At 39.4% G+C, this 72089-nt stretch overlaps 5 protein-coding genes across 10 annotated transcripts in view; 2 read left to right on the top strand and 3 right to left on the bottom strand.

The window, feature by feature from the left end:
• lrfn1 (leucine rich repeat and fibronectin type III domain containing 1) overlaps positions 1-14511 on the top strand; it is a 93298-nt gene extending 78787 nt beyond the window's left edge. For both annotated transcript variants that reach the window (XM_068715896.1, XM_068715905.1), the window contains 2 exons: positions 10133-11528; positions 13590-14511. In XM_068715896.1, coding sequence (XP_068571997.1) covers positions 10153-11528; positions 13590-14490 — 2277 coding nt within the window. In that variant the 5' untranslated portion in view covers positions 10133-10152 and the 3' untranslated portion in view covers positions 14491-14511. The remainder of the gene's footprint in view (positions 1-10132; positions 11529-13589) is intronic.
• Positions 14512-19474: 4963 nt separating this feature from the next.
• nkapd1 (NKAP domain containing 1) lies at positions 19475-22188 on the bottom strand. Its single transcript, XM_068715965.1, has 6 exons — positions 22100-22188; positions 21760-21836; positions 21375-21451; positions 21094-21234; positions 20846-20899; positions 19475-20416 (listed from the first exon to the last, which is right to left on the bottom strand). The coding sequence occupies exons 2-6, from the start codon at positions 21826-21828 to the stop codon at positions 20041-20043; spliced, it is 717 nt and encodes a 238-aa protein (XP_068572066.1). The 5' UTR covers positions 21829-21836; positions 22100-22188; the 3' UTR covers positions 19475-20040.
• Positions 21793-36559, top strand: dixdc1a (DIX domain containing 1a). Of its 5 annotated transcripts, none has more exons than XM_068715925.1 (16): positions 21793-21853; positions 27310-27492; positions 31033-31181; positions 31282-31427; positions 32613-32702; positions 32951-33004; positions 33101-33151; positions 33439-33543; positions 33664-33717; positions 33814-33906; positions 34218-34295; positions 34723-34884; positions 35052-35118; positions 35323-35431; positions 35671-35779; positions 36004-36559. In XM_068715925.1, the coding sequence occupies exons 2-16, from the start codon at positions 27470-27472 to the stop codon at positions 36085-36087; spliced, it is 1374 nt and encodes a 457-aa protein (XP_068572026.1). In that variant the 5' UTR covers positions 21793-21853; positions 27310-27469; the 3' UTR covers positions 36088-36559. The 5 variants fall into 5 exon arrangements, with proteins under 5 accessions (XP_068572026.1, XP_068572052.1, XP_068572044.1 ...); XM_068715917.1 differs by lacking the exon at positions 21793-21853 and adding an exon at positions 26781-27085; XM_068715934.1 differs by lacking the exon at positions 21793-21853 and adding an exon at positions 26781-26908.
• A 143-nt stretch (positions 36560-36702) lies between these two features.
• On the bottom strand, positions 36703-39119 carry pih1d2 (PIH1 domain containing 2). The gene is made up of 5 exons (XM_068728553.1): positions 38803-39119; positions 38027-38153; positions 37713-37943; positions 37301-37575; positions 36703-37146 (listed from the first exon to the last, which is right to left on the bottom strand). Exons 1-5 carry the CDS (start codon positions 38971-38973, stop codon positions 37000-37002), a joined length of 951 nt encoding a protein of 316 aa, XP_068584654.1. The 5' UTR covers positions 38974-39119; the 3' UTR covers positions 36703-36999.
• Positions 39120-39303: 184 nt separating this feature from the next.
• On the bottom strand, positions 39304-45186 carry tmprss5 (transmembrane serine protease 5). Its single transcript, XM_068728683.1, has 13 exons — positions 45121-45186; positions 44088-44226; positions 43634-43714; positions 42947-43060; positions 42447-42582; positions 42105-42218; positions 41967-42010; positions 41622-41784; positions 41293-41477; positions 40688-40786; positions 40431-40573; positions 40188-40340; positions 39304-39420 (listed from the first exon to the last, which is right to left on the bottom strand). The coding sequence occupies exons 1-13, from the start codon at positions 45121-45123 to the stop codon at positions 39412-39414; spliced, it is 1383 nt and encodes a 460-aa protein (XP_068584784.1). The 5' UTR covers positions 45124-45186; the 3' UTR covers positions 39304-39411.
• Positions 45187-72089: the final 26903 nt, after the last annotated feature.

A 72089-nucleotide genomic window follows, 5' to 3' on the forward strand; every position in this document is an offset into this window, starting at 1 on the left:
CAAAAGTTCTGCCTAAACCTGCTTTGCACGAGCTTTCCCATGAAGTGTGTCAAATTTGAAGCTGCGCGGTCCATTATTTGTGTGCACTGAGTGAATCACATGCAGTCCTAGCCGCCTCGTTCGGCGCTTGTAGCACACACACACACACACACACACACACACACACACACACACACACACACACACTCATGAGCATTACGGTCTCCAGTGAATTTGGGCCACCGTCTTCTATATCAATTAGAGCTGTGTGAGTGTTTCATTATTGCGTCCAGTCCTTACTGTAGATGCATTCATGTGGATCCTGTTGGTAATAAATCTCAATTGTTGTGGTTAATTAAATTATATCATAGTCATAACGGAGAAGGTGCACACTGGGTATTTACTTTGTATTTGACTTAAGAAACCAAATGATGAATGGGGACAGGTGCATTTAGATGGGTCTGGTTGGAAAGCCACACAATGCGCTAGTTTAACAAGATTAGAGTCTACAGCCAAGCTAGTAACTTAGTCACAGATTTTGCAGGTGCTTGGCCATAAACCAAGGTACTGGACAAACTCAAACTGTGACCCGATGATGGCGCTAGAGGAAAAGTCGGAGGAACACCAAAGTAATTAGAATTCATCCTGAGGGCGACATGGATCTCTGTAGAAAATGTCACGACAATCCATCAAAGAGTTTTCACTTAAAACTACAAATGTCAGCCTCGTGGTGGTACTAAAGGTACCTTTGAGGTAGGTGGTAACTTTGAGGTACTGATGGCGCTAAATACAAAGTCAGGGGATCACTGGAATAATTAGGATTCATCCTCTGGGGGACTATATTTGTTTGAACAAAATTTGTATTGCAATCCATCCACTGGTTTTTGGGCTATTTTAGGCTGACTAAAGTGAACAATACCATTCCTAGAGGCATGCCATTAGTATGACTAACAAGCCAAAGTAGATGGAATATAAATTTCAGTACCTTTACATCTTAATGACAAAACCTTCATGGTCTTTGACAGTTTTAATAAAACCATGCTGTTGTCCTTATTGTAGCTGTTATCGTGGATTTGTAAGAATGAATTATTTGTAATTCTAATAGAAGGTCTTCGCTGTTTGTTTCAGACATGGCTCCTTTATGATAGAACAAGCTGGTTAGTAATCCAGCTACAATACATGGAACAGCTTACATTAATGAACGCTCAGTGCATTGCTGTCTCTTTGTTCAATTAATAGTGTATCTCGACCAGGAAAGGTTTTCAGTTCAGCCATTTGATACATTTTCTCTCTTCTGTAAATTGGCTCTTCGCTCCAGTCGTCTGTGGCAGCGGAGCCTGTAACGGGCATGCATAATACCTTGCGAGGGTACATACAGAGCAGGATCAATGCGGTATAGGAGCCTTGGGAGGAGGATTTTGAGACAGAGCGTGGATTCCTCAGCATTCGCCGTAGCACAAAGTGGCACCGCAAGGCACCGATTCAGCGGCTCTATTCAGCTCGTCTGCACAGAGCGAGGAGGCCACGGAGCCGCTGTGCCTGGGAACAAGAACAAAGTGAAACAGCAAGTTGGGGGATAATATGATGTAGCGGACCAACAATAAGGGGAAAAAACCGTCACCACGTGCAGACATATGCAACACAACTATATAGAGAGAGAGAGAGAGAGAGAGAGAGAGAGAGAGAGAGAGAGAGAGAGAGAGAGAGAGAGAGAGAGAGAGAGAGAGAGAGAGAGAGAGAGAGAGAGAGAGAGAGAGAGAGAGAGAGAGAGAGAGAGAGAGAGAGAGAGAGAGAGAGAGAGAGGAGACAATCGCGCCGCCACAGTGTTTGTAAATTATACATTCTTGTCACTGGTTTTCAAATAACTAAACCTTGAAATAGAAATCCCATAAGCTGGATGTCATTCAGAATCACCATCTGTCCGCGTACGGTTGTCTAGCAGCTCCTTCTTTTATCGCGGCTTGTTTGCTTGTCTGCGCTGTTTGACTGTACTTCAGCAGGCTCTCAGCAGGTTTGCTGTTAGAACATGGAACCATGAAACCAGATCCAGGCTGAGCTCTCGCAATCACTAATCTTATTTATTAAAGATACGGATTCCGTTCTTTGGAGTGGAGAAAATATTACACGTCATTAGCAGCACCAGCATTAGTTACTGATTACATTGCAGCACATGAAACGCAATGTTTATGTTTATGTCAATTTAAGATAAGATGACAATCTAATAGCGTGATACTGTTTAGGATGATGAGGATTTACTTTTAAGTAAATTTTTCCAATAATACTTGCGTGCCGTGAGTTAGGTGAGGCTTTACAACGTTGCTTTTATTTGTGTATTTTAATTGTGCCATCGCTGCTTTTACTTCAAAGATCTTTCATAACTCTGATATCATTAAACATGAAACAGTGTAGTTCGTCTGTATCATAATTGCTGCAGTGTCCTCAATTCAAAGTGTGAACTTAAAAAAAAAAAAAAGGCCAGCTTCCTCTCCTGAGTGTGACGCTCTGTGAAACCTCTCACGGCAAATCTAAAATTGGCAAATGACCACCGTGAACCAGACGGCGGCGCATTGTCCTACGTATTCTATTAATTGTGACAGCTAACAGATGGACTGCAGTCACAGGTTTAGGGTTTTTTGGGCTCAGTTGTGGGAGCAATTTGTGCATGAAGTGGATCGACTGGAACAACACCATATCTAATAATTGCATCATGCATCGCATGGCGCTTGTGATTAGCTAGATTGTTTCAGAGAAGAATCCAGTGTGTGTACATTAATCAGGGTTCTGTGCAGAATCGTAGTGTGGCGAGACTAAAAAAAAAAAAAAAAAAAAAAAGCCGGAAACAATCACTTCACATGGAAAAGCAATCGTAAGTCATTCATGTGAATCAAGATAATGTCCCCTTTTGATTACTTGAGTGGTCTGTCCATATTTAGGGAGCATTGCATAGCATAGTTATTAGTGAAGATGACCTGACGTATAGAAATCAACTTAGACAAATGGTCGTCGATTGTTTGAATCAAACGGTGGTTTCAGCAGAAACGATGCACACACGTCGACTCCATGTGTCGCTATGCTCTGATATTTTGTATATCTGACTGAACAATCGATTGGAAGAGTACATTTGCCCCGGTTCGACAGATTTCCTTCTTTAAAACTGTTCACCAGTCGTTAGAATACCTCTTAGGTGACGCTAACATTAACCACAGATATGTCCTCCAATCCCTCCCGTGTTATTTTGTTTTTATATGTGAATACTCATCATTTAGCAGGTAATCTTTAAGGCGACACAAAAATGAGCTACCATGCCTAAACGATTAGCTGCTTTTTTAATGTTATTTAAACTTTTAAAAGCTTTTAACAATGTGTTTTAAGTCATTTGCAGCCATTGATGGTTGATTATGTCTAAGGGGGGGGAGGTATTCATATTAAAAAGCAGGTAAAGGTGTAATAATCATTCGTGTTTTCAATCAACAAGTGACTCATTTGCTCCATCTTGTTTCGAAAAAGCTTTTACAATTAAAGTTTATGGAGCTGCAATAGTTTGTGCTTCTCAATTTGTCCTCATTGAACGTTTTCAAATGGGATGTAATTGAGAAGACCATCTTTGCACGCATACATGATTATAATATGCAAATGCTCCTCCTGTTTACGACGATACCCCACATCCCCCTTGATGAGATGCGACCAGAAATCCCTGGGGCTGTTGGAGCCTCCATTTCGGTGTCCACCGGTTGATACGGAGCTGACTCCAATGAACTCGAGCTGTCAATAATTATGCCTGCATCCTGACAAGAGTCACATGAGGGCAGCTAGCAGTCCACTGCCTGCAACTCCTAATTGGCTTTTACAGGTCCTGTCAAAGTCGTGTCCAAAAAAACATCCTCACAACGCTCCGGCTCGGGGCAGATGTTTCCTTGGGTAAGAGCAGACTCTGGCATTGTTTATATTCCATCACTGTTTTCAATGTCACTTTCAAAATACGCTTTAACTAACTTGTTAGGCATTTTATGTGTTCTATTCCATCTTATTTATTTAGTTTCACTATTTTATCAAGTGTGTTTTATTCTCCATTTTCCATCTCTTATTTTACGTTGATTTTCACATTCGATCCCTGTTTTTATCTTCATCCTATTTCTATTTTTTATCGTTCTTTCTCTGTAAAAATCACTTTGTGCTGCATTTCTTATATGAAAGCTTTTCAACAAATAACGATTGTTATTATCATTATCATTATGAGTAGTAGTAGTAGTAGTAGTAGTAGTAGTAGTAGTAGTAGTAGTAGTAGTGGCTGCCACTAACAATTATTTTCATTTTCAATGAAACTGCTGATTATGTTTTTGATTAATCAATAATTATTTGGTCTTTAAAAAAAGATCATAAAAAAAGAACTGCCCATCATAAGTTACTAGAACTGTAGTTGACACATTCATATTGCTTGTTTTATCCGACCAACGGTCCAAAACTCCAAAATATTCACCGCCACAAATGACTAACCCTCCCAGGAAGTCTTTACATTCTTCTTCATTTTGCCGTGAGGAATTGCTTTCAGTGCGGCGTCGTGGTGTTCTGGTTATTGAAAAGAATCCCACTCTGTGATTGCAACATTGATTACATTCCTGGCCCGGGACCTTTGTTGAATGTCATTCCCCTCCCCGCCTCTCTATATAATATACCTAATAATACCAATTCATATTTTAAAGAACAAAAAAAAGACTCGATAAGTAACTTGTCTTTAAAAATGTGCAAATCTTTCACATTAGGCAAGAAAGGCAGCAAGTCGCAATTGAATCGAGTCATATTCTACATTTATACCGAAACAATGACTCGACATGAATAATCAATTATCTAAATAATTGCCGATGATTTCAGCTCTACTGTGAGTGAAGACGTTAATGGTCGGTGGTGGGAAAGCTGCCCTCCGAAAGGCAGCTATCGTCGCCGCGTTACGACGTCGAGATTACATCAAGTGGGCCGTATTTTATCCCGAGTGAATGAGACGGCAGCTAATTACACATTCCTGCACAGTTTAATGATGATAGTTAACACTCCTATAGATTATTCTCACAGAGGACAGTTATTTAAAAGATACTATTTGATTGGTGTATTTAATCTGTGTGTTTGGCTCATGTGACAGCTCTGTGATTCATGACATAGTCGGACTATTCTGATTTGAATAATTGTTGCATTTTTAAAAGCCCTTACTTCTTTCCGGTTATTTAATTATGAGAATATCCTAGGTGAATTCATGCATGCCCTAATTGATATTCCCATCAGTGGCGTGTTGGAGTTACACGGTGTGGCTGTAACTGAGCAGGTGAAGCAGGTGTTTGTTTTCTTCTTCTGGTTTGTAAAGAACGGACTGCTGTTTTTATGTATTCCATGACTCTCTCAGATGTTGCAAAGATGCCTCATCTTTGTTGCAGCTGCTCGTCCTGTTTAGTGTGTTATCTGGGTGCTATGTGTTAACAATGCAGCAGCAGGAGGGAACAGAAATAGGACGAGCTGTTGGCATCTTTCAGCTTTCATTTGACTCCTGCTGCATTGTTTATGACGCCCTCAAACCTCTTACTTTTTAGTCATCTTCAATTGAGCAGCTGATTATTGAGTTCCTGTTTTTTTGCTCTATTTGCTCTCTATATGTTTTTGTGTTCAGTACGCTTGTCTTGGTGTGTAGATGTTCATGGACAGTTATTAATTATCAGCTACTGTTTGAAGCCGTGATCCATGTCAGATCCTGTGTTTGCTCCGATTCGTCCGTATCAAGAACCCTATAAGACCCTGTGAAAAAGGAATGCTGCAAGAACCTCCAGAGAAGCAAAAGTGTTACCATTAGGGCTGCAACTAAAGATTATTTAAATGATTTATTAATGATTCATTATTATTCGTTACATCAATTAACAAATTGGTCGGTACAAGTTCCCTGAGTTGATTTCTTCAGTTATTTGCTTTGTCCGACAACGATTACAAAAATATGCTCTAGTCTTTGTATCCACTTTGGTCCGGTGTGAGAGGCAGGAGGACAAACGCCACACAGCCAGATGTTTAGTAGAAACATGGACAGCCTTTATTCAAGATAAACAATTCATGCAAGGTGTGAGTGGGCAGCATGGGTCAGAGAAGCGCCACAGAAAGGATCGCTCCCACTGTTACAGGGGCCAACCGACCTCAAAACCAAGAGTTATGTCTCTGCACACACCCACTGGTCACACTAAAGCTCAGATTCAAAATGCACTGTTATCTATAAGTAGTCTCTCTCTCTGAACACGGGGAGGGGAGGTCACTCCCCCCAGCTGGAGAGTGGACAACGGGGCCAATAGCCTCTGAATAAGACGGTAAATGACAACACGCAGATATCTCAACGAGCACAAAAGAGTCAAGACATTGCACAAACAATATACAATTATGATTTCTCACCAAAACGATGTACCTGATCTCCTTGGAGAAGAGCACCCCCCCCCCCCCCCCGCCCCCCCATGTAGTTAACTGTCTTCACCGACGGCAACATCAAAAGTTGCAAAAAGCTCACCCTGCCTCTCCCACTGCCGCTGCCGTTAAAAAACAACAACAGCTTTTTATCTCACACAAGCTTTCAGCATTTACATTTTAATTTTTTTCTTTTATTATTCATGCTTGTTTTCCCACCCACTCAAATACACCTCTAAGTTTCTTTAGTTATTCTCACATGCATTGCTGTCATGGAGGCAAAGTCAAATATAAACATGATATGAACAAAACTATTGTTGGACTTTGCATTGGCAGATGCTTAATATAATTGATAGATGGATGGATGGATGGATGGATGGATGGATGGATGGATGGATGGATTAGGGGATACAAGCAATAAAAGAGGGTGTGACCCTTCATTAATGCTTATTTTAACTAATAGTTTCATATCTTATGCTGCTCAGATCTCATACTTAGGTTGTTTCTGAAGGTCTGCAGGTTGTTGTTTTTTTTTTTTTACCATTAAGAGTTGAAGTGATTCAACATATTGTAGCAAAAATAGCACCAAAAAAAATGGCAAAAACGACATAATTGGCAGAGATATTTGTGGCTGTCACTACGCTGTTGCTTTGTAACCATGGAGAGCGCCGTTTGTTGACTGAAGGTGCGGTGCTGTCCGTGGTGCTGAAGCGGAGCGAAGGAGACAGACAGACAGACAGACAGACAGACGGTGTCTCAGCCTGCTAGCGGTTGTAAATAGAACTTCGGCCCTTATTCCAATAATATATAATCCATAATTTTATTTTTTATTTTTTTTTAAACGGAAGCATTGCACGCCAGGCGCAAGGCCCTAGAGATGCGAGGCTCTGGTCGGTCACGCCCAATTCTGGGTGTATGTGATTATGTTTATGTTTAATTCAGTTGATTTAATTTCTAAATATGTAAGAATGTGACTAAAAGCTTCTCTTAAGAAAAACATACATGTGTCCAAGTGTCAGAGGAATCCCCTGTGAAAGGTTGTGCTCTTGTATGACTGGACACAAAAAAACTCCACCCTGTGTTATCGATGTGGGTGACCGCCGCTGATGTTAAGCAATAAAATGAAACAGAAATAGAAATGTGAGGCGGAGCTGCCCTTTCCTTTTATTTCACTCGGCCATTCATACATCTGTTCACGTCTCTACTTATCTCCTCAGCACCCATTAAGATTAAGGCCTTACTTTTCGGGCAGCTCGACGTCGTCTTAATGCAATTCAAAGACCTACATTCTAGACCAGAGTTGCCGTGGCAACAAGCCCCCCCCCCCCCCCCCCCCTCCCCCAGATGCTGAGAGATCAATAGAGTATCCTCGACGGTGTGGCAGGAAATGCTCTGGCACAGATGGTCCTCTGAGGAACCGTGAGCTTTGTGGCCTAGTTACCGTCGGAAAACGAACACAATCGAGCAAGATCAGTATTTTACTGGAATTATACAAACTTGGGCAACAATATAAACTAAACTAAAGATTATAACAATGTTGAAATTATGTCACCCAACTATATAGCTTCTAAATAGGAGTCTACTTAACAGGAAGTGTGATCTGCCATGCTGTAGCCTACTTTATTGTTTTAGCTTCCCCAGCATTAAAAAGAAAGGATATTTTGGGGAATTAATTTAGACAAGGCAGGCACACTGTGCTGCCAACTATAAAGGAGCATCGCTAAATAAATAAATTCTCTCAGGGGGGTTTTGAATTTGTGTCTTGTTTGTATATTCTTTGTTGAATAAATTGCACAGGAGAAAAGTTTTTTGGGTTGTTTTTTCAAACAGTTAAGGTGGATGCCTTTCAGAGATGGAGTGATGGCTAAGCCTGTAGATTCATAACAAAAAAAAAGAAGGGACGTGTAAACACAAACCAAGCAAAGGTTTGGGTCCAATTTCTCCCCTAAATACAGTCTATATATAACACAGTGTAGCGTAGAAGAAATACAACAGTTGGTGTTGAGTAAATTTGATCATCGAGCTTTGAGAAACCCACTGTTTTCAACTTGTGCTTCAAGCTGTCCTACTTCCCCCGGAAAAAGGACATCTTTTAATGAGAGCTCTGATTGGACAGCCGTATTTCATAGTTAATGAGAGGCCCTGTTGTCTGTCAGACAGAAGCCAGACAGCAGCGTGAGTGAGCGTCTGCGCAAGAGAGCGAAAAAGGAAAAGCATTTAGGAATTTTCATTGCTGGCTGGCAAATGCAAAGGCAGGTTGATGTAAAACTAAATGCATTTGTACATTTTTTTTCCACTTCTCTCACTATCTTGAACATGCATAACAACTCTCATCCGACCAAGTTTATTTAGTTTAAGACACAAGTGAAAACAGAGTGTGCAACGATCAGGAGTAAGGCAGAGCTTTGAGAGACGGAGGAAGAGAGCTTGGCTTGTGCTTTATTTCTGCCGTGAAATTTGACAATGTGACATTTAACATATTCCATGGATGTCACCGCCAGCGTTTTAATATCAAATTCAATTTAGGGTTATTGGTACTGTGAGCATTAGATGTTTTTGCTTTGGGCGCGATGGAACAAAGTCAGTGGCGTTAAGGACGTCAGCACCACCTCACCATGGTGGGATGGCGATAAAGAGTCTCTAAAATTAGTCGTGACAAATTTGATGAAGCGTCAAAAAAGGTTGAAAACAGACATTTGTGGATAAAATTCTCAGCCAGCTTCTCCTGAGTGAATTCAAATAATTATGCTGGCCCTCTTAAAAAAAATGAAGGGGGGGGGGGATCAGAAGTGTCACCCTGTGGGGTGGTGGGGTTCTCTAAAGCTAGAAAAGAAGTCCGTTGTCATCCTGTTGTTTTATCAGCATTAACAGGCTCTCTCATCATCTGTGAGGCTTAAAGCATTAACAATCAAGATGGATGCCAAAGACGGTAAAACCACTGACATCATGTGGCATCAGCACATTACCGTTTGTGTTCCGCTGGGGTCTGTTATGGTTATTACAGCCAAGGATCACTTTTTACTCCCGTCACCACAGGCGTGTTCTCTCCAAGGCTGGAATCGATACCTCTAAAAGGGAATCAGAGGATCCAAGCGTCCTCAATGCCTCCATCAGACGGACTCCAAAACAAGCTGTATTTCCGCCGTCTTCACCTTTTACTTTTTGTTGTCGTGATTTACATGACAGGTTTCTGTCTAATTTCTTGCAGTACGTTTCAGAAGCATAAGGGAGAGCAGAGACCACGAAAAGGTCATAAAAATCCTTGAGCGCCGCTGACAAGCGTCCTTTTCTACCCTTAATTCTCCCTCCTTTTTGAAAAAACAAAACAAACAAGCCTTGTTGTACGATGGAAATGCACACAGCATATAGTTACCCAATATGGGGAAATTGATGGTCGGTGGTGAGGCAGCCTGGTGATGCAGCCTGGTGGCTCAAAAAAACATTCTGTTATTTCCATTAAAAGGCTACAGAGACATGTGCTTCTGACAGCGTTGGTGCAGCCTTTCATCATCCCATCCCAGGTGCCATTATTTCAGAAAAGCTCCATTCCATTTTGTGATTGATACCTTGCCGGCAGTGTCTGCAATCTTGGTCACACTCTTGATTTTTTTTTTGCAGCAGCAGCAGCAGCAGGCTCTCATGAAGGCTATGATGCTATTTATTCATTCAAAGATCTCTTATTTTGTGACTCAATGTCTGTTCTATTTTTCTTTGTCTGTCTCACACATAGGACCTGGAAACCGATCAACGATGGACCGTCTGGTTCTTTGCGTGCTGCTGTGTACAGCTCTGGTGAAGGGATACAGCTGCCCCGGCCGCTGCATCTGTCAGCACCTCTCCCCCACTCTGACTTTGCTTTGCGCCAAGACGGGTCTGTTGTTTGTACCACCCAGCATCGACCGCAAGACCGTAGAGCTGCGACTCACAGACAACTTCATCACCATCATCCGCAGGAAAGACTTTTTCAACATGACTAGTTTGGTCCACCTCACCTTGTCCCGAAACACCATCAGCCAGATCACCCCGCTGTCCTTCGTCGGCCTGCGATCCCTGCGGGCGCTCCACATGGACGGAAACCGCCTCAGTGTGATAAAGACTGACCACTTTAAAGGCCTCATCAACCTGCGGCACCTCATCCTCGGAAACAATCAGATCCACCAGGTGGCACCCACCGCCTTCGATGAGTTTGTTTCCACCATAGAGGACTTGGATCTTTCCAGTAACAACCTGCGCAGCCTCCCCTGGGAAGCCATAGCCAGAATGACTAACATTAACACGCTCACGCTGGACCACAACCTGATCGACCACATTGGAGCGGGGACTTTCACGTTGCTCACTAAACTGGTCCGCCTGGACATGACCTCTAACAGGCTGCAGAAACTGCCGCCGGACAGCCTATTCCAGCAAGCACAGGTGCTATCTGACATCAAGGGATTCAGCTCCTCCACTCTGGCAGTGAGCTTCGGTGGAAACCCTCTTCACTGTAACTGTGAGCTGCTGTGGCTGCGCAGGCTGACAAGAGAAGATGATCTGGAGACCTGCGCCTCGCCGGAGCACCTCATGGATAAGTATTTCTGGTCCATCCAAGAAGAGGAGTTTATCTGTGAGCCTCCGCTGATCACCAAGCATCTTTCCACTAAGCCCTACGTGATGGAAGGGCAGGGTGTGACTCTTAAATGCAAAGCAGTGGGTGATCCGGATCCAGATATTCACTGGCGGTCACCAGATGGCAAGCTGGTGCATAATAACTCCCGCACCATTCTGTATGATAATGGCACCCTTGATATTCTCATCACCACGCTGAAGGACAGCGGCGCTTTTAATTGTGTGGCGTCCAATGCTGCAGGCATCGCCACAGCTGCTGTTGAGATCAACATGATCCCCTTACCCTTGTTTGTTAACAACACGGGTCACATGCGGGAGGACCCCGGCCTCTCAGACATCACCACCTCCTCCAAATCTGGCAACGACACCAAGGGCTACGACAAGCAGGACAGGAGGGTGATGGTCACCGAGCTGACCTCCTCCTCCGCTGTGATCCGTTGGCCTTCGGAGCGCCACATCCCCGGCATCAGGATGTACCAGATTCAGTACAACAGCACGGCAGATGACACTTTGGTGTACAGGTAAGCCGTGGTGGAGGGGGTGGATGGATGGAGAGAGGGGGGGGGGCAGGGACAGAGGGAGTAAAGGTGAGACATCTGGAGTTACCGTCTGCTAAATGCCACAACGGTTCATTGTGGCAGATTGACAGATCCCAAAGATGCAAGCTGATTAAGCATGTCCACAAATAAGTAAAACCCCTATAGTGTAGTCTGGGGGATAAACTGAGCAGGAACATTTTCCCATAAATTAGAATGCATGCAAATGCTTGGAAATAATAACATGCATAACATGTACAGCTGCTTAAGATATCTACAGATCCAGTAAACTATTTCCAGCCTCTGATGTTTGAGTGAGTTGTTGCAATGAGCTGAAGGGATTGTGGAGTCCAGCAGTCTAAGGACTAAAGGACCCTGTCAGCATCATTAAAACGCAATATGACAATAAACAACAACACGATGCCCAACTATTTCACTGCATGTAACTGTTTGTATCATTAGCAAGAGCCTGCATTAATTGGTTGAAACACAGAGTGTGATTATATGTGGTTGTGTAATGATAGGCTCGACTGCAGCAGTGGAAGAAGTATTTAGATCATTTACTTAATGTAGATTAAGTTGCAATACCACACTGTAATACAATAATTAATCACAAGTAAAAGTCCAACATGTATTTAAAGTATTAAAAGTAGAAGTGCTCGGTCTGCAGAACAACGTCCACTGTGAGTGATACATTATTACATATTATTACTTAGTTTTTTTAAGCTCATCAATATATTCATGTTGAATATTAATCTGAACGGTAACTAGTAACCACAGCTGTCATATTAAAGCTGTGAAATGTAGTTATGGTGAAGTTTACAGTGTAGTTATATGGGAATAATCTAGCAAAGTACAAGTTTAAAAGTACAGTGTTTGAGTAAAGTTTCTTTCCACCATAGGATATTAACAACAAAGTCTACAATAATAATAATAATAATTATTATTATTATTATTATTATTAGCAGTATTGTAATGTTGTAGTCAACTTATGTGTTTTGCATATAAAATGCCAATCTAAAAAGTAGCTAATAAATATAACTGAAATCAATTTGCTGTAGCTGAGTCAAAATAACAATATTTGTCTCTGAAATGTGGTGGTGGAGGAGTACAAAGTACCATACAATGAAAATACATACAAAATTGTACTTAAGCACAGTACTTGAGTCACTGCAACAAATAGAGTGTAAAATACAAAGTACACATATAGAAAAATGGCAAAATCAATAAACCTGAGTTACACTCTTTTTAAATAGTGCAAACCTTCTTAAAATAGTTTAAAATATGAATATACCTCTGATGTGTTTATTATGCAATATGTAATGCACATGAGCTGAACCTGGTATACAGAGAGTACTTTAGGATTTATGTATTCATAGAGCGAGTTAATAATAGCCATCGACTTTCTTTTCTTTTTTTTTTAGGTTTTATCAGATATAATGAGTCGCTCTCCTGTATAATTTTCTCATCCAGTTTAGGCATGGAGCTGAGTGTTGTTTTGTCTTTAGGAGGTACATTATTACCTACAAATGATAACCATCAAAGTCCCCCTTTAGGGAAAAGGAACACGCTTCTAATTATATTCACACCAATATTGACCTGAAGACAATGCTTTTCTCCATCGGGTTTAGAGTCGTGTAATCTTCCCCTCTTCACGTCACGTGTCACTTGTCCTGCAACCTGCAGCTGTTGTGGTATATGTTTTTAGGCAGCGAGCCTCCTCCGCCCTGTTTATCACCTTTGCTGTTTACCCTTGCTGTCATTTTATACACAAACCCAATAGAGCAACTTCTCACTATTTTATGATGTAACATATTCTCCCATAAGTCAACTGTAACAAAGTGTTGAGCAATTTATGTTTGTCTACCAGGATGAGTGATATCCAACGCTAGAGCTGCGATGGCCCCGTTGTCTTTTCGTTGTGTGGCGCTGACACCTTGCGTGTGATTTAATACACCTTATGCAAATCGGCAAATGTGGGCGTTGTAATTCCGATGATTAAGCATCCGCATCTTCACCACCGCACTATATTTCTCTTCTCTACAGAATGATCCCGTCTACCAGCAAGAACTTCTTAATCAACGATCTGGCCGCAGGACGAGAGTATGACCTTTGTGTGCTGGCGGTTTACGACGACGGCATCACATCATTAACGGCCACACGTGTGGTTGGCTGTGTGCAGTTCCACACGGCCAGTGAGGTCAGCCAGTGCCGCTTCATGCACAGCCAGTTTCTGGGAGGCACTATGATCATCATTATCGGTGGTATAATTGTTGCTTCCGTGCTGGTGTTCATTATCATCCTGATGATCCGTTACAAGGCCTACAGCGGCCCAGAAGACGGCAAGACCAAGGTCAGCTCCAGCATGCACTCGCAGACCAACGGCAGCCAGCAGCGGCTTCAGCGCTCCGCCTCCAAGCAGCCGTCTGACGAGGGCCAGCGTGACGCTCACGCGCCCAAAGAGTGCATGGCGCTGGTGCTGAGGGTGAACAACGAGAAGAAAGAGAATCCAGCAGCCACCACTGCCATCCTGGAGGTCGAGCTGCCGCCCATGACTCTAGACAAGATGAATAGAAGAACCAGCCTGGATGCACAACGCTCTGGCCCCCCATCTGAGGACACGCAGACGGACAGTAGCCTGACGGGCTCCACCATGTCCCTGTGTCTCATAGGCCCCAACGCTGGCACCAAGGAGGCTCCCAGGCTCAAGGACAAGAAAAGTGCTCTGGCCAACATGGGATTGCTCCCTAATGAGCTGGCACGAACTAGGCACAGATTCTCTTTTGACGGAGGGGATTACTCCATTTTTCAGAGTCATAGTTACCCACGCAGAGCGAGGACAAGGTGGCACAAGTCCACCAACCAGCTCAACATGGAGTCCTCGCCGCTCGCCAACAGGAGAGTTACGTTCAGCAGCACCGAGTGGATGCTTGAGAGCACAGTCTGAGGAAAGCGACGTAGCCGGGGGGGGGGGGGGGGGGGGGGGGGAACAAAAAACAAACCCCGGCTCTGCCACACACAGACACGCACACATGTTCAAACACAAGTATCTCTACATGCCATATAACACACACACATGTTGTTCCTACACACGACAGATGATGAACACAAGCACATGTACTTACACATGCAAACTGTCTGTGAGTTGCTGGAGAAGATCACAGTCTCCCTTTGTCCTGCCTCCCTCGTCATACTCCCAGAGAGGTTTGTTGGCCATGTCGTTTCTTCATGCAGCAGTGCCTTACTCTGAGAAATGTACGAATGGAGGACGCTGCTCACTGTAGTCATGAACCGTCCCATCGTTGCCTCCCACCCTGATGACGGGAGGCGTTTCTTTTGGATTTTCATTTTTCTCATTATTGCTGTGACATGCCAAGGGAAGTGTGGCGTTTTGGATGTGACTGTTTAATTGTTTAAAAAAGAGAAAAGAAAAAAAAACGTCATCATAACTGTAAAGTGAACAGCCAGGTATCCTGTTATGTCAATCATGTTTTGGGTTCTTTCAACAACAACAAAAAAAAGACTTTTGCACAGAAGACACGAAATACGAGGACAAGTAACACCACCAGTCTATACAATAATAATAAGTTAAAAAAAAAAAAAGAACAGGATTTTACACATGCCGATTTCTAATGTTAGCATAGAGAGGATGGACCTGGAAGCCAAGCGTTGGTTCCTCTATGACGGTCGGACTGTATGATGTTAAATAGGTATTGTTCCAGATGTGGCTGTATATTAATCAGTACTGTATCTGGCTGGCCTAGATAAAAAGACAACAAACAAAAAAGACATATATAAATATATTAAAACATTGGTGTATGTGTACTAACTATGTAAGTAAGTAAGTCATATGTCACATGACTTTTTACAAAGCATTTGGGTGTTGGCTGCAAGTTTTTACATTAAAAACCTGTGTCATGACACCGCCCCCTATTTAGTATGTCAAAGTTTGGACCATTTATCCCCTCACGAAGGGTATTAAATTTTTTGTGTGGGTTAATTGTATCGGTTTGTTCTTTTGCTTCAGGAGCCAGCAGTGTGTGTCCGCTGCAGGGAGGGACACACAAATTGAGATGATAAATATTTGATTCCAGAGTACTATTTATAAGGCCTCTGTGAAAGCTGCACAACGACGGCGGAAGCAGAGTGAGGGTGTGGGACGACGAGGGACATGATAACCGACCGTGACGCTGAATTCAAATGTATTAACAAGGGCGCAGGATCAGTTGCATCCCACTAGGGGGAGACGAGGCTCTGTAACGTTCCCAATAACGTGCAGTATGCAGGGAAGACGATATAATAATCGTTATTAGCAGAAAGCCTGAGCAGCATCCTGCTAGTAGATTCAGCTTTCTCTTATTCTGGACAAAGCTTAGATCTTGAAAAGGACACTTCACTTAAACCCCACCTATTTATCACAGATAAGCAGTACTGTATGTACACAGCACATAAATGGCTTCATTAGTATGATGTAGTTGCAAGCAGAGATAAGGACATCTTTATTAATGTGTTTAGAACTCCTTTTGTGAAGCATCTGTAACTGGTGTATGAGCAGACAATGGATGATTAATATTACACTGCTGTAATCACATTAAATGATAAATGATTGTTTATAAGCCAGTTACAAATGCATCATAAAAGGAGTCGTAGTTGTACTTATATCTGCTTGCAACTGACTCATCATGTGTTGTAAACCACTTATAATTGTTTGTATTGCACATAATACAGGGGGTGAAATGAGGTGTTACAGAAAAAGGCCTGACGGGGGGAAAAGATAAGATCACAGTGCATGAGGGATATTTGTTTGCTGCCACCCTCTCCCCCTGATTACAGCTACTTAGTACAGGCTGAGATGAAACTGAGCTGCGTGGACAGCAAAGAGATAAAATATGGAGCAGAGAGATAAGCCACACTGGAGGTTTTCAAACCTCTTGAATCTCCTATTTGCATCCTCAGTTGACAGAGCGGATGGAGTCTAAGAACGTTGTGATCCCTTCCTTTTTTTTTTCGTCTCCGTTCTGTCAAAAAACATTCACATTTTTAGCATGAAATCTTGTTTTTTTTGCGCTAGAAGAAGACTTAAATTTAGGGTTTTAAATGCTCGGCTGTCAATTTGTGGCGCGCGCATTGTTTCAACCCCTGTCCGTCTCCTCTATAACTACTGACGGTTTCCATTGTGGAAATGTGCCGCTGACCATTTCTCACAACAGGAGAAGTGTTCCACACGAAATGTGCTTATAGGCAGAAGGAGGCTGAGAGACTTCACCCAGTCTTCAAAATTGGCCATGGCAGCTAAACGAGCAAACACTGGGGGTACAGTAAAGCGTGTAATGTCTCCTCAGCAGTTATGACTTAAAAGTTACTGCAAAAAAAAAAAAAAAAAGTGCCTCGACTTCAGGAGAATTTTTGATATTTAATGCATGGTAATGAGCGCTTGAAACGTCCCATCTGAACAGGGTTTTGTATGTATAATGTATAAAGTCATCTGTGCTTACAATGCTAAATAACTTCATACCATATTCTAACTGTGCTGAAATCATTCATTAACATTGACTCCAATCTGCAGTGTTTACAGGTATACTAGCATGAACCTGCTGACATGCTCACATAGTGGAGGACCACGCCATGAACTGCACAGCGCAGCAAGGTAGAGATGTCTGACCTTGCTGCTGCTAGTCACAAACCGCAGTAAGAGCCTGTCGCCTGCAGCCATTTTTAGCTCACTGTAGCTGTTTGTGCCGTTCCTCTCTGCAATATGTTAAACTGATCTGCTGACCAGATCCTAATAAAAGCATCCCGCGGGTTCGCCGGAGGAATGCTTTTAGGGTGAAGCAGCGACAGCAGGAAGGATTTGATTTGCATCAGCAGTAAGTTAGCACAGCTCCTATACGTCTGAAAGTGGTCAGTACACGGTAGTATATCTGAAAGTACCAACAGGAACACTGACTACTCTCTAAACCGCAAGGATTCAGATAGAAGCCACACACATAGACACCTTTAAAACAGAGCTGTCTCTCTAGTCTCCAGCACGGGACACAATACAGCTGTTGAGGATACAGCCAGGGGACACAGATGTGTACCGTGTTAACCATCATAGTTTAGCGCGTTAGCATGCTAACATCTACTAATTAGCACTTAAGTCAGAGGATCCCCCAAGTTATTACAATTCATCCTGAGAGCGACGTGAACGTCTGTAGAAATGTTCATGACGATCCATCAAATAGTCAGTGAGACAGGATACATCCTCAGGGAACCACGAATGTCAGTACAAATTGTTGCGCCAATCCATCCAGGAGAGCGCATCCATGTCCCCAGGGTGTTATGTTTCATGGGAACCTCCAGATCATCTTAATGCGACACACCAAGTAGAACTTTCAAAAGATTTTATATATTCTCTCAAAAAAAAAAAATGTTTGGTCCTTTTGGTTAAATGTGTTTTTCCCCGGGACCTATTGTTGGAATTACCCAGCTACCGCTCATAGCCTACTGATGTTATACTCCTCTATGCACCCTCACATTTGCAGTCAATACAGTTTTCCTGATTTTGGCATCTAGATCTCCCCAGTGGGGGATGTTTCCAATCAAACTGCATTTGAAACGTTTGTTCGTTTGCAATTTGAACTGCAAATGTAGTAAGAACATAAATGCTTTTTACTGGTAGGAGTTTTTCTAGGTCATTATTTTATGAAGAAGTAAATACCAATGCAGCTATACAACACACTTAATTTAGGATGTTGCCCTCTCGCCAAATGCTTATTAACCTTTCAATGTGTTTTAAAAACCTCCGTCAACACTGATTTGACGAGCTGAATTTTATTTAGCTTTTTATTCCCATTTCCAAGATTTGGGCAGTTGCAGCCCAGCTCAACCCAGCTCAACCCAGCCCACACTCTGCTCAGAGAGAACACTTAGCCTATTGACACAGACTCGCTAAAGTGCTTCAGGCTTCTCCAGTTCACACACACTTTTACCAACACTTCCTTCAGCATTAGATTATCTAAAAATACCCAGAATGCACAGGCCTACTACTTGTTAAGTTTTTTTTTTTTATGTTTAATACAGATTTAATCTGACAAATTAAGTGGTAGGAAGAAACTGAACAGCGGCACAGGACGTAATGTTAATATGGTTTAAAGAGTGTTCACGAGTGTCGTCATGTTTTTGTGTTCAGGGCTCTTTTCTTGGAGTTATTGAATATTTTTCTCAGGCATTAAATTCACCCACAGTACTACCTTACCTAAGCAATAAGGCCTTACAGCATCTTCAACATAGGGCGGAAAAATCCCTAAATGAATCCTTTTTGTTTGCATTTTATGAAGGTGCATCTCCTGCATCATGAAACGAGGTCTTTGATCCTGGGGAGAGGAAGCCACCCTCTGTGTGTTTCTTCACAAACAGCCTGACGGATCAAAAGAAATCACAAGACCTTAAATTCAAAGATTTCATTTTTCCTACGCCGGATGTTATTTCAAAGTATTATGTGACTTACGAACTCACTTATCTACAGTTAAACTTCCATTTTATTACATTTCTGTATTTTGGCTTTGAACAGATGTTATTTTGACACATGGGTGGAAACTGTGTTATTACTTTTATATTACATTATGTTTAGGAAGCCAAATGTCAGATCCCTGTCACAATATCTGTTCAAATGAAAAAGCTGGCAATATTCTATTTTTCTGTTCATATTTTATTCTCAACAAAGTGGTCTGTTGCACCACTTTATATAACTATCATTTATGTTAATGACAATTAAGATTATGAAAAAAAATTAGACCCTCCCTGGGCTTATTAATGTTTTCTTTGATCTGAAGAAACCCCCCCCCCAATATTTTGTGTACAGTAACTAAGCAAATGAAGCATTATTCAGATAAAGCCATTGTTTGTTTTGTTGACAATAAGAAAACTAAAGAAAATCACCAGACATATCGTTTTAAAAAATGATATTCCGACATTTTATTAAAAACAGCAAAATAGATTTTTTTAACTGACAATTTCCTGCATGAAAATATTAAAATTTCCACAAAAAAATAAAAAAAATAAAAGCAAATGCACATTCTTCCATAATTGGCGAGGAGAGAGTCTTGATTTGTCTTGTTCCTTAAATAAAATGTGCAATAAAAAACCGGTGGTCAATTCAGGACAGAAGGTCCCCAATGAGGCAGGCAGTCTGAGGAGATCAATCAATGATCCTGCAGCTGACAGAATCCTTAATGAGGCAGGTGGTGTCTCTTCATGCGCTGCCCTACAGTGTGCTTCAAGCCACTGCAGAGGTGGATGAGGCATCACTACACAGAGGAGGCTGACAGCACAGGTTTGTTGATGTCTAACAAAGGACAATACAGAACGGCCCTGCGGAGAAAAGCCCTCTGAAGTGACGAACAAAGGAATCTGCGGTAGTTTTTCTAAGCGTTACCTGAGCTGTGTGTCTGTCAGTCTCCAGAACTATCACCCGAGCTCTCCTCACCTGCTGCTTTCCCGTTTTTATTGTCTTCTTTTAGTTTGAGTCTTTATGGGAGTCCTGCTTTCGCTTTTTGCACCTGTGAGTCCTTCCATCCCTTTCTTCTCCTCCATCACTGTCGCCCGAGCCGCTGTCCTCGTCTCTCCCTCTGTTTCTTTCCGTTTTCTTGTTTTTATGTCGACTTTTGGTCTTTTTCCTCTGCTGCTTGTCTTTAGTAGCGTCGTCGCTGCTGCTGTCGTCGCTGCTCGAGCGCTCTTCTTTCTTGCGCTTTTCCTCCTCATCTTTCTTCTTCTTCTGCTTTTTCTTCTTTCGAGAGGATTTTTTGGATCGTTTTGATATGCTTGCCTCTGTGTCAGACTTGGACCTTTTCATTTTGTGGCGCCCGACCTTTCTTGTGGCACTGCTTTTTTCACTAAAAGGAAAAGACAAATTAAACCAGATCAATGTAGGACAGGTATAGCAGGTATGCCATAACTCTTTATAGGGACGATCCACCGATTTTACACATCAAGATTAGTTCATGTGTCACAACTCGGCTATTGAAAACTGTATAATCTCTTCTGGAGGAGCTTTCTGAAGTATGAAGAAATTAACCCTTCATGATGTCATCTCAGCTTTGTCTTGGAGGCCTGAATGTTTAAAACACACAGCTTGGTTTTAACAAAAAGATTTTCACGTTAACGACGTTAACATTACACTGCAGCCATCATATCTGGGTTTAATTACATTAAACGACTGTCATAAGGTGATGCGAGTCAATGAAAACAACTTATTTGGTATCTTTCTCTCACATGATGCTAGATCTCTTACTTATTTGATGCTGTGTTGCGTCTGTGCTTACCTGTCGCTTTCAAACTCCTCGGGATAAAGCTCCTTGAAGCCACTGTGTCCCCACCTGTGACGTGAACATATCATATGAAGATGTGTCAACCATGATCCAACTCCCCTATATATTTACACTATAGTGTGGGAAAATGAACAAAGTCTATAATACAAATAAAAAAAACAATTTCTTACAAAAAATAAGCCATTCTGAGATTTACATCAAACTAAAACACACTTATATGAAGGCTTCTTCATACGCCGTACCTGTCGGGATCACTGGCCTTAAATTCATAGAGTTTGCGACTCCAGTACCGGGCCTCTCGGTCATCGTGTTCTGAGACTCGCTCTCTGCTTCGACTCAGGTCTCTAGGCTGATCGGACACTCGATCACAGTGCATATGACCCCTGGAAAACAACCACAATCAAATTGCATCACATAATAGAAGCTCTCTGAACAGCGTTACATTATGAAACACACTGAATGAGCTTTGGTGCCACTTGGGATGAGGTGGCTGGAATTAAACGGGGACATTGACTGCTCTTACCTCACATTCTTTGTGTCCGGCACGTGTTTGTGGACCTCCCAGCCTCGCATTTTCCACATCTCCGTCTCCTCCTGGATCTGCAGTGGGTCAACAAGAGTAAGTACAGTACAGACTGCCCACACACACACACACACACATACTAACCTTCATACGCTCACATTGAGAATGCTGCTTTTGGATCAGGCACTAGTAAAATGCTTGCATAGGTTACATACCGTATGCCTATATATTTATTTATTTTCCGTCTTAACATTAATGTTAATTCAGATACTTCTATATGAACTACTTGGATAGCCATATCAATGCATGTAGACGAAATACAATAAGCATAATAAACTAGGTATGTTTCCGACTTGTGGAACAAAACGCGTGCACTCAAACGCACCTTATTGTGAGCGTCTGTGTGTCGGATCACATTCCTCAGCAACGTCTTCCCCAACGGCTGCTTCGACATGATCACACCTGACGCGAGACAACACGTAAGTCATCGACGTGCTTAAAGACAAGCGAGTAGTGTGAACAGGTTGATCTTCTTAAGATATGAATGCTGTAAAAACAACGACAACTAAAAAGAACAACGCTCTCTACGCTACATGCACGTCGCCTGTTAGCCTAGCTCGCTAGCTAACACGGCTGGTTATTCAGATACAGTGATAATTAACCTGTTCGTAAACTACTACTACTAACACACTTTCCGTCATTTCGCAATTATGTACAAACTGTACCTTTCCAAAACGAGTAGCATTCAAGAAGAACAACGCACTGTTGTTTACAGCGTGGATTTCTAAAGAAGTTTACAGCCTCTTACCGGTACTTCCGCATTACTGACACACGTAACGGTGTCGCACGCTCTACGTCACTGAACGTTGGAAATACTGAGCTGTCATTGATCCAATTGTCCGTCAATCATTGAGGTACAAAGCTGTGAACCGCTCCGGCTAGTGGACGTTCAACAACGTGCAAATTTAGCAATACAGGGACATTGTTTTTTGAAATATGAACCTTTTAAAACGATAAACGACTCTAAATGACACGTTCTTTTCACCATTGGATTTAAGAAAAAAAGCTACATTTGGAGTATTGAACAGGCTGCAAAAGAAACGGGCTTTCAAATGGATCAAAGTAATATGAGAGGGGATAAAGAAAGTCAAATATCAAGCAAGCAAAAAGGATAGTAGGCAGATATTTCCCTTTTCTTTCTGTTGGCAGATCAAGTGTTGTGAAGGAAGAGCAAGAGAGGGAAGACCACGCCCATACAGATGTGTACGTAAACACAGCTGTTTGTCTTTGAAGTCTACACTCATTATGCAGGGAGAGATAACATTAATCCATTTTGGATGAAAATAAACAATAAGAACCAATTTACAATTAGTTTCAAGGTTGTCTATATATATATATTTCTCAGTTTTAGGTCATTTAAAATTAAATATCGTTGGATTTTGGACTGTCAGATAAAATAATTAATTTGCAATAAGGATGTCGCATTGAGCTCTGGGAAATTGCGTTTGGCACTTTCTCATTAGTTTCTGACATTTCATAAATCCATCATTTGAATAATTTATAGATGTACCAACATTGAAAGTAATTCTCTGCTGAAGCCCTACAGTTTAAAGTTGAATTCAAACCTCTCTTCGCAATTTATAATCTTGGTTTAAGTTTGGTCACATGGTGTTTTGGGGATATTTAGTTTTATTCTCTTTTTAAATGCAATTTTCTTGACGCACATTAGATAAAGCTCACCAAATTTCTCCAGGACGAAATAGTCAGTGATGGAAGAAGTTCTCAGATCTTTGTGTGAAACTTTAAGTTTCATCTTTTTGTATATTAGACCTAATTTTAGATAACTGCCCATCAACTTTATGCCTAACTTACAGTGGATACAGAACGCCTTTATAGGCAGATTACATTTTAAAGCTGCTGCTCATCCACACAAGTAAGCTCCATCGTTTCACCAGACAGAGCTGCTTGAGCCACAATATCACGCTGACAGAAACAGGCGGGTTTTTGAACTGAAAAGCTAAAACCTTGTTGGATTTAGTTTGTTTCTTCTCAGCCATGTACATTTTTTTCTCCCCCCCCCCAAGACATTTGATGCTTACTTTGGATGGTTCAAATTCTGACACCAGTCACCAGTAGACCATTTTTTAAACAAATTGTAGACAACTGATCAACTTAAAAACTTTCCCTTTTTTTAGAGAGGAAGTATCTTTTTAAAGTTATAGAGAATTGGTTCAGACTTCACTAACGGATCACTTTTAGTCTTTGTCGATTCACACAAGTGAAGCGGAAAACAACAGTCAACATTCACTGTAACAACTAGCGTGACAATTCTTGTATATTAAAGCGACAGAAGAGTCCATTAAGATAGATAGATAGATAGATAGATAGATAGATAGATAGATAGATAGATAGATAGTAACTTTATTGATCCCGCGAGGGGAAATTATTTCGTTACAAGCAGCAATAGGTTCCAGAGCAGCAATAGGTTACAGGTATAAAAATCTTAATATTATATATAAGAAAAGAAAAGAAAAATACAAAAAAAGAAAAGGAAAATACACGTCACAATACACAATATATACAATTATAATAGAGTAAAGAAATCAGTGATTTAATACCAAGTACTGTACATAAGCACAGTTGTGAGGTACTTTCTGTGACTTGACACGTCTACACCACTGCATCTCAAAGTCAAATGGTGTACTTGTGCAACATCTAAGCAGTATTTTAATGTTACAGCTATTCACAAGGGAAGAACACCAACAGCCGCCATTTTTACTGCATAGTCCATACTTTTACTTTTGATTTCAAGTCGATTTTCTGAGAACTTGTTTTATATTGTTATTGCTGCTGAATACGTCTTCCACCACTGTCATTTATTACCTTTGACTGTATTTTTAATCACATGTTTGCGGTTGTTAGTGAGCAATTAAAAAGCAAGATCTATGAAATATTTGTCGACAGATATCAATGGAATTTGGTGGAAGGATTTGGATTTGGATCTGAAACCAAGTGGATCCAGGATTTCTAAATACATTTGATTCTATTAATTATTATATTTAATTAACTGAAACAAAAAGTCTCGTTCACATGAAGGTGCAACGTTTCCCAACATTTTCTGTTATTAAGATAACAAATGTCGGAGGTATGACCTCTGAGTGCTTAATAATAAGATAATTGTAAAATAGTTACTTTCACTACGGCAACTATTTCATCAGAATCAGAAACAGTACGTTACACATACAAGGCGTTTGGTTGGGGGATTTGGTGCGTAATGCACGGATATGTTTGGACAAACACTGATTTATAATGACAGCGACTAGATTTCAATCATCTTCCACTCTCTCCAGCGTTGTCTCACAACAATGAAGCTAAACAGTCACAGACTTCTTTTCTAAATTGCATTTGACATCAAAAATGGATGGAATTCTCAGGGACACAATCGTATCAGTCTGTGGTGCTTCATGCACATCCGTCTGAAGGTCACTGAAATAAAAAGATGGGTAAATCTTGTTTCATGGATGGCACAATTTCCAATCAGAATCCATGGTGACCATGCAAACAATCTGCTCTATTTTAGCAACTCATTTGATTTACAAATTGGCCGATTGCATGCTGTCCTTGCGGTAAAGCGGCTTTCTTCTCACCTCCTGGATCCCCAGTGGTAGAATGACTTTCCCGCCACACTTTGAACAGCAAAGTCAAGCCTCGTATATCATCCACCCATTAATAGAATATTGTCTGTTCAAAAAAACACTTTCTTTCCCTCAATTCCCTCAGTCACACCTTGGTCTGCCTGTCCTGTACCTGAGTTTGTCCTTGTCTTTTTAAAATTTCAGCGAAAAACCTCCAAAGAGCAGAAATGAGTGCAAAAAGAAGCAGTTGAAATTTGAAGGCTGTTTTTGGGAAAGGTTTTTCAAGATTGAATTAGCCAAAATTATATTACAGTAACACTTTACTAGCAGCTCCGTCTGCCCAATATTCCTCCCACTTTGTCTTTGGTAACATAAACTGAGTTGTTTTTCTTTAGTGTTTGGATAGAGCTCCTTTTGAATTTAGCTATTTAATCCTCCTTCCATAAAATACGTGGAAGTGCATATCACTTTAAATCACATGCATTGTGAGACATTTTTGTTTTGTTTTGCCCGCACAGGGGAAAAAAAAGCAAAGCTTAAACGTCTGAGAATCACAAGAGGCAGTATATAACCTGTGAAGTTACAGTGATCTCGGTGTGAAGAGTATTGTTAATATAAGTGACAATAGCCTAAAGGCACTGGTTATTGTTGTCATAAAAACATCAACGGGATTTGGAACTAACAAGTAACAAAATCCTGTAATAGCGTAGGTTATTAATAATGTATAATCGTATTTAATTGTATTATAGATAATAATAAGAGCCACTAAAGCAAAACATATTATTTTCACTGTTATTCCATTAACAGTGTTTGTATTTACATTATTTTGTCAGTCCTATTTCACAGACAAAATAGAGTAATATAACCCGCAGGCAGACTATTCATTCTTCTTCTTAGCTTTTAAACTATGTGTGTCCTTTCATCCATTGAGTCAAACTAGTGACCCTAATGTGAGGAGTGTTATTTAATCATCTAACCATCTGCTTTTGGATCTTCGCACAGTTTAAATCTAATGCTGCGTCAGTCTGATGGTCGACATACATACCAACGGCTCCAACGTAATATCGCTCCACGGTGAAATAGCTCGTTAATAAAGCATATGTTGATGGTGCTCATACAGAATTTAAGACGGTGTCGTTCTCTTCTGGGCAGAACTGCAAGCTGCTACTTAGAGACCTATTTCACATTCTTACTGATGACACCAGCAACATTTCTAACAGCTTAATGACAGCGTGCTCAGCCAAAACGCCTTTCAAACGAGTACTTAACGCAAGCAGCGCGTGTCATAGAAAACCTTTTGTTTCTGTTGCCTGCTGCTCTAATTATAAATCTGACACTTTGTACATTTTGGTTTAATCTGATGGCTCTAATGTTCCAGGACATTCTCTGTATAACTTTTATATTTAAGGCTTCCTGTCACAATTGCGGCAACAATGCCGTTCACTGCGCACAATACACAATAATGACTTAATATTTGTTAATAATAGAAAGAGCTGTACTTGTAGGCTCATGTATGCATTCTATAAATACCATTTCCAAGTAGCTCTACACTCCCTGTGTGAATATATCATTAACTTCTGACATGTTTTGGCTTGCATGGTATGTTGTTATGCAAGCCTGAGATTTTGAGAAAATGAAAACAACTATGGATTGTCAGGTTTCTCTGTCAATCCACATGTTGGTTCTGATATAAGCTGCAGTGACACACAGCTCACAGAAAGCAAAGGGAATGGGGAGATGAGGAGAAAATCTCCCATCCCCTCCTCCTTGTGAAAGGAGAGAGCAGTAAGGAAAGAAGGGAGGAGGAATGAAGAAGAGGGGGAGGGTAAACGCACCCAGACAGAGCCATGTCTGACAACCACGCTCACTGAAAAAAAGGAAGGACTGCTACAAAAGCCAGTGCGTCCGAGCAGAAGAGAAACAGGGGAAGGAGGGAGGGCAGGGGGAATAAATGCAAAAAGACCGGCAGAGGAAAAAAAAGGGTGAAAAAGATGCACAAGAGCTCCATCAGTTCTCGTCCGCAGGGAACAAAAAACATTGTGTTCGTGAATGGGAGCTGGTGAGCTCAAGCACAAGGCGAGTGCAATGAGAAACCAGGCAGAATTTGGTCGCTGGCGTTGCTGAGCACCAATCCTCTCTCTCCCTCTGTCTGTCTCTGTCACTCTCTGCCAGCTAGGACTGAGCCTTGGGATGATTTAGGGGACCGGTTTAAGGCTTTTGATTAAGATTCGGAGCTTTATGTTTTAGGTATATGCTGCTGGAGGGGATTTGAACGTGCTGTTATTTCTGATTGAACACAGTGTGCGACGCGGAGACGCCTCCGGTTGCTGCGTTCAGGGCTGCTCCCCTCCTCGCTGTCTCTTCTGGCATTGTTTGGGCTATGGTCCTGACTGAGCTGCAGAGCATCGCCCAGATGCGGGGCTACGGCTGTGTGGGGGGGTTAAGCTTGTAAACACCAGCATGGGAGCCAAGCAGATGAAATGGTAAGTTTTTGTGTGGCTGTTTTTTTTTTTTTAAATTAACATATTTATGGCAATCCAGGCTGCTATTGTGCATCAGTGGCAGATATATAAACACAGGAGACTATACTTCATCCTAATCATCTAGATGTTGGTCTCAGTCTAGTGTTAGTGATGCTTTTCGCTATAGCAATATGGCTTTGCTACCCTAACTGTGCAGGTTATTGTTCACAGTGTTTACAGTGCAGTAGGTGTGGGTGTGTCCCTGTCTGTGTGAGCTGAGCTGCCATTGCCTAGCAACCACTGTCTAACTTCCATTAGCGGCTCTTTTATTCCATGATTTGGATGAAGATCATGCATATTTCAAATGATATTATAACAAATACAAGATGATTTTTTTCTACACTTAAATAGGGCTGGCTTTTAGACTGTGCACACATTTTAAAAAGCCATCATTTTTGTCCTGATTTGGTAGCATTTAAGCTAACTATCAGCTACTATAATGAACTAGTCCTTTAAATGAACTTAACTTAACTGGTTAATGTACTGAATGTTGATGCTGAAAAAGTACACGAAGATACCTAAGTAAAAGTACTCAACCATAATGTAAAAATACAAATTACAAATGTCCTGCATTTAACATCATACTTAAGCAAAGGTACAGAAGTATAATCAGTCAAATGTACTTTATATATTGCATATATATATATATATATATATATATATATATATATATATATATATATATATATATATATATATATATATATATATATCTATCGGTCTGGCCACCTGGTCACAAGATAAATGTGAGGGGTCGTGACATGATTAATGGGAGTGAAAAGAAGGAAAAACAAAGTTTCTGCTACACAAATATGTATTCAATTTTATGACTCTTCTCTGATCTTTGCTTTAAAAAATATATAAATATACATAAAAAATGATATATATATAATACAACTTTGTTGCAGCAGTTGCAATACAAAGTGGGAATATAAGGAGTCAGGATAAAAAAAGTCAAGATAACAATAATAGTATGATGCAAATGATGTGCAATCCAAAACATATACAATATATATATATATATATATATATATATATATATATATATATATATATATATATATATATATATATATATGATGCTAAACTGTTAATTAGGTTAACAGTATGGATCACCTGGTAGGGATCAGTCTGGTAGGGTTGCATATTGATACACGTATGTACAATATCAGATCAGAAGTAGTGTAAGAGTACATGGTTAGATGTTTATTATCATGTCCATGATATTATGATATTGCACTAAATGTCCCATTAGGCCCCAATGAGTCAATTTCATACAGCGTCACATCACCGCAGACGTTATCTCGAGACACGATCCAGTCACTTGTAAGGAGTTGAGGAGTAATGATGTAAAAATCCGATGTGGTAAAGGAGAGACAGTAATCCAGAGAGATAAGAGGATATTACCTCCAATAAACCTTTTTGATACTCAGAAAGTTATTGAAATGAAATGTGAGAAGTTTAGATTGTAAATCTCTCTTTAACAGAACTGCTAACAATTCAGAGACATCTGAAACATGACAAGAGGCCCCGAGCAGACGCTGCTTTTTAGATACGAGGAGGCACCGTAAGCACCGGTTTAGTCTTTAACAGTGCATCGTATTTCATAACTTATCATCTGTTCTTTAATGCAAAATCTTGATCTGAGAATTAACCAGTAACTACAGCTGTTAGATAAATGTAGTGGAGTAAAAAGTACAACATTTCCCTCTGAGGAGTAGAGAAGCAGAAGTCTAATGCAGCATAGAATAGAAATAGAAACAAGTAAAGTACCTCAAACCTGCAATTAAACACGTTACTATAGCAAATGTACTTGTAACTTCCCACCGCTGCTGATGAAACGATGGTAATCTGTTGCACTGAGGCTCATCTCTTGCAAATCCCAGCGCTTAATCTTTGGTTTAACCCATATTTTCCTAATCTGTATGTTCTTTTGGTGCAACAGACAGCAGGGAGCATCTACAATGAATGTGTTGGTTTATTGAACTGCTGCACGCTGAGACAATGATAGAGGGTATCTTGATAATGTCATTGTCTGCAGTGACAAGATTAGTTGAAGGCAGCTGCTTTGATCCCCTTTCCTGAAACACTCAGAGATAATCACAGCAGCATCCGATAAGACCCTCACTTCATGATTTTATGTGACCTGGTGCAATTGATCTTAGCTGGAAGAACAAAACTATCAGAAGTTTCTCAGTGTGGTGTATGTTTCATGTGACCTGAACTCTCTTCATTTTAAACCTTAAATTATATCGTTATACTTGCTAATTTTGCCATGATAGCAGCGGGGTAGCAATGTCAGCTGGATCACCACTTAATGTAGGTTCAGACTAAAACATCTCAACAACTAATGGATAAATACAGATATCCATGGTCCCCAGATGATGAATCAATGTAACTTCGCAGTTCCACCACAAGGTTGACATTTTGGGATTTTTTTTCTTGAAATGTTTCAACAACTATTGAATGGATTGTCTCACAAAGCTGCTAGCATGGCCGTAGACTCTTAGTCCATATGTTGTGGGTAGCTGGGAGACAGAACTATACTACAGTTGTTCCATAAAGAGGAGGCAACGTGAGGGAAAATACAAGTGTCACGGTTTAACCGGCTGTTGTGATATTTACTTGTGCTAATGCTATTAGATAAGCTGAAAATCTCATCCGCTACGATCTAAATCTCACTGCAAATGTATGAGAAGAACACGTCTAACCGAGCAAATGCGATCCCTCGGGACATTTCGTGGTTTCTAAACACAGTTTTCTCCCACAGTTAAGTCCACAGTTATTTTTTTCCCCTCTTAGATTTTTGGGCCTCGGGAGCAGGGTGATGAGTTGTGATGCTTCCCTATTCCTTCTCTAGCATGGAGTTTAGATCCATTTCCGCAGAGGCAGGCGGTTGTTGTTGTTTCCCCATGCAGACGCAGAGGGGGGGGGGGGGGGAGAAGGAATCCCATGTTAAAGGACCATGCGTAATGCCATAGGTCACAGGTCAAAGTAGCTCTATCTAATTTCTACAAACACTGCTGAGTGAAGAGGACAGCCGGCCTCTACCTCAGGCGGCGGGAGACGCTCTCAAAAAAACACACAAGAAACCCAGCCACTCAGAAATCATAGGAGCATTATGTTTTGAGCTTATTGCCGAAGGGGCAGCAAACTATGTGAAGAATTTCCTGTGGGAGAAATGTCACGGTTGCATGTGTTCATGCTTCTCCTGTGTATCTTCTAAACAGGTCTCTGTTGTGTTCTGTCGTGTGTTTTCATTAAGTGTCTGTGATACACTGTTTATTATAGGCATTGTGTGTTAAAAACCGATATGGTTTAAAATCCTTCGCCCAGATGTGATTAATTCAGATTTTGTATGCTCTTTGGGGAGTTATTAAAGCGTACATATCCATTTTATGTTACTGGTTTTATTTATTGCCATTTGGCAAGGCTGCAAACACACACACACACACACACACACACACACTCATTCCTGACTGTGCCCACCATCTGTTTCAGCCTCAGTTCAGCCAGCCCTGCTCACTCCCCCAAAGAGGAGTATGTTATCACCCATTCCGCTGACACCCCTAAAGAAGAAGCACTCCACGATCAGTCTGACGACCAGGGGGATGACAAATCTGAGCTGACAGAGAAGAAATCTGTCACAGGTTGGTTGGCTGCACATCAACTCTTATAGAGCAAGAGGCAATGCAATGAATCCCTGGAAAGAAATGCTTCATCTGCACGCTGTACCTCTCTTCCTTTCAGAGGACGTGTCTCTGTGCGGCTTGTGTCCCTCCCTCGGGCACAATGTGCAGGAGGAAGAGAAGTCCTGGGAGGAGCAGCTGGATGCCCACCAGGAGCAGCTGGAGAAGGAGATGCAGGAGGCCAGGAGGATGGTGTTCCGCCTACAGGTAAGTCCTGGTGATGACACACTTAAAAAGCAAAGCGCTGCATCTTTAATACGGGCGCATTGACAGAAGGCTCAGAGACTGCAGATGTGCCAGAGGAAGGTAGCAGCTCAAATACAGCACACCGGGGTTTTTAGAGGTTTAAATACATTCAATACATTTGATGAAATATAAATAAAATACATCAAATGTAACAAATCAACACCTGACTGACCTGATTTGGCAGAGAAGAGACATGTTACATCCCTGTTAACGTTTCTACTTGGGGAACATCAAGGCATCCGGGGATCACCAGATTTACTCACGAGACCTTTATGTGTCTATTTTTAATTTTACACTATTTATAAACTGCTGGTCAATCTAATTTCTTTGATTCCACTGTTAAATCAATATTACCAATATGTGTATGTGAAATAAAAGTCTATGGTGCCTTTCTTATTACTGTTGCATATAGTGTCCATATGTTCACCATACAGTAGATCTAAGTTAATAGGTGACAATGAGAGTATTCTGGCATGTATGGAGTCGTTTCTTGTTTTCAGCCATATTTTTGTCATGTTGTTGTTGGCGCAACTAAATCAACACACTGTGTGTAGTACTCACAAATAGACGTGGGAGGTGACTTTACTCGAGTAACCTTTCCTGCCCACTACACACTACTGTTAGTCATGTCCAAAACCAATGCAATGTTGACCTATATAATAAAACGGTAAATAAACAGTAAATAAACCGTGATGCTTGGGGTCAGGTTATTGATACCAAACTCTGAGTGAATGCAACACAGTAAGAAGAAGAAAATAACAAAAGGTGATCAGGAAACCCTTCAGCAATTTTGATTATTCAGTCTGATTATCAAGGTGCAATGTGTGGAGCTGTGTACTGTATATGTGGGTTAGAGCAGGTGATATTATGTGTGTACTCCTGCAGGCTATTCAATATTATTTCAAGTTATTGCAGTTTAGACAAATTTAATGACTTTATTAGCTGAAATGGGAACCTTATAGCGCAGCCAAGTATACAAATCCCAAACGGCTGTATTTCTAAATACAAATACAAATACATAAATAATTCAGGCTTCTCTGCCATGTTTATTTAATGATGGCTGCTTACATGCCTTCACTCTGTGTGTCTATGTATGTGTGTGTGTGTGTGTGTGTGTGTGTGTGTGTGTGTGTATTTTGTCCTCAGGCGTTGCTACTCCATGGCTCCCTCCCCGAAGAGGACCAGGATGGATCTGTGAGCTTCGGAGATAACCGGGCGAACGCTGAACAGCAGCTGGTACGGTGCCCTCTCTCCGCTAACTCCAGAAACCAACACTTGCTCGTTACTCTGTGTGAAGTGTCGGTGTCGGCCCTTCTGCTGTCGCCACGCTTGCAGCCACCGCTCCTCTCGAGAGTGGCTACTGTAGGGCACAATTGAATCTCTCTGATCTGCTCGCCCGCTGTCATGCAGGCCCACCGCCTCCTCATTCGCGCTGACATTTTTCCGTTCGATAATTACGCTGCTTATTCCCTCTCCCTTTGAAGGTTCTGTTCCGCAGTCGTCTGGACCAAAGCACGGAGGAAGCCCTTGATCTCAAGGTACAGTTGGTAAATGTAATTAGGTTTAATATAGACGCCTTACAAGCAAAGAATCCCCTGCTCTAATGCCTCTCTGTTCATTTGTGTGGCTCTTAGAGGGAACTCCTGAGAAACAAACAGGAGGCACGCCACCTTCAGGCCATCAAGGTAAACCTCTTACTCGAATGTTGTTCTTTGTGTGTGGATTAAAGGATACAATTCAATCTATTCCACTCTTGCACTATCTATCCCAAAATGATGATACTATGGCACACTATGTGTATATATATATATATATATACATGCATACATGCATACAGGTGGATGTACTATGGCTATGGCTATGGCACACTATGTATATACAGTATATATATACATAGATACAGGTGGATGTAGTGTATCTGTATGCAGGTCTGCTCTGGACATTTCTTTCATCTCCCCCTCGTTCTCATTAGGATGCTTTACAGCAGCGCCTGGCAGTGCAGGAGGATGCTGTGCTGCAGCTAAAGCAGGAACTACTGAGGTGCAACATGGCCAAAGATCAGCTGGAAGGGGAAAATGTGAGACAAGTGATGATTTCCATTTGACGCAGTAAAATGTTAAAATTTGACTTGCTTGACCTGTGGATGCAGAGAGCAATATAACACTAATATATCATAAGCCGATGTGTCTGTTCGCAGGTAGAGCTCAAACACAGGCTGAGTGAACGGAACAAATTACTTGGTGAATACGAGGTATCGTCTTTTATCTTTTTGAATACATCAGGCCTTCTTTGGATACACTCGTGTATACATGCAGACTTATTTCATCCATCTTTCTTGTGACAACAGCAGCAGCTCGGCAGGAAGGACAGGATCCTGCAGCAACAGCAGCAAAAGCTTGACGATGCTCAACATAAAGCCCATGAGGTCAGCTTCGGACGGGTAGGGATCACGATGCGCTTCAAGGGCTTCAACCGTGTATGTTTGGATGTAAATGATGCGCGTAATATTGAAATTAGTTATTTTTAGAACATTTTCAAAGCCAGGATTACAAGATTCACCAAACAAAGAAGCAGATAACAAAAAAAAAAGTAGATTTGATGGATACGGCTGACTGTATTCTGCATTTTTGTTATTTTCTCAGCAATTTCCCAAACAGATATGTAACTTGTTGATAATAACATAGTTATAGAATAACACCAGCATCATCCGCCTTATATCCATATTAAAATGTATCGTGGTCCATTTTGCAGTCATTCAGGAGTGAAAGCGGTGGTTACAGTAACTCGGTGGCTTCAACATCTCCTGCGGTATTCCAACACAGTGCACCAGTACGTACGCGTTTCTATTTCAGTCTGTAATCAATGCTGTCAATTGATGTTTATTGTGTCCATTTTGACGGATCGTTGTATGAAATTAATTTCTGATCAGAAGAGGGGGGAAGCAAATATCATAGTAAGTCAAATTTATAAAAAAAATATGTCTAAATGTCAAAATGATGAGATATTAGAATGATGATGAACTGATGATTAGGAGACAGTAACTTTGACATAACTCATACATTTAACATTCAAAGTATTCTAACTTTGGATTAGTGAATCTCATAATTCTGACCCTCTATTAGTATTTACATTTTTTATCAAACCTTCACTTTTTATGTCTATTTTTCTTTTCTTGTGGGAAAATGGGCTTCCACAGTTCTTGCCTTTTTAATGTAAAACAAAAAACAACTACATTTATAGAATCTGTTTGTTCCAGGGGGAGGAGCTGCAGCTGGTCAGGGAGGCACTGCGCAGTTTGAGGGATAGCTTTTCTGGCCACGACCCCCAACATCACACCCTAGACACCTTGGAGCAGGGCGTGGCCAGCCTCATGGACCGATTACACACTTCAGACAGCCAACGCAGACAGGACAGAGGGGTATGCACTCACACACACACACACACACACACACACACACACACACACACACGACCATTTAGTGTGAATACATCTTAAAAAGTAGCAACACATCTGTCACCTGATGAGTGAGTCAACTAAAAATGCGCATGCAACTGTTTACCGTGAGTAATGGTTTCTTCCTCTAGGAGGAATTCAAATCACCAGGACGCAGAGCCAACTCGACAGACCGTGACTCCTGGCCGCAGAGCTCAAGTGAGACAAACAAAATCCTTGTTGCTTGGTTTAGGATTTGTCATCCCCTGCAACATCTCAACCGCTGGCTGTTAAATCGAATTGTGCCATACTATTACACTGCTGTGTATGGAGGGGGCATCACTGGTTCCCGAGGCTCTATAGAGCCAGTTCACCCTCTGGTTGTGAATAACGGTGTTTGTTGTTTTCTCTGATTATTCCCAGAAATGGCGCACTCACTCAGCAGCCCGGGACTGGACACCGCCATCGCCACTAAAGTGCTCTACTTCACTGATCGCTCGCTCACTCCGTTTCTGATTAACATCCCAAAAAGGTGAAAATAAAGACCCTTTGTATAACAGCGGCATTGTTTGTTCCCTCGCTGTAGCGTGCGTTCATTTTAAGCATATTGCTGTTTTTGGTTACAGCTGCATGCAGACCACACGTGGCTTGATTCTGGCATGAACTGAGCTTCATATAGATTCAGTATTTGCGCTGGTTAAATGTTTATTCTGGAAGTGTCTATGTGGGTGTATGTGTGCATGCATCATGGCTGATGGTGTGCTCTTACAGGCTGGGTGAGGTGACACTGCGAGACTTCAAGGCCGCCGTGGACAGACAAGGCAGTTTCAGATACCACTTCAAGGCCCTCGACCCAGAGTTCGGCACAGTGAAAGAGGAGGTAGGCGCGGGAGTAAAATTATAGCCCTTACTTCTTTCAACTTCAGCAGGCAAATATAAAATGGCAGTTCTGGAGTAAGATATGCTAATAATAGCCGTGGCTGTGCTATACTTCAAAACACTGCAGGAGGACCGAGTAGTCATTTTCCCTTTCTGTCCAGACCTTTGTACGTTAAAGATGAGAGCGGTTCTTAGATATGTAAATGTTGGATGTTGGCTGTTCAGGTATTCCAGGACGGAGCAGTCGTGCCGGGCTGGGAAGGAAAGATTGTAGCGTGGGTGGAGGAGGACCACGGAGAGAGGAGGTAGAGCCCAAATACCACAGATCACCACTACAAACCTCAGTTGTTCTCACTGGACCAGGATCTCATTGAAAATACTTGTGATGCCATAATAGAAAAGTATAATGCCACTAACCGGGACCAATGGATAAACACCATTTTGTTACTGAACTGTGTTTTAAAAGTGAATGTTTCATGTGAAGAATTTGACTTGACATTGGAGTGCCACTTTTTTTTTTTTTTTTTTGAGGGAATTGTTTGCAGCTCTAAATAAATTTGTTAAAATACCAATTAATGGTCAGTAATGCAATACAAGACACTGAAAATGGAAGAAATTGCGATTTACAGTAAGTAACGTGTTTTAAGTTGTGCTCAGTTCATAGTATGCAAACCTTGAAATAAAAGTGTTTCGTGACATTTGTCACACGTTCCAGATTGCCAAATACTGATGTTGTTCTGCATCAATTTTGATGTTTTATTAAACCGAATTATCGCATGGATCATTTGGTTGTCATTTATTTCCCGGGCGTACAGTAACGACACTCCTCCTAGCCACTATACACCTCCACTCATACACCCGAACATTTATCAACAAAACACACAGATTGTTATTTATGTCAATTCTTTTTTGGGGTTTAGAAATTACATTTGCTGTTCCACATCAACCCACACATCACAAAGGGACACAATAGTTTCAGTAAAAACATCGTTTTGGATTTGGGAGCAGATCACTTTAATGTTTGCTGGAGTTTTGAGGCAGAGCGTGAGTCGGATATGTAGTGTAATGTGTTCACAAGTGTTTTTTACATTACATAGCAGGAATTTAGTTTATTTTGGTCATTTACTTTGAGGTATTGTCAGTGCCAGAATGTAACCCTACAATCACAGTTTCTTCAGCCCATTGCCAGCTCGACAGATAACTCCGTGTTAATTTGTTTCTCTATGTAGGCAAACGGAAAACATCCACTCTCAGAGTAAGCCTTCGTGTTTTCTTGTTAAAAATGGCGTGCGCAGTGTCTTCAATCACAGTTTTGGGGAGTTCCAAAAGCAAATAGTAGACATCCTCCACTTCCAGCAAGACGTCGTCCTGTAGAGAGAAACACACTCAGCACACTGTTTGACTCGTAAATGTAGAAAGAAGCTTGTGTGTATTTTTTTTATGACATCCAACTACGCAACGACACACATCGGATCCTAAAGTGCTTCATTATAACTGTTCGAGGGAGTGTGTAACGGCTAACCTTGGAGATTCTCAGCTGGCACTCTGACATGGAGCAAACCTTTGGCAGATCCACTGTCAGCTCCATGCTGTGAGCAACTCCTACGGTATCGGTCTTCACCTCAAGTTGATACTCTGGCTTCTGAGGCTGCACAAATGTAGTTGAGATGACCTGGATCAAATCCTTCTTTTTGTGCTCTGCAGGTCCGGAGGTGATTTGGGCTGCCGGCTCCTTGTGTTGTTTCTCAGCCCGTAGAGAGGAGATTTGCTGCAGAAGGGCAGCGGGGTTCTGACTAGCTGTAAAAAGGAACACTATGGATTATAAAACACTGTGGTAGAAGGTTAAAGATGATACACCTACAGCAGAAAAGGGAAATAGCTCCATCTTAAAGGGCTTGCAGCAGCTTATCGAGGCGTAAGACTTATTGCTCTACCTGTGTCTGGTTGTCCGGAGGTTTTGGGCCGCTGCCGAAACCCAAGCCGGCGGTGCACGTCATCTGGGCTGCTTTTCGGGCTACGGCTGACGACAGCGTACTGCTGAGATAAACTCATCCCGTGCAGCTGCTGGGCAAAGCTCAGGGCCAGCATATATACTTCTGCGTTGTCTTTCTTACTTTTCTGTAGCACTGCAGGGTTTAATGCCACATCCAACACAGAGTACCGACCTGCGGAGGAAAAAACACAACAACACATGTATTTGTTTTCTGACGTAACAGCTTGTGATGCAGCACAGCTTTGTGTCATTTACCTCGACCTTCATTTGTGTCTGTTTCCAGCTTTCCTGCACACGCTGGTAAAGGCATGCTGGGATCTTGAGGCGCAGGCACACGTTTCCAGCTGCATATGTTGATGTACAGCGACCCTTTGTTGGGCTCCTGTAGAGGAAACAGATGTGCCGTCTGTCAAAACACACCCAATCTCTAAACTATAATCCCACACAGGTGTGACAGCTTTTGTATTCAGGTTGTTTGGGGGGGTTTTTTAGCAAAAATGACAAAGAACTTCTGATTTTAGCTTCTGATTAGTGATGTTTTGGTTTCCCCACTCCTTAACTGAATATTTCTGGGTGTTAAACTGTTGGTTGGACAAAATAAGACATCTTAGCTACTCATACTTAAACTATTCTTTAGTTAATAAAGATAATACTTACATTAACCTGATAGACCTTTGTCACAAAGTTGTATTTATATAGCGCCAAATCATAACAGAAGTCATCTTTTCATAACATAAAGACCACATACTATTATTTACAAAGACCCAACTATTCCCAACATTAGCGATTAACTTGCTTTTAACAGGCAGAAACCTCCAGCACAACCAGTGCATAACGCTAATAATAAGAATGCACCTTAATAATATCATTAATAATGGCTGCATATCGGGTTTTTTTGTGTTACACCAAATTCTATAACCAATTAGATCTGCATGCAGCCATTATGAGGCTGTGCTGTCCCTGCTTTGAAGTCGAATGTTTGTCGTGAGAAGTCAAGCTGAACAGTTGCCATTTATTTACAGCTAACTTACCAGTATTTCAGTGCACAAACAAGAGTCGAGCTCAGGCGCTGCACAGTATTCCGCGTCTTCCTCCATCTGTTTCTCTATGAACTTGCGGTAGGCTGCAGGGTCATGAGAAAGATCGTCCAGCATCACCCATAAGTGGGCCGCTTGCTGAAAAACGTCCCCCGTGGAGAACATCTTAATGTGACACACAAGCTACTAGCGTTAGCTACTTAATGCTAGCAGTAGGAGTTAGGAAACCAGCAGGTCTACAGTGTTACAAATGGATTTTGTTACTGAAATAGGCTCTAAAAATGACTACTAGCTAACCAGCTAGCAGCTTACGCTAGCTTGGCTAATGTTTGTCAGTTGCTATGGCAACTTGATGAGAGGACACGTGCGCACAGAAGCCAACTGACAGAACCGCAGCTCAAGAAAAACACCGGACACAGTTTTATATATAAGCCATAATTTATATTAAATACATGAAAAATATAACGTAAAAATGCATATTGATGTCTTCAGCCTGTCTGTATGTGTACATCGTTTAACGGACATGTAAAGTAAAACTATGATTCAAATGTTTCAAACAGTAATATCAGGAGCGTCTTGTTGTGCTTCATGTCCCCCTCTCCCTCAGTAATCCTGTAACGAGAAACAGACTTTATTAGCAAGCAGTGTAAAGTCTACTTTAATCTATTGTAGGCTACAGTTTCCAAATCCTTCCTGTTGCTGATAATAGTCACTGTTATGGCTGTGTATGACATGTATTTAGACTCTTTGATGTCTGCAGTGAAGTGAGAAATATTGTCATCTTTTACTAAAATAGCAATATAAAAGCACTGCATTATTTGTAAAAATCCTGCATTTTTAAAGAACAGAAGTATTATCTGCAAAATAACAAAACTAAAACTACTCACACGGCAGCAAAATGACCCCTATCAATGTTTTGTCTTTATTTTCTGATGCATTCTGACTGTTGGGTACTCTTCTTTTTTTTTTTAGAACTTTAACGTTAAGTCAACTGAAAGAAAAATTGTCAGCAACTTTTTTTGATATACGACTCATCAAGTTCATGTGAAATCATTTGATAGTTCCAGCTTCTTAAAGGCTTGCTGGTTGTCGTTGTCCTGTGATAGTAACCTGAATATCTTTGGCTTTTGGAGTGGTCAAAACAAGCATTTTGAGGATGTGGGCTCTGGGAAATTGTGAAGGGCTTTTTTTTCCCCATTTTCTGCACTAATCCATTAATCAATAAAATGATCTGCAGGTTAATCACTCATGAAAGCAGTTTTTAGTTGCAGTCTAAACCATAATGCATCATATTTTACAAGACCATATCATTGATCGTATGTTTTGTATGTAACATCTTCATCTACAAAGTGTAAAATTTGTAACACGCTCTTTTTTACCTCAATCATGTCGTAGATCCAGCCCAAGAATTCGGTCACTTTGGTGTAAACTCCTGGATGGTTGGGCTCAGCGCAGCCTGTCCCCCAGCTGACGACCCCGACCAGCCTCCACACATTTTCATCCTGGCAAACCAGAGGACCCCCACTGTCCCCCTGGAGAGGTAGCCAACAAACACTGTTCACTGTTCAGACTCATCTCTTTAAAACGTCCTGCAAGGTAGTTTTTCAAAACATATGACTGACCTGGCATGCATCCACTTTCCCTTCTGTATACCCTGCACAAAGCATCCGAGGCGTGATCTCTCCATCGTACATGCAGGAGCTGTTACACTTCTTTGTGCTTATTATGGGAACCGGCGCTTCTTTCAGAGTGTCAGGTGAGTGAACTGAGCGAGAAGACATGCAATTATTGCTGCCCTTCCAGTACACTCTGTCGTCATGTGTGAATTAGACTTGCAGTGGATGTAGATGTGTTTAAGAGCAGCGCTGTAGGGTCTTACCGCCATCAGGCTGTGTGTATCCCCATCCAGAGATCCAGCACTGTGTGCCCCCTGGAAGATCATAGTCGTACGGAGGCAAGCAGACGGGCCTAATTGTGTCTAGTTAAAGGGAACATTTACATAATAGCTCTGGCAGGTTGGATACACGATTGTATGACTTGATTTTTCATTCAGATCATTTCTATAGTTATTACGACTTTCATTTTATTACATATTTCCCTCTGTTATGGTTTTGTCTTGTAATGGGCTCCCTCAAGTTAACCTTGTGCTATGAATATGTATGGATTCACAAGTCATTGTTATTTCATGACATGTAAGTGGATTTTGGGCCAATGTGCAATGCATAATAATGTGTTTTTTTTTAGGAAAGTAGGAGATATCTTGTGTGCAGTAAGTGTTCAAATGAAAGACATTTGCAATGATTGCTTATTCGTTATTAAGGATATCACTTCTGCGGTGTGCTGATGGAGGTCTGTTTGTTGTAATGTGTCAGCATAATGGAATAAAACGGTAAATTGAGGCCATAGTATTCCCATTTTGTTGTGTTTTTGCGGCGCTGCTATCTGTTTTGCGTGCAAAGCTTGTAATGAGCCTCCCATACTGACCTGAGAAATTCAGCGGGCTCCGCAGTTTCATCAGCGCTATATCACTGTCATGGCTCCTGTGGTTGTAGTTCTTATTGTAAATGATCTTCTCCACAGCGTATCCTATGTGCTGAGCCATTTTAGCCGAGCTACGGGTGACAATACCAGCGTAGACCACCCAGCTGGATACCTGAGGTAGCCTGTAGCTGACATTTGACAAGAGAGAAGAAGAGGCAGATGCTGATAAGAGAGAATTGTTATGTGTCCAGTTTGGTGCAGCTATTAATGACTGATTATTCTTCTTCGAGCGTGTAGCCCCAGACCTTTTAGTGTAAGGTCAGCTGTCTTACTTGTGCACACAATGGGCAGCTGTGACTACCCATTGACTGGTGATGATGGAGCCTCCGCAGGTGTGACGGTTGCTGTAGTAGAGGCTGACCTGCCAGGGCCACCTGCCCAGCGTGGCTTCGACTCCCCCGATTATCCTGGGCAGCTTCGCTCGTGTCCCACACTCTACTCAGAGATCCATTCATCAAAAAAAAAAGGATATGGATTGGTCAGAAAGTGCCGTAGCAAATGACATCATACTCTCTGTCCGATGCTGATATGAAGGTTTTTTTGTGAAGTATTTTTTTATGGAGCTGCAGGGCTTAGGTGTAGGATGCAAAGTCAAACAAAAAGTTGAATTTGCTCACCAAAACATTGCAAAGCGATAACCTTCCCTGTGACACAGTTCCCCCTAAATGAAAATAAATTGTGTAACTCATGATGCAAAATTAATAAATCACTTTCTTTGCGTCATTACGAGTGTGATGTCCGACAAAGTGCCTTACCTGACTTGCCACATATTTTCCAGATTGCTCTTGTGTTCTGAGGTAATTTGTATGAAGCCATCAGTATAATTTGGCCCAATATCAGTTAGATTCACTCCTTTGTGCTCGGTCAGTCTGGTCAGAGAAAATATGCAAAGTGGGCGACAGTGAGTGTGAAGATAATTCAGACTCATAACGTGCGAAGCGAGATTGCAAAAGAGGTATTAGCAAATCATAAATCAGCTGAGCCTTCAACCTTGGTTAAGCGGGCTAAGATTAAACTAAAAGTTAGTGAGTGGGTACTCCAGTCTCAATCAGCGTAAAAGGCCTGAGATAGTGTGTGATCCTGTCAGGAATGCAAACCTCAGAGAACCAAGCTGTCTGCAGACCAGCGTTCCCAGTGAAGAGTTCCACCTCTCGTAGCACACTGGCAGCCAGGTGGGCAGCTTCCCCAGCTGAATCTCTAGGAGGGAGTTCTCTGGGCTGATTCTGTAAAACACTGAACCTGATTGATTGAAAATCCCTCCAGAGACAAGCGCTCAGTCAACAGTAATGAACAAGCATCTTCTATGCGTGGGGCATGATTAGGAAAAACACAAGCATATGCTAATGTGGTCAATAGAAACAGATCATTATGTGTGATGTTTTCATGTCAGTCAATGGGCATCTCTCACGAGTGAACAAAAGGCAACAAGAAGCAGCTGTTGAATGGTAATTTTGCTACTGTTCAACTAAAAAAAAAAAAATCACTTCAAAGGTGAACCGTGACCCAGCATGATGAACCGCATAATAATGACACTCTCATGCAGCGTTAAATCTTAAATCAGTGAAACAAACAGACAAAGGCATGAGGAAACACAGACCTTTCCTGGGGTCAGAGGTAGAGATATCTTCTGTCACATTGCAGAAAGGCGTCTCCTTTGTATCCCCGAGTCCCACTGGACTTTGGGAGTAAGAAGGCCTCAGCAGAAGTTTCACTATATGTAGATAAAGGTGTAGTTCGTCAGTCTTTTAATTAGCCAGGGAGATACGCAGCAGAAATGTGTTTGTTTTCATTAAATGTTACCAGATTATCTGAATTAGTACCCAGAAACAGAGGAGCCCTGTCTGGCAGAGCAATGAAACTGCACTCTGCAGAAAAGGATGCATGAAATACTTTTATACCCAGGAGTTCTAGTGATTAGTAAAGAGGTTCACGAAAACAATACTCTGCACGGTCTTGTTGTATTTGTGCCTTTTGCAAAAGCTTCTCAAATAGGAAAATCTGCTGATCTGCCTTAGATAAAGACATATCAAATATTCATTTTGTTTGTTTTGGAGCGTTGGTTAGATAAAGCAAGCAATAATGACAATAATTCTCAGTTATAGCCCAATACAATTTTTTTTTGTTAAGCCTTACAAAAGCTGATTGTATTGCCCTCATCTGTCGGGCTCTGCTGTGACCTGAAATAGTACAGAAGCCTGAGAAGTTGTAACACAACATTTTGAACATTCGTCTCCTGGTTACAGTTAAGCTAATTTACTGATTCTGTCTCAACACAATGACTCACCTAGAAACCAGACACCTACAGCTAAGCCTCCCAGTAGTCCAACAGCACACACTGCTGCCAGCAGCCTCACCAGCCTGTGAGCTAAAGCAACAATTAAACAATGGAGTTAATGCCTCCGGACCCCCAGATATGAGTCGAGAAGAATAATTAAATGTCAACTGTTACATGTACAGTATATCAACACACAGCTCCGAGACAGAGGCGGCTATATTCGATACATACAACACTAAAGAGTTGAAAAGCAAATCTACACAGTGACATTTAAAAAAAATAAATTAAAAAAAAAGCACTTAATATTTTTGCTGAACTGTAGATGGTTTTGGTTTTAATTAGACTTGCCCTTTATATTTAGGGTAGCCTATTTTAACAGCTTTCAGGGGGTTTTTTTGCACTTGTGACGCAAGACTGCTGTTGCACTTTTGTGCCCATTGGGTGGTGCGCCACGGAAGCTTACCGTGACTCGTAGAGTGAATCCCTTTTATGCATCTCCAGACTCCCTTGGTCCCTGCAACTCCTGCTGTTTTCTCTGAATGATACGGATGGCTGACAGCCGCCGGGTTCTCAATCACTGACAATGTGTCTTCATCAAGACTCTATAAGAAGTACAGTTGGCACGTCAGGCCTCATTTACAGCTTGTTCCTATTTGTTAGAATTTTGGCAAGTTTGCTTACTTGTGACAAAAAAAACTACCTGCTGACCATCTGCCCCTAAACAGCAGTGCACCTGTCAGGCTCTGTCAGATTGAGTTAGTAACACTGTAATCTTGAATATTAACCCCCCCCCCCCCCCCCCCCCCTCCCACTGACCAGTCTGATGTATGGAGTCAGAGCAGTAGATGTGCACAGGTGTGCGTGTTGTACATCTCTTCAGTGTGCAAAGGTATAATGAGCAAGTCTGTTTTGCGTCTTGTACAACATATTTCAGGTTAAAACACATTTCTTGCTCCTTTTCTCAGAAAAGCTTTATCACCCCAGAGTGTGTGTTTTTATTGGGCTTTCTCTCCAAAGAGACGCTGCTTCTTTAAGCGACATATTGAGAGTGTTGCAGTCATTATATGGAAGCTCTTTGTATAGCTATGAGATGCAGACTTGGTATCATACAATTACAGTACACAATCCATACTAAATAAATGGCAAAGCATCTGCTGTCTTGTATTACTGTGGTACTTGAGTGTAGCTAAGCATGTGAGTCTGGATAAAGACTGAGCATGAGTTGCATACAGTGCAAGAGCACTTAAGAAATTCACAACAGCTGTGCAGCATAGGTCATTTGTTGCACATGAATTATATAAAAAAAAAAAAAAAAAAAACATCATTAAATGGGACAGGAACAAGTGTGATACAGTTCTGAAGTAAAAGCTACATGTGTAACAGCAGTTCCTGTGATTTGTGACGGTGCAGGTGACGGTGTGAGAGAGGTGTTGTTGTCAGGATTGCATACATTAACCAGATAGAACATGGTGTTGTGAATATTTGGTCTTTCTTACCATGTTTTCCTTGGGTACAGTCCAGAGGAAAAAGCAGCGGTGTCCGTGCTCATCTGTAGGCCTGTGCTGGAGGCAGAGAGGTCCGTCCTGCTTGCAGTTGATGCACCATTTGCCATTTAACAGAATGCAACTCCGGATTTTCCCTTCACAAAGAGACAATGAGGTCAGCAGCAGTGCAGAGAATGAGGCTGTTGTTTGTCCAGGGGGGTCATGGGGCCTGTTGAAGCAAGCTGAACCAGGTCTTTGTAGGGGGGGAGCATCTCCAGAGATACCTCCAAGCTGACTATTGATAGGACACCAGGTGTTGCTAGGTAACACTTTTTACCTGTGCCAAAAGATTGTCCGTTTTCACCTGAGACGTGTTATTACCTGACAGTTTGTAGATTCTGTGAAAAGGTCATTATTGCAGATTGTTGAAAAGTCTCATATCATGTCAATCCCCATCATTTGGAATCCAAAGCTATCGTCTCTCTACACTCAAGAACAAAATGAAGTCTGTTCTGTGTGCCTGATGACAGATGAAACTTTCTCCTCTCTGCTCACCCTTTAAACCAGCTCATAATAATCAGAATCTCCATCGATATTCTTCTTCTCTATTACAAATATCGTCTTTGTTTTAAGTACAGTCGAAAAAAAGGTAGCTGGAGAGGCTTTAAAGTGAAATAATTAACTCTAAGAAGAGTACGAATAATTAATAACTCAGATGTGCTGGTTGAAAATGGTGAGGAAATAGTTTGAGAGTGATCAAAGCCTGTCTTCACATCACCTCTCAGACAAAACATTGTTTTTTCTTATTGGAAAGAAATTCATAATTTGATCCTTGTAGGTAAAATAATATACAGTATAATACAAAGGATGTATATGTATCTCCCATATGCGTGGCGTGGGATTAGTCAGAGTCCAGGTGAAGGGAGCAACTGCCAGGAAGAAAATTCCTCCGTGTCCGACTGTCGAGGCCGAATCCAAGAAATGGCTCAGATCTATTTGTCTCATCTAATAGGAGCCATACGGAATTATTTGGAAATCAAACACAGAGTAATGAGCACTGCAAATTGCATGCGATGGAGGAACAACCGAAATACATATCACGAGGGTTGTGAGGTTAATAATGTTTGATAATGTTAGCATTGTGCTTAATTGTTCTTTTTAATGGGCAAACAGAGGAGAAAGGGGAACACAGCAGCTGTTTGGTCGTTTTTAACAGAGACTTGATGTCTCCCTCTTCTGGTGAAACTGGTTTTCTCAGACAGCCAAGTCAACAGGGATTTACAGAGCTGCCTTTCAGTTTGCTAGAAAACATTTGACCGTGGATAAATCAATTTTAATCCGGGGATAAGCATGTACCTGATCAGTTCTTCCATCATGGTTATTTATCTCTCATGCATCCTTGTTTTGTGGCGCAATATGAAGTACCGGATATGGAAGAACTTGCCCTGGCCAAGTTTTTTAAAATGATCCTTATTCTCTTTAAATTGTATAAATGTTGCGTTTTCCTCCTTTGTTCTTCAGCATTGTTGCTTCATGATTTTAAAGACAAACTCGTGAATAGTACTGCCTATAAAGGTGGTGCCTATGATATACAGTAGGTATTGTACAGGTACACTTAGCTAAAACTGTCTTTTGCAACAGTCCTGTAATATATCCTGCATTCATTAAGGTTATGATGTTAAGTTTTTGTTGAAGCTTTTGAGTTTGTAGGTAGGTTATCAAATACACTTCACTTGATGTTATAACTAGGCCAGTTAACTATTACTTCAGTGTCTTATGAGTGATTGTCTAGACAAAATGTATAACATACACCATTATTTAACGTGTTCAATCTTTTGTTACAAATTTCCGATAGCAATAACAGTCACCTTGGTGTCCCAGAGTGACAGAGGCCCAGTGTGGACGTCATGCATGCGATGTGTTCATGCTCCACAGTCCACTGTGGAGAGGCTGGCTGCAGCCCAGTTTGGAGTTGGATGTCTCTCTGCTCAGTGCTCAGAGGGTGAATCACTCTCCCTGTTTCACGCAGTGAGATTTGATCAGCTTCACTCTTATCTCAGCCATTAGTACATTTGTCTCTGAGTGTCCAAACCGTCAACATCAGGTGCGGTCTCTACATTGCTTGGAAATCCCACTGTAGGCTCTAACTGAGCAGAAAAGAGGGAAGCTTCTTTTGAAAGTTTGGATAGCATTCGCCTCTACTCTTTTTTTTTTGCCAAAGTCCGGCCCAGCAAGGCATTTATCACTGACTCATTGATGTGTGGGCTTTCAAGAGAGTCGTGCCATTGATGCTGTTGGCCGTGATCTCTCAACAGAGGCTGCCATCGAGGGTTGGAGTTCCCACAGTTGTCCTATCGCACAAGTTCGTATAACATTAACACCACCTCACATGTTCCAAATGTGTATATCTGAATGTTTTTTAGACTCAATTTTTACTTTTTTTTAAAAGAAATCATTCCTTATTTTGGGGAATACATTTCACTTTTGTGCTGAGTGATCTATAGCACTCTTGTATTGGTCCGTTAAATATGAAGCTACCAGCAGTTTGAATAAGCTTATACCTAACCTGCCTCTGTCTATACCTAACAAAATCTACGTACCAGCACCTATGAAGTTCAACCTGCTATGTCTGGTTTGTTCAGTCTGTGAATCATTCATCACTTTAAACAGAGCAACAAACACATCTTTATTTTCATATAAAAGCACACAACGCTAATCCTTTTACTCAAAGATTTTAATTGAAATTGCAGAATATGAATTGGCAAACAAGCGGCCATTGTTTTGGTTTTCGGCAAATTTAAATGTATGTAGAATTAGCTAGTTGTTGCTCCTGTTTGTTGACAACTATTAACAAATTACTTTAATACTGAAGAAAACTTAAAAAACGTGATCATTCTAAAGCAAATGGAGTTCTAAGGAAAATCTTTTTCATAGAATCTGTGGATTTATGGACGTTTATTTGCCATGAACATTGTTATGATGAGTGTAAGTTGCACTGAACCTAAAGATATTCGTAGCATGTCATCGATGTATAATGGATGTATAAAGAGGACTGTATACAGTGTCGGGAGCGGCACCTCCTTCATTGCTCAGAGCCACATAAAACAAAAATAGTTTGACTTCCGAGTAGAATTCAGATGAAGTTACCCGGATCTTCTGCCGATCTTCTGGATTATAGGGCCTATAGAGCAAGTATACTAGCATTTCCTTTAAGCCCGCCTTCCAGCCCTTGGTCCAGCTAGTTCTTGGGCTGTTAAGTCACATTAAAAGAGGAAGGATAATAATAAGGCTGGATTCAGCTATCAGTGCATTTTAAAACCTTTTTCGACCTAATGCTTCAAATAACGAGTGCTTGTACTGGGAAATTGACTTACCTCAAAAGAAAGTGGTCCCTGAGTTACTGGAAGTCTATTTGGGCCCCATGACATCACGTGACTAACACAGAAGTCGTAATTCCACCATTTGGCCACTACATAAAATTTGCTTCAAAGCTCGGCGCTCCATCCTGAGGGTTTGGGTCAGATTTAATCCTCCATCCTTGGACACGTCCAAACCAGTACAGCTGTGGGTCAAATTATTGTATTATGTGAATATACCTTACCTCAAATGTATACGGTCGAAAAATACACACACACACACACACACACACACACACACACACACACACACACAGTGCCAGACTCTCTCCTCTGTGCTTCAATAGTGCTTGAGCCCTGCTGGCTGTTAGCTGTGGTAGCATACTGCACTCTTGTGGTAGATGAAGGAATTACATTTAAGATCTGCTGAGAGGTGACGTGACGTGAAGTGAAAATTAAAAATATTGATTTATTTTTGTGTAAATATTAAGCAAATCCATATTCATGGCAACTAAATGTATGATTATTACTTGTTCATCTAGATTGTTTCCTTATTGTTCAACATGTTGGAGGTCACAGATAATAAAGACGTGGGAAGCAGAAATGCCAGAGAAAAATAACCATTTATACAGAACCTGTGGAGGACAGTTTGTGGATTTTAGAATCTTTGGCATTTTATTTGGAAATTTTAGTGTGCGGCGTATTGTAATTACACAAAACTACATTTACGACAGGTCTAAACATGACGGAGTGTGGCCTCATCATAGCGGCTAAATGGTATGCAGTTGTGTCTATATTGAAAGTGGCAGGATGAATAAATAGCTGTCATGTATGTGTTTGTGTCCTGTCTTGTAGGGGCTAATGATAGTGAGGGTGGGTATATGAGCGGAGCTGCTCCCCACCAGATGGTGGGTAATGTGGTTTGGTTTAGCTGCCCACCACGCTCACTCTAATTAAACAGAGGAGATAACATTAGCGCTGGCTCCCACTCAATCTGCTCCACCACTGAGCGTGGCCTTGCACTAAACACAGGGTGGAGATTGAAGGTGGAGGGGTTACAGAGTCAAAATGAACTATTTTGCCAAGATAAATTAATTCCTTTGTAGAAAAAATTAACTCTGTTGGAAGGTTAGAAAGAATGCTTCATTCCAGATGGTTTGATCGTCTAGACTAGAAATATCGGAAAGGCTTTTCCAACTGCTGTTGACTCTTTAAACGCCCTTGATGACACTGCTCCTACTGCTTACTAATAAATCAGTACGTTCATTAAATATTTCAATTAAATCAAGCCTAAATAGATCATAGATAATAGATTTTACGAAGAGCAAAAAACAATAGGGGCGACCATGGCTAAGTGGAGAGCAGGGCCGCCTTTCAATCAGAGGGTTGGCTGGCCAGGGGATCCCTGGCTCCTGCTCTACTAGTCTCATGTCAATGTGTCCTTGAGCAAGACACTTAACCCCAAAAATTGCTCCCATCTACAGTATGTAGATAGATTGCTGAATTACTAAATTGTAAGTCGCTTTGGATAAAAGCGTCTGCTAAATGACCGTAATGTAAAAGCTGTTTTATCAAAGGAAAAAGCAGGGTAGTCAAAAAAACAGGGTAGTCAATTGTCTTCTGAATTGGCAGTTTGAATAATTTATTTATTTATTTTTTATTTGCCGGCTCTCTTAATATCAATGTAGCTCTGTATGGGTGACCGTGGATAAGTGGAGAACAGGGCTGCCTTTCAATCAGAGGGTCGGTGGTTTGATTCCCAGCTCCTCCTCCACTCTCAATTGAGCAAGGCACTTCATTAATCCCAAACTTGCTCCTGTAGTAATGTATAGATAGAAACTGAATTGTAAGATTAATGTAATGTAGTTGTTGTGCTGTCAAACCTTTGCTTGTGTCCTGTTATATCTAAGAGCAGCTCTCGACGGTCGCTGAACACGCAGCTTTAACTCTAGAAGATGGTTGAAGCGAAACTTTTTGGCTTGTGAACTTTTTAAAAACAAAGCAAATCAACTTGCGAAGTTAAGAACAATAGATAACATTATTAAATTAAAATAAAAAAAAAATCATTATACAACATCATCTTATGTAGCAGAAGTCATTACACTACAGTCATTTAGCAGACACTTTTATCCAAAGCGACTTACAATTCAGTGTCTATCTACCACAGGCACAGATACAGGAGCAATTTTGGGGATAAGTGTTTTGCTCAAGGACTAGCAGAGCAGGAGCTGGGGTTTGAACTACCAATCTCTGACTGAAAGGCAGCCCTGCTCTCCACTTAGCCACAGTCATTCACAAGTCAGACAATTTTCTTTCTAATCATCACGCAACTTGTCAGACGAACCTTGTGACTCCTTGGGGGGGGGGGTCAATAGAATCTCATACTGTAGTTGAAAAGAAGCTCAAATTATCCCTGTGTGTGGCAAAATTTAATGAGTTGAAAAAACACAGAGCACGAGAAAACGAGAGCGTGATCTTTGTAGAGAGAAATTGTAAACACTGCAGCCTGGAATTTGGCTGACAGGGTTGCAGTTATATTTAGAAAATAGATTACACAATAAAACATTCACAGGGAGGATACTTTAGGATAAAATGTAGACAATAGAACAGGAAACCAAAGAAACATTGCATTAGCATAAGCAGAATATAAAAACCTAACAGTACAGTAAATACTGCCAGTGCTTGTATTTAACAAGAGGTCTCGCTTTCACTGTGTTGTGCAGGAAGCAGCGGCAGACCTGATGTGCTGATTCTTAACACCTTTCACATCTGGGATAAAACACAGGCCAGCTGTGGCTGTGGCAGAGTGCCATCAAAGGTCACAACAGAGCCTGGAGTGACTCCAGCTGTTTGCAAGTCGCCCAGCTGACACATACACTCTATAAACAGCTTGAAACTGGGAAGGTTTATGTCGGAAGCAAATAAACTGTTAAGAGGGATCAGCAGCATTGTCTTTATCCAAATCATGGGCTGGGCCAAAGTCGCGCTGTAAAAGTGAAAAATTCAGGTTGAATTACGGCCAACAAGAGACGATGGAGAGAAGACCAGCGATTGCCCGAGGGATATGTGTACCCAAGGGGGCACTTCTGCTGTTGCCACCAGGTACGTGGAAAGACTGAAGCTCAATTTATTGTAAAAATAGAAAACATAATTAAAAACCTATATATGGAATCAACTGTAACACCTGAACACCACATGTTGCAATTGATATTGCATGAGTCATAAGTGAGCAGGAAAGCCTGAACAGTTCGTTAAAAGTAATGGATAAATGGTTGAAATACATAGTTAAAACTAATAATAATGCATAAACATATTATTACACAACTCCCCCCATTTGAATTTTAAGTACCACGTAGCTAGCTGCTAGCTTTCTCCTCTGCTATGTCACCCGGGCCCACATCAGAGCCACTGACGATCCACCTCTTGGCCCATTTTTAGAGTTAGTGTCGAAAATCAACCCAGTTTCACATCAGCTCAAACCTATGGGGTGACCGTGGCTAAGTGGAGCGCAGAGCCGCCTTTCAATCAGAGGGTCGTCGGTTCTATCCCCTGCTCTACTAGTCTCATGTCAATGTGTCCTTGAGCAAGACATTTAACCCCAGAATTGCTCCCATAGCTGTGCCTACAGTGTATTGATAGATACTGAATTGTAAGTTGCTTCTGGATAAAAGCATCTGCTAAATGACCATAATGTATGTGTGACGTCAGGGAGGCTGCATCCATATTTCATACAGTCTTTGTCTTAAACACGATTTTCAGAGATTATCTTGTTTTTGATGTGTATGTTTGTCCAAAGGCATTGTATGCTGAGGTTGACATTAATTGAATCACTGTTTAGGAGCGTTTTGGGTTCAGTGTAGTTCCTTTATGGAATCTGACTGACTGCTTAATAATGTTACGCCAAGGTCCCTTTACACCTAAACTACCCAGCTGATGGGGGAATGCAAGTTTTTGGACAAATGGTTGGATGACAAAGAGTTTGAACCATGGCTGAGGTCCGTCTCTGTGTGTGTCACTGTGACTTTTTCAAAGACATTTTTTATGATAGACTATGATTGACTACAATGTGACATTTTTTTATGTCAAAAATGTCACAATATACTATGACTTTTTATGGCATACTAATCGATGACCTTGTTGATGACTTTTTTTTTAATGCAAAATGATTGAGGGCCGCACAGAAAAAGGCCACACATAAAACAAAACATCTAATCTATCACACTTCCACAAGTGCGAAGGAGTTCTCCCAAAATGGTTCACTTTAGCTAACAGCACTTGCATTGATGACAGGTGTTGGTGTTGTTTGAGCATGCTTGTCACTGTGTCTGTGTGTTGTATAAATAAAAAATAATAAATAAAATTAAAAAATTCAGTATAGTATGTCGAAAGAAATCATAAAACGTCATAGTAAAGCTTGTTGAAAAAAGTAATTGAAGAGAACGTTGAAAAAGTAATTAAAAGTCATTGTACAGTATGTCAAAATTGTATGTCGAAAAAAGTCATGGTATAATATGTCAAAAAAGTCATTAAAAAGTCATAATATAGTACAAAGGTATTCAATTAAAATTCAAAGAAAATCTCCACGTCTGGAACATTACAATAATATCTAACTTGCGCTATTTATTCAAGTAGCCTATTGTATCTGGGCTGGAATGGTGTCAGGGCTAGTCTCATACACATGTGAAGGTGCTCATTGGATATCCTGGAACGATATTTGTTTATAATAATGTTCATAGTGGAAATAGCAGCCTCCCAGCTGTGTGTGGAGCGGAACATGGTTAAGATGTACAGGGCTACTTTCCTCAGACCTGGGCAAGCTGTTTCCGTGACCATTTGGAGCCAGAAAGTGGCATGGTCAGTTCCTCCAAAATGCTCTTTTAGGGCTACGTCTGCTTGAAGATTGATCAGTTGCACCTGGAAAGGCCCAGCATTTGCCCGCCTTAAAGTGCTGTGTGACTTCCTTTGAGAACCCCCTGACATCTGTGATGAGGAATGGGTTCTGAAGGAACAGAGTGAGCTGCTGTCCAAGGCTGAAGCTTTCAAAACGTGATGCTGAAGTTTACAATCAGCGTGTCAACAAGTTAACAAAAGAAGATACATCTCGCTCACCCTGAACCTGATCGTGCACTGTTGGAAAGTGTGCACAGTCTGCCTGCAGGTCTTCCTTAAACACCTCAAGTTTCCTCTGGAAGGAGCGTACAGCTGTCATCGGGTCACAAACTGAATTGTTTTTGCCCTGCAGCTTTACGTTCAGTTCACTCAAATGTGAAGTGATGTCTACCCGAAAAGCAATGATATGCATATTGTTCTCGTCTTCTAAAAAGAGAGAACATTGTGTTGCCTTCTGGCTCTTCAGCTGTTTAAGGAAACGCAGCAATTTCCCTTCGCATGGACCAAAAGCGCTCCAACACCCGGCCTTTGCTGAGCCATCTTTCGTTGTTGTGCAGCAGAAGGTGGTAAGAGGATGCTCTGAGAATGTCAATCACTATCAATTATGTTCATCAACTCAGCATATTCTTCTGACAAGGTGGAGCACAGGACAGACTGATGAATTATGCAATGGTATGAGATGAGCTCAGGAATGTCTTCTTTCATTCTCACCACTGTGCCTTTCTCTCTTCCTACCATGGCAGCGGCTCCATCTGTGGTTATTGAAACCACTTGTTTCACCATTTCCCTTTTAGTGAAAATCTTCTTTGTGTCCAGATATATGTCCTCTCCTCTTGTACTGGTCTTAAGGGGTGTAACAGCCAACGAGTCTTCAAAGAATACTTTCTTCTCCTTGATAAAGAATATGCTATACTATGACTTTATTGACATGCTATATTATTACTTTTTTGACATGCTATACTATAACTTTTTTGACATGCTATATTATGACTTTCTTGACACAATATACTATGACTTTTTGGACATGCTATACTATGACTTATTTGACACACTATACTATGACATTTTGGACATGCTATACTATGACTTTTTTGACACACGATACTATGACATTTTGGACATGCTATACTATGACTTTTTTGACACACGATACTATGACATTTTGGACATGCTATACTATGACTTTTTTGACATGCTATACTATGACTTTTTGGACAAGCTATACTATGACTTATTTGACATGATATAGTATGATATAGTGTGACCGTTTTTGACTGTTTTCGACATGCTATACTATTACTTTTTTTTAAAGTTTTTTGACATGCTATACTATGACTGTTTCTGACCTTTTTGACATATTATACTATGACCGTTTTTACATTTTTCCACATGCTATACTATGACTGTTTTTGACTTTTTTTGACATACTATGACCGTTTTTGACATAATATACTATGACTGTTTTTTGACTTTTTTGACATGCTATACTACGACCGTTTTTGACTTTTTCCGACAGGCTATACTATGACTGTTTTCGACAGGCTATATTATGACTGTTTTCGACATGCTATACTATGACTGTTTTTCCACTTTTTTCGACATACTTATACTATGACTGTTTTCTACATGCTATACTATGACTTTTTATAGACATACTATGCCCTTGGTTCTCAACTGGTGTCTGTGGCTAAGTGGTGAGCAGAGCTGCCTTTCAATCAGAGGGTCGTAGGTTCAATCCCCAGCTCTTGCTCTTCCTGTCTAATGTCTATGTATCCTTAAGCAAAACAATTAACTTCAACATGCTATTGCTGTGACTGAATTTTAGACAAACTATCCTAGGACTGTTTTTTGACTTTTTTCAACATACTATGACTGTTTTTTTTTCACTTTTTTCGACAGGCTATACTATGACTGTTTTCAACAGGCCATACTATGACTGTTTTCGACATAATATACGAGGACCGTTTTTCACTTTTTTCGACAAACTATACTATGACTGTTTTCTACATGCTATACTATGACTTTTTATAGACATACTATGCCATTGGTTCTCTACAGGTGTCTGTAGCCAAGTGGAGAGCGGTGCTGCCTTTCAGTCATAGGGTTGTAGGTTCAATCCCCACCTCCTGCTCTTCCTGTCTGATGTCTATGTGTTTTTATGACCGTTTTTCACTTTTTTCGACATGCAATAATATGACCGTTTTTCACTTTTTTCGACAAACTATACTATGACTGTTTTCTACATGCTATACTATGACTTTTTATAGACATACTATGCCATTGGTTCTCTACAGGTGTCTGTAGCCAAGTGGAGAGCGCTGCTTCCTTTCAGTCATAGGGTTGTAGGTTCAATCCCCACCTCCTGCTCTTCCTGTCTGATGTCTATGTGTTTTTATGACCGTTTTTCACTTTTTTCGACATGCAATAATATGACTGTTTTTCACTTTTTTCGACATGCTATACTATGACTGTTTTTGACATAATATACTGTGACCGTTTTTCACTTTTTTCGACATGCTATACTATGACCATTTTTCACTTTTTTCGACAGGCTATACTATGACTGTTTTCGACATGCTATACTATGACTGTTTTTTTAACTTTTTTCGACATACTATACTATGACTCTTTTCTACATGATATACTACGACTTTTTAAAGACATACCATGCCATTGGTTCTCTACAGGTGTCTGTAGCCAAGTGGAGAGCGAAGCTGCCTTTCAGTCATAGGGTTGTAGGTTCAATACCCAGCTCCTGCTCTTTCTGTCTAATGTCTATGTTTTTTTTCGACAAGCTATATAATGACTGTTTTTGACATAATATACTGTGACTTTTTTATTACTTATTTCGACATGCTATACTATGACCGTTTTTCACTTTTTTCGACATGCTATACTATGCCCGTTTTTCACTTTTTTCGACAGGCTATACTAGGACTGTTTTCGACAGGCTATACCATGACTGTTTTTGACATAATATACTGTGACTGTTTTTTTTCCTTTTTTCGACATGCTATACTATGACCGTTTTTCACTTTTTTTGACATGTTATACTATGACCGTTTTTCAATTTTTTCGACAGGCTATACTATGACTGTTTTTGACAGGCTATACTATGGCTGTTTTCGACATAATATACTATGACTGTTTTTTGACTTTTTCGACATGCTATACTATGACCGTTTTTCACTTTTTTCGACTTTCTATACCATGACTGTTTTCGACAGGCTATACAATGTCTGTTTTTGACATAATATATTGTGACTGTTTTTTTTCCTTTTTTCGACATGCTACACTATGACCGTTTTTCACTTTTTTCGACAGGCTATACTATGACTGTTTTCGACAGGCTACACTATGACTGTTTTTGACAGGCTATACTATGACTGTTTTCGACAGGCTATACTATGACTGTTTTTTTACTTTTTTCGACATGCTATACTATGACCGTTTTTCATTTTTTTCGACTTTCTATACCATGACTGTTTTCGACAGGCTATACAATGTTTGTTTTTGACATAATATATTGTGACTGTTTTTTTTCCTTTTTTCGACATGCTATACTATGACCGTTTTTCACTTTTTTCGACAGGCTATACTATGACTGTTTTCGACAGGCTATACTATGACTGTTTTTTTTACTTTTTTCGACATGCTATACTATGACCGTTTTTCATTTTTTTCAACTTTCTATACCATGACTGTTTTCGACAGGCTATACTATGACTTTTTATAAACATACTATGCCATTGGTTCTCAATTGGTGTCCGTGGCTAAGTGGAGAGCAGGGCTGCCTTTCAATCATAGGGTTGTAGGTTCAATCCCCACCTCCTGTCTGATGTCTATGTGTTTTTATGACCGTTTTTCACTTTTTTCGACATGCAATAATATGACCGTTTTTCACTTTTTTCGACACGCTATACTATGACTGTTTTTGACATAATATACTGTGACTGTTTTTTTACTTTTTTCGACATGCGATACTATGACCGTTTTTCACTTTTTTTGACATGCTATACTATGACCGTTTTTCACTTTTTTCGACAGGCTATACTATGACTGTTTTCGACAGGCTATACTATGACTGTTTTCGACAGGCTATACTATGACTGTTGTTTTACTTTTTTTGACATGCTATACTATGACCGTTTTTCACTTTTTTCGACATGCTATAATATGACAGTTTTTCACTTTTTTCAACAGGCTATACTGTGACTGTTTTCGACAGGCTATACCATGACTGTTTTCGACATAATATAGCATGACTGTTTTTGTACTTTTTTCGACATGCTGTACTATGACCGTTTTTCATTTTTTTTTACTTTCTATACCATGACTGTTTTCGACAGGCTACACTATGACCATTTCTGATTTTTTTTGACTTTCTATACCATGACTGTTTTCAACAGGCTATACTATGGCTGTTTTCGACATAATATACTATGACTGTTTTTTGGCTTTTTCGACATGCAATACTTTGACCGTTTTTTTCACTTTTTTTGACATGCTATACTATGACCGTTTTTCACTTTTTTCGACGGGCTATACTCTGACTGTTTTCGACAGGCTATACTATGGCTGTTTTTGACATAATATACCATGACTGTTTTTTGACTTTTTTCGACATGCTATACTATGACCTTTTTTTTCACTTTTTTTGACATGCTATCCTATGACTGTTTTCGACGGTCTATACTATGGCTGTTTTCGACATAATATACTATGACTGTTTTTTGACATTTTTCGACATGCTATACTATGACCGTTTTTCACTTTTTTCGACTTTCTAAACCATGACTGTTTTCGACAGGCTATACTATGACCGTTTTCAACATAATATGCTATGACTGTTTTTTGACTTTTTTCAACATGCTATACTATGACCATTTTTCACTTTTTTTGACATGCTATACTATGACTGTTTTCGACAGGCTATACTATGGCTGTTTTTGACATAATATACTATGACTGTTTTTTAACTTTTTTCGACATGCTATACTATGACCGTTTTTTTCACTTTTTTTGACATGCTATACTATGACCGTTTTTCACTTTTTTCGACGGGCTATACTCTGACTGTTTTCGACAGGCTATACTATGGCTGTTTTTGACATAATATACTATGACTGTTTTTTGACTTTTTTCGACATGCTATACTATGACCGTTTTTTTCACTTTTTTTGACATGCTATACTATGACCGTTTTTCACTTTTTTTGACTTTCTAAACCATGACTGTTTTCGACAAGCTATACTATGACTGTTTTCAACATAATATACTATGACTGTTTTTTTACTTTTTTCGACATGCTATACTATGACCATTTTTTTCACTTTTTTCGACATGCTATACTATGACCGTTTTTCACTTTTTTCAACGGGCTATACTATGACTGTTTTCGACAGGCTATACTATGACTGTTTTCGACATAATATAGCATGACTGTTTTTTTCCTTTTTTCGACATGCTATACTATGACCATTTTTCATTTTTTTTGACTTTTTATACCATGACTGTTTTCGACAGGCTATACTATGACCGTTTTTGATTTTTTTCGACTTTCTATACCATGACTGTTTTCGACAGGCTATACTATGGCTGTTTTCGACATAATATACTATGACTGTTTTTTGACTTTTTCGACATGCTATACTATGACCGTTTTTCACTTTTTTCGACTTTCTAAACCATGACTGTTTTCGACAGGCTATACTATGACCGTTTTCAACATAATATACTATGACTGTTTTTTGACTTTTTTTGACATGCTATACTATGACCATTTTTCACTTTTTTCGACTTTCTAAACCATGACTGTTTTCGACAGGCTATACTATGACTGTTTTCAACATAATATACTATGACTGTTTTTTGACTTTTTTCGACATGCTATACTATGACCATTTTTTTCACTTTTTTCGACATGCTATACTATGACCGTTTTTCACTTTTTTCAACGGGCTATACTATGACTGTTTTTGACAATCTATACTATGACTGTTTTCAACATATTATACTATGACTGTTTTTTTTCTATGCCATTGGTTCTCTACAGGTGTCTGTAGCCAAGTGGAGAACAGTGCTGCCTTTCAGTCATAGGGTTGTAGGTTCAATCCCCAGCTCCTACTCTTTCTGTCTAATGTCTATGTGTTTTTTCGACATGCAAAAATATGACCCTTTTTCACTTTTTTCGACAGGCTAGATTATGACTGTTTTCGAAAGGCTATACCATGATTGTTTTTGACATAATATACTGTGACTTTTTTTGACTTTTTTCGACATGCTATACTATGACCGTTTTTGACTTTTTTCGACAGGCTATACTATGACTGTTTTCGACAGGCTATACACTATGACTGTTTTCGACATAATATAGCATGACTGTTTTTGTACTTTTTTCGACATGCTATACTATGACATTTTTTTCGACTTTCTATACCTTGACTGTTTTCGACAGGCTATACTATGACCATTTCTGATTTTTTTTGACTTTCTATACCATGACTGTTTTCAACAGGCTATACTATGGCTGTTTTCGAAATAATATACTATGACTGTTTTTTGGCTTTTTCGACATGCAATACTTTGACCGTTTTTTTCACTTTTTTTGACATGCTATACTATGACCGTTTTTCACTTTTTTCGACGGGCTATACTCTGACTGTTTTCGACAGGCTATACTATGGCTGTTTTTGACATAATATACTATGACTGTTTTTTGACTTTTTTCGACATGCTATACTATGACCGTTTTTTTCACTTTTTTTGACATGCTATCCTATGACTGTTTTCGACGGGCTATACTATGACTGTTTTCGACAGTCTATACTATGGCTGTTTTCGACATAATATACTATGACTGTTTTTTGACATTTTTCGACATGCTATACTATGACCGTTTTTCACTTTTTTCGACTTTCTAAACCATGACTGTTTTCGACAGGCTATACTATGACTGTTTTCAACATAATATGCTATGACTGTTTTTTGACTTTTTTCAACATGCTATACTATGACCATTTTTTTCACTTTTTTCGACATGCTATACTATGACCGTTTTTCACTTTTTTCAACGGGCTATACTATGACTGTTTTCGACAGGCTATACTATGACTGTTTTCAACTTAATATACTATGACTGTTTTTTGACTTTTTTCGACATGCTATACTATGACTGTTTTTTTCACATTTTTTGACATGCTATACTATGACTGTTTTCGACAGGCTATACTATGGCTGTTTTTGACATAATATACTATGACTGTTTTTTAACTTTTTTCGACATGCTATACTATGACCGTTTTTTTCACTTTTTTTGACATGCTATACTATGACCGTTTTTCACTTTTTTCGACAGGCTATACTCTGACTGTTTTCGACAGGCTATACTATGGCTGTTTTTGACATAATATACTATGACTGTTTTTTGACTTTTTTCGACATGCTATACTATGACCGTTTTTTTCACTTTTTTTGACATGCTATACTATGACCGTTTTTCACTTTTTTTGACTTTCTAAACCATGACTGTTTTCGACAAGCTATACTATGACTGTTTTCAACATAATATACTATGACTGTTTTTTTACTTTTTTCGACATGCTATACTATGACCATTTTTTTCACTTTTTTCGACATGCTATACTATGACCGTTTTTCACTTTTTTCAACGGGCTATACTATGACTGTTTTCGACAGGCTATACTATGACTGTTTTCGACAGAATATAGCATGACTGTTTTTTTACTTTTTTCGACATGCTATACTATGACCATTTTTCATTTTTTTTTACTTTTTATACCATGACTGTTTTCGACAGGCTATACTATGACCGTTTTTGATTTTTTTCGACTTTCTATACCATGACTGTTTTCGACAGGCTATACTATGGCTGTTTTCGACATAATATACTATGACTGTTTTTTGACTTTTTTTGACATGCTATACTATGACCATTTTTCATTTTTTTTTACTTTTTATACCATGACTGTTTTCGACAGGCTATACTATGACCGTTTTTGATTTTTTTCGACTTTCTATACCATGACTGTTTTCGACAGGCTATACTATGACCGTTTTCAACATAATATACTATGACTGTTTTTTGACTTTTTTCGACATGCTATACTATGACCATTTTTTTCACTTTTTTCGACATGCTATACTATGACCGTTTTTCACTTTTTTCAACGGGCTATACTATGACTGTTTTTGACAATCTATACTATGACTGTTTTCAACATATTATACTATGACTGTTTTTTTACTTTTTTCGACATGCTATACTATGACCGTTTTTCACTTTTTTAGACTTTCTATACCATGACTGTTTTCGACAGGCTATACTATGACTGTTTTCAACTTAATATACTATGACTGTTTTTTGACTTTTTTCGACATGCTATACTATGACTGTTTTTTTCACATTTTTTGACATGCTATACTATGACTGTTTTCGACAGGCTATACTATGGCTGTTTTTGACATAATATACTATGACTGTTTTTTAACTTTTTTCGACATGCTATACTATGACCGTTTTTTTCACTTTTTTTGACATGCTATACTATGACCGTTTTTCACTTTTTTCGACGGGCTATACTCTGACTGTTTTCGACAGGCTATACTATGGCTGTTTTTGACATAATATACTATGACTGTTTTTTGACTTTTTTCGACATGCTATACTATGACCGTTTTTTTCACTTTTTTCGACATGCTATACTATGACCGTTTTTCACTTTTTTCGACTTTCTATACAATGACTGTTTTCGACAGGCTATACTATGACTGTTTTCAACTTAATATACTGTGACTGTTTTTTGACTTTTTTCGACATGCTATACTATGACTGTTTTTGACAGGCTATACTATGACTTTTTATAAACATTCTATGCCATTGGTTCTCTACAGGTGTCTGTAGCCAAGTGGAGAACAGTGCTGCCTTTCAGTCATAGGGTTGTAGGTTCAATCCCCAGCTCCTACTCTTTCTGTCTAATGTCTATGTGTTTTTTCGACATGCAAAAATATGACCCTTTTTCACTTTTTTCGACAGGCTAGATTATGACTGTTTTCGAAAGGCTATACCATGATTGTTTTTGACATAATATACTGTGACTTTTTTTGACTTTTTTCGACATGCTATACTATGACCGTTTTTGACTTTTTTCGACAGGCTATACTATGACTGTTTTCGACAGGCTATACACTATGACTGTTTTCGACATAATATAGCATGACTGTTTTTGTACTTTTTTCGACATGCTATACTATGACATTTTTTTCGACTTTCTATACCTTGACTGTTTTCGACAGGCTATACTATGACCATTTCTGATTTTTTTTGACTTTCTATACCATGACTGTTTTCAACAGGCTATACTATGGCTGTTTTCGAAATAATATACTATGACTGTTTTTTGGCTTTTTCGACATGCAATACTTTGACCGTTTTTTTCACTTTTTTTGACATGCTATACTATGACCGTTTTTCACTTTTTTCGACGGGCTATACTCTGACTGTTTTCGACAGGCTATACTATGGCTGTTTTTGACATAATATACTATGACTGTTTTTTGACTTTTTTCGACATGCTATACTATGACCGTTTTTTTCACTTTTTTTGACATGCTATCCTATGACTGTTTTCGACAGGCTATACTATGACTGTTTTCGACAGTCTATACTATGGCTGTTTTCGACATAATATACTATGACTGTTTTTTGACATTTTTCGACATGCTATACTATGACCGTTTTTCACTTTTTTCGACTTTCTAAACCATGACTGTTTTCGACAGGCTATACTATGACCGTTTTCAACATAATATGCTATGACTGTTTTTTGACTTTTTTCAACATACTATACTATGACCATTTTTCACTTTTTTCAACTTTCTAAACCATGACTGTTTTCGACAGGCTATACTATGACTGTTTTCAACATAATATACTATGACTGTTTTTTTACTTTTTTCGACATGCTATACTATGACCATTTTTTTCACTTTTTTCGACATGCTATACTATGACCGTTTTTCACTTTTTCAACGGGCTATACTATGACTGTTTTCGACAGGCTATACTATGACTGTTTTCAACTTAATATACTATGACTGTTTTTTGACTTTTTTCGACATGCTATACTATGACTGTTTTTTTCACATTTTTTGACATGCTATACTATGACTGTTTTCGACAGGCTATACTATGGCTGTTTTTGACATAATATACTATGACTGTTTTTTAACTTTTTTCGACATGCTATACTATGACCGTTTTTTTCACTTTTTTTGACATGCTATACTATGACCGTTTTTCACTTTTTTCGACAGGCTATACTCTGACTGTTTTCGACAGGCTATACTATGGCTGTTTTTGACATAATATACTATGACTGTTTTTTGACTTTTTTCGACATGCTATACTATGACCGTTTTTTTCACTTTTTTTGACATGCTATACTATGACCGTTTTTCACTTTTTTTGACTTTCTAAACCATGACTGTTTTCGACAAGCTATACTATGACTGTTTTCAACATAATATACTATGACTGTTTTTTTACTTTTTTCGACATGCTATACTATGACCATTCTTTTCACTTTTTTCGACATGCTATACTATGACCGTTTTTCACTTTTTTCAACGGGCTATACTATGACTGTTTTCGACAGGCTATACTATGACTGTTTTCGACATAATATAGCATGACTGTTTTTTTACTTTTTTCGACATGCTATACTATGACCATTTTTCATTTTTTTTTACTTTTTATACCATGACTGTTTTCGACAGGCTATACTATGACCGTTTTTGATTTTTTTCGACTTTCTATACCATGACTGTTTTCGACAGGCTATACTATGGCTGTTTTCGACATAATATACTATGACTGTTTTTTGACTTTTTCGACATGCTATACTATGACCGTTTTTCACTTTTTTCGACTTTCTAAACCATGACTGTTTTCGACAGGCTATACTATGACCGTTTTCAACATAATATACTATGACTGTTTTTTGACTTTTTTTGACATGCTATACTATGACCATTTTTCACTTTTTTCGACTTTCTAAACCATGACTGTTTTCGACAGGCTATACTATGACTGTTTTCAACATAATATACTATGACTGTTTTTTGACTTTTTTCGACATGCTATACTATGACCATTTTTTTCACTTTTTTCGACATGCTATACTATGACCGTTTTTCACTTTTTTCAACGGGCTATACTATGACTGTTTTTGACAAGCTATACTATGACTGTTTTCAACATATTATACTATGACTGTTTTTTTACTTTTTTCGACATGCTATACTATGACCGTTTTTCACTTTTTTAGACTTTCTATACCATGACTGTTTTCGACAGGCTATACTATGGCTGTTTTCAACTTAATATACTATGACTGTTTTTTGACTTTTTTCGACATGCTACACTATGACTGTTTTTTTCACATTTTTTGACATGCTATACTATGACTGTTTTCGACAGGCTATACTATGGCTGTTTTTGACATAATATACTATGACTGTTTTTTAACTTTTTTCGACATGCTATACTATGACCGTTTTTCACTTTTTTCGACGGGCTATACTCTGACTGTTTTCGACAGGCTATACTATGGCTGTTTTTGACATAATATACTATGACTGTTTTTTGACTTTTTTCGACATGCTATACTATGACCGTTTTTTTCACTTTTTTTGACATGCTATACTATGACCGTTTTTCACTTTTTTTGACTTTCTAAACCATGACTGTTTTCGACAAGCTATACTATGACTGTTTTCAACATAATATACTATGAAATTTTTTTTACTTTTTCGACATGCTATACTATGACCATTTTTTTCACTTTTTTCGACATGCTATACTATGACCGTTTTTCACTTTTTTCAACGGGCTATACTATGATTGTTTTCGACAGGCTATACTATGACTGTTTTCGACATAATATAGCATGACTGTTTTTTTACTTTTTTCGACATGCTATACTATGACCATTTTTCATTTTTTTTGACTTTCTATACCATGACTGTTTTCGACAGGCTATACTATGACCGTTTTTGATTTTTTTCCATTTTCTATACCATGACTGTTTTCGACAGGCTATACTATGGCTGTTTTCGACATAATATACTATGACTGTTTTTTGACTTTTTCGACATGCTATACTATGACCGTTTTTCACTTTTTTCGACTTTCTATACCATGACTGTTTTCGACAGGCTATACTATGACTGTTTTCGAAATAATATACTATGACTGTTTTTTTACTTTTTTTGACATGCTATACTATTACCGTTTTTCACTTTTTTCGACAGGCTATACTATGACTGTTTTTGACAGGCTATACTATGACTTTTTATAAACATACTATGCCATTGGTTCTCTACAGGTGTCTGTAGCCAAGTGGAGAGCAGTGCTGCCTTTCAGTCATAGGGTTTTAGGTTCAATCCCCAGCTCCTACTCTTTCTGTCTAATGTCTATGTGTTTTTTCGACATGCAAAAATATGACCCTTTTTCACTTTTTTCGACAGGTTAGATTATGACTGTTTTCGAAAGGCTATACCATGATTGTTTTTGACATAATATACTGTGACTTTTTTTTACTTTTTTCGACATGCTATACTATGACCGTTTTTGACTTTTTTCGACAGGCTATACTATGACTGTTTTCGACAGGCTATACTATGACTGTTTTCGACATAATATAGCATGACTGTTTTTGTACTTTTTTCGACATGCTATACTATGACATTTTTTTCGACTTTCTATACCTTGACTGTTTTCAACAGGCTATACTATGGCTGTTTTCGACATAATATACTATGACTGTTTTTTGGCTTTTTCGACATGCTATACTATGACCGTTTTTCACTTTTTTCGACAGGCTATACTATGACTGTTTTCGACAGGCTATACTATGACTTTTTATAAACATACTATGCCATTGTTTCTGTACAGGTGTCTGTAGCCAAGTGGAGAGCAGTGCTGCCTTTCAGTCATAGGGTTGTAGGTTCAATCCCCAGCTCCTGCTCTTTCTGTCTAATGTCTATGTGTTTTTTCGACATGCTATACTATGACCGTTTTTCACTTTTTTAGACTTTCTCTCCCATGACTGTTTTCGACAGGCTATACTATGACTGTTTTCAACATAATATACTATGACTGTTTTTTGACTTTTTTCGACATGCTATACTATGACCTTTTTTTTCACTTTTTTCGACATGCTATACTATGACCGTTTTTCACTTTTTTCGACGGGCTATATAATGACTGTTTTCAACAGGCTATACTATGGCTGTTTTCGACATAATATACTATGACTGTTTTTTGACTTTTTTCGATATGCTATACTAAGACCGTTTTTCACTTTTTTCGACTTTCTATACCATGACTGTTTTCGACAGGCTATACTATGACTGTTTTCAACATAATATACTATGACTGTTTTTTGACTTTTTTCGACATGCTATACTATGACAGTTTTTTTCACTTTTTTCGACATGCTATACTATGACCGTTTTTCACTTTTTTCGACGGGCTATACAATGACTGTTTTCAACAGGCTATACTATGGCTGTTTTCGACATAATATACTATGACTGTTTTTTGACTTTTTTCGACATGCTATACTAAGACCGTTTTTCACTTTTTTCGACTTTCTATACAATGACTGTTTTCAACAGGCTATACTATGACTGTTTTCGACATAATATACTATGACTGTTTTTTGACTTTTTTTGACACGCTATACTATGACCGTTTTTCACTTTTTTCGACATGCTATACTATGACCGTTTTTTTCACTTATTTTGACTTTCTATACCATGACTGTTTTCGACAGGCTATACTATGACTGTTTTCGAAATAATATACTATGACTGTTTTTTTACTTTTTTTGACATGCTATACTATTACCGTTTTTCACTTTTTTCGACAGGCTATACTATGACTGTTTTTGACAGGCTATACTATGACTTTTTATAAACATACTATGCCATTGGTTCTCTACAGGTGTCTGTAGCCAAGTGGAGAGCAGTGCTGCCTTTCAGTCATAGGGTTTTAGGTTCAATCCCCAGCTCCTACTCTTTCTGTCTAATGTCTATGTGTTTTTTCGACTTGCAAAAATATGACCCTTTTTCACTTTTTTCGACAGGTTAGATTATGACTGTTTTCGAAAGGCTATACCATGATTGTTTTTGACATAATATACTGTGACTTTTTTTGACTTTTTTCGACATGCTATACTATGACCGTTTTTGACTTTTTTCGACAGGCTATACTATGACTGTTTTCGACAGGCTATACTATGACTGTTTTCGACAGGCTATACTATGACTGTTTTCGACATAATATAGCATGACTGTTTTTGTACTTTTTTCGACATGCTATACTATGACATTTTTTTCGACTTTCTATACCTTGACTGTTTTCAACAGGCTATACTATGGCTGTTTTCGACATAATATAGCATGACTGTTTTTGTACTTTTTTCGACATGCTATACTATGACATTTTTTTCGACTTTCTATACCTTGACTGTTTTCGACAGGCTATACTATGACCGTTTCTGATTTTTTTTGACTTTCTATACCATGACTGTTTTCAACAGGCTATACTATGGCTGTTTTCGAGATAATATACTATGACTGTTTTTTGGCTTTTTCGACATGCTATACTATGACCGTTTTTCACTTTTTTCGACAGGCTATACTATGACTGTTTTCGACAGGCTATACTATGACTTTTTATAAACATACTATGCCATTGTTTCTGTACAGGTGTCTGTAGTCAAGTGCAGAGCAGTGCTGCCTTTCAGTCATAGGGTTGTAGGTTCAATCCCCAGCTCCTGCTCTTTCTGTCTAATGTCTATGTGTTTTTTCGACATGCTATACTATGACCGTTTTTCACTTTTTTAGACTTTCTATACCATGACTGTTTTTGACAGGCTATACTATGACTGTTTTCAACATAATATACTATGACCGTTTTTCACTTTTTTCGACGGGCTATACTATGACTGTTTTCGACAGGCTATACTATGACTGTTTTTGACATAATATACTATGACTGTTTTTTGACTTTTTTCGACATGCTATACTGTGACCGTTTTTTTCACTTTTTTTGACATGCTATACTATGACCGTTTTTCACTTTTTTCGACGGGCTATACTCTGACTGTTTTCGACAGGCTATACTATGGCTGTTTTTGACATAATATACTATGACTGTTTTTTTACTTTCTTCGACATGCTATACTATGACCGTTTTTTTCACTTTTTTTGACATGCTATACTATGACCGTTTTTCACTTTTTTCGACGGGCTATACTCTGACTGTTTTCGACGGGCTATACTCTGACTGTTTTCGACGGGCTATACTCTGACTGTTTTCGACGGGCTATACTCTGACTGTTTTCGACGGGCTATACTATTGCTGTTTTCGACATAATATACTATGACAGTTTTTTTACTTTTTTCGACATGCTATACTATGACCGTTTTTCACTTTTTTCGACTTTCTAAACCATGACTGTTTTCGACAAGCTATACTATGACTGTTTTCAACATAATATACTATGACTGTTTTTTTACTTTTTTTGACATGCTATACTATGACCATTTTTTTCACTTTTTTCGACATGCTATACTTTGACCTTTTTTCACTTTTTTCAACAGGCTATACTATGACTGTTTTCGACAGGCTATACTATGACTGTTTTCGACATATTATACTATGACTGTTTTTTTACTTTTTTCGACATGCTATACTATCACCGTTTTTCACTTTTTTTGATATGCTATACTATGACCGTTTTTCACTTTTTTCGACGGGCTATACTCTGACTGTTTTCGACAGGCTATACTATGGCTGTTTTCGACATAATATACTATGACTGTTTTTTGACTTTTTTCGACTTTCTATACCATGACTGATTTCGACAGGCTATACTATGACTGTTTTCAACATAATATACTATGACTGTTCTTTTACTTTTTTCGACATGATTTTCTATGACCGTTTTTCATTTTTTTCGACTTTCTATACCATGACTGTTTTCGACAGGCTATACTATGACTGTTTTCAACATAATATACTATGACTGTTTTTTGACTTTTTTCGACATGCTATACTATGACCGTTTTTTTCACTTTTTTCGACATGCTATACTATGACCTTTTTTCACTTTTTTCGACGGGCTATACTATGACTGTTTTCAACAGGCTATACTATGGCTGTTTTTGACATAATATACTATGACTGTTTTTTGACTTTTTTCGACATGCTATACTAAGACCGTTTTTCACTTTTTTCGACTTTCTATACAATGACTGTTTTCGACAGGCTATACCATGACTGTTTTCGACATAATATACTATGACTGTTTTTTGACTTTTTTTGACATGCTATACTATGACCGTTTTTCACTTTTTTCGACAGGCTATACTATGACTGTTTTTGACAGGCTATACTATGACTTTTTATAAACATACTATGCCACTGGTTCTGTACAGGTGTCTGTAGCCAAGTGGAGAGCAGTGCTGCCTTTCAGTCATAGGGTTGTAGGTTCAATCCCCAGCTCCTGCTCTTTCTGTCTAATGTCTATGTGTTTTTTCGACATGCTATACTATGACCGTTTTTCACTTTTTTAGACTTTCTATACCATGACTGTTTTCGACAGGCTATACTATGACTGTTTTCAACATAATATACTATGACTGTTTTTTGACTTTTTTCGACATGCTATACTATGACCGTTTTTCACTTTTTTCGACGGGCTATACTATGACTGTTTTCGACAGGCTATACTATGGCTGTTTTTGACATAATATACTATGACTGTTTTTTGACTTTTTTCGACATGCTATACTATGACTGTTTTTTTCACTTTTTTTGACATGCTATACTATGACCGTTTTTCACTTTTTTCGACAGGCTATACTCTGACTGTTTTCGACAGGCTATACTATGGCTGTTTTTGACATAATATACTATGACTGTTTTTTGACTTTTTTCGACATGCTATACTCTGACTGTTTTCGACAGTCTATACTATGGCTGTTTTCGACATAATATACTATGACCATTTTTTTCACTTTTTTCGACATGCTATACTATGACCGTTTTTCACTTTTTTCAACGGACTATACTATGACTGTTTTCGAAAGGCTATACTATGATTGTTTTCGACATATTATACTATGACTGTTTTTTGACTTTTTTCGACATGCTATACTATGACCGTTTTTCTTTTTTTTTTACTTTCTATACCATGACTGTTTTTGACAGGCTATACTATGACTTTTTATAAACATACTATGCCATTGGTTCTCTACAGGTGTCTGTAACCAAGTGGAGAGCAGTGCTGCCTTTCAGTCATAGGGTTGTAGGTTCAATCCCCAGCTCCTGCTGTTTATGTCTATTGTCTATGTGTTTTTTCGACATGCTATACTATGACCGTTTTCACTTTTTTAGACTTTCTATACCATGACTGTTTTCGACAGGCTATACTATGACTCTTTTCAATATAATATACAACTGTTTTTTGACTTTTTTCGACATGCTATACTATGACCGTTTTTTTCACTTTTTTCGACGGGCTATACTATGACTGTTTTCGACAGGCTATACTATGGCTGTTGTCGACATAATATACTATGACTGTTTTTTGACTTTTTTTGACATGCTATACTATTACCGTTTTTTTCCACTTTTTTTGACATGCTATACTATGACTGTTTTTCACTTTTTTCGACGGGCTATACTCTGACTGTTTTCGACAGGCTATACTATGGCTGTTTTCGACAGGCTATACTATGGCTGTTTTCGACATAATATACTATGACTGTTTTTTGACTTTTTTCGACATGCTATACTATGACCGTTTTTCACTTTTTTCGACTTTCTATACCATGACTGTTTTCGACAGGCTTTAATATGACTGTTTTCGACAGGCTATACTATGACTGTTTTCCACATAATATAGCATGACTGTTTTTGTACTTTTTTCGACATGCTATACTATGACCGTTTTTCATTTTTTTCGACTTTCTATACCTTGAATGTTTTCGACAGGCTATACTATGACCGTTTCTGATTTTTTTCGACTTTCTATACCATGACTGTTTTCGACAGGCTATACTATGGCTGTTTTCGACATAATATACTATGACTGTTTTTTGACTTTTTCGACATGCTATACTATGACCGTTTTTCACTTTTTTCGACTTTCTATACCATGACTGTTTTCGACAGGCTATACTATGACTGTTTTCAACATAATATACTATGACCGTTTTTTGACTTTTTTCGACATGCTATACTATGACCGTTTTTCACTTTTTTCGACAGGCTGTACTATGACTGTTTTCGACAGGCTATACCATGACTGTTTTTAACGTAATATACTGTGACTGTTTTTTTACTTTTTTCGACATGCTATACTATGACCATTTTTCACTTTTTTCAACATGCTATACTATGACCGTTTTTGACTTTTTTCGACTTTCTATACTCTGACTGTTTTCGACAGGCTATACTATGGCTGTTTTCGACATAATATACTATGATTGTTTTTTGAATTTTTTCGACATGCTATACTATGACCGTTTTTTTCACTTTTTTTGACTTTCTATACCATGACTGTTTTCGACAGGCTATACTATGACTGTTTTCGACATAATATACTATGACTGTTTTTTTGCTTTTTTCGACATGCT

This window comes from Cebidichthys violaceus, unplaced genomic scaffold (genome assembly GCF_023349555.1).
Source record: "Cebidichthys violaceus isolate CVI_PGR_0920_01 unplaced genomic scaffold, fCebVio1.0.p SCAF_1, whole genome shotgun sequence".
NCBI lineage: Eukaryota > Metazoa > Chordata > Actinopteri > Perciformes > Stichaeidae > Cebidichthys > Cebidichthys violaceus.

Excerpts from the sequence above, each read along its gene's own strand:
- nkapd1 (XM_068715965.1), bottom strand. The coding sequence starts at position 21,828 with ATGTCGAAGCAGCCGTTGGGGAAGACGTTGCTGAGGAATGTGATCCGA. Across the intron at positions 21,235-21,374 it reads CCGGACACAAAGAATGTGAG|GGGTCATATGCACTGTGATC; the intron begins GTAAGAGCAGTC and ends GTTGTTTTCCAG. Across the intron at positions 20,900-21,093 it reads AAGGCCAGTGATCCCGACAG|GTGGGGACACAGTGGCTTCA; the intron begins GTACGGCGTATG and ends TTCACGTCACAG.
- dixdc1a (XM_068715925.1), top strand. The coding sequence starts at position 27,470 with ATGGGAGCCAAGCAGATGAAATG. Across the intron at positions 33,005-33,100 it reads AGGAAGCCCTTGATCTCAAG|AGGGAACTCCTGAGAAACAA; the intron begins GTACAGTTGGTA and ends TGTGGCTCTTAG. Across the intron at positions 35,780-36,003 it reads TCGGCACAGTGAAAGAGGAG|GTATTCCAGGACGGAGCAGT; the intron begins GTAGGCGCGGGA and ends TTGGCTGTTCAG.
- pih1d2 (XM_068728553.1), bottom strand. The coding sequence starts at position 38,973 with ATGTTCTCCACGGGGGACGTTTTTCAGCAAGCGGCCCACTTATGGGTG. Across the intron at positions 38,154-38,802 it reads GTTTGTGCACTGAAATACTG|GAGCCCAACAAAGGGTCGCT; the intron begins GTAAGTTAGCTG and ends TTTCCTCTACAG. Across the intron at positions 37,944-38,026 it reads AGACACAAATGAAGGTCGAG|GTCGGTACTCTGTGTTGGAT; the intron begins GTAAATGACACA and ends TTTCCTCCGCAG.
- tmprss5 (XM_068728683.1), bottom strand. Across the intron at positions 43,715-44,087 it reads GATTCACTCTACGAGTCACG|CTCACAGGCTGGTGAGGCTG; the intron begins GTAAGCTTCCGT and ends TTGTTGCTTTAG. Across the intron at positions 42,583-42,946 it reads TACCTCTGACCCCAGGAAAG|TGTTTTACAGAATCAGCCCA; the intron begins GTCTGTGTTTCC and ends AATCAGGTTCAG.